Source organism: Fistularia commersonii, chromosome 23, assembly GCF_037954325.1.
Source record: "Fistularia commersonii isolate RoL2024-O1a breed Wild chromosome 23, RoL_Fcom_v1.0, whole genome shotgun sequence".
Classification (NCBI taxonomy): Eukaryota; Metazoa; Chordata; class Actinopteri; order Syngnathiformes; family Fistulariidae; genus Fistularia; species Fistularia commersonii.
In genome coordinates, this window is record NC_141306.1 from 7,133,748 (window position 1) to 7,194,695 (window position 60,948).

General features: G+C 43.6%; 6 protein-coding genes and 1 long non-coding RNA gene across 13 annotated transcripts in view; 1 reads left to right on the top strand and 6 right to left on the bottom strand.

The window, feature by feature from the left end:
- Window positions 1–6,024, bottom strand: part of pdgfbb (platelet derived growth factor subunit Bb) — an 11,064-nt gene extending 5,040 nt beyond the window's left edge. For both annotated transcript variants that reach the window (XM_086170513.1, XM_086170512.1), the window contains exon 1: window positions 5,158–6,024. In XM_086170513.1, the coding sequence (XP_086026639.1) occupies window positions 5,158–5,223 (66 nt within the window). In that variant the 5' untranslated portion in view covers window positions 5,224–6,024. The remainder of the gene's footprint in view (window positions 1–5,157) is intronic.
- A 20,759-nt stretch (window positions 6,025–26,783) lies between these two features.
- On the bottom strand, window positions 26,784–30,823 carry tmem150b (transmembrane protein 150B). The gene is made up of 6 exons (XM_086170535.1): window positions 30,745–30,823; window positions 30,157–30,216; window positions 29,993–30,060; window positions 29,573–29,700; window positions 29,073–29,250; window positions 26,784–28,190 (listed from the first exon to the last, which is right to left on the bottom strand). The coding sequence occupies exons 1-6, from the start codon at window positions 30,807–30,809 to the stop codon at window positions 27,997–27,999; spliced, it is 693 nt and encodes a 230-aa protein (XP_086026661.1). The 5' UTR covers window positions 30,810–30,823; the 3' UTR covers window positions 26,784–27,996.
- Window positions 30,824–31,896: 1,073 nt separating this feature from the next.
- On the bottom strand, window positions 31,897–38,688 carry adsl (adenylosuccinate lyase). Of its 2 annotated transcripts, none has more exons than XM_086170390.1 (13): window positions 38,669–38,688; window positions 38,040–38,189; window positions 35,380–35,583; window positions 35,102–35,146; window positions 34,432–34,511; window positions 34,144–34,315; window positions 34,024–34,070; window positions 33,839–33,929; window positions 33,642–33,711; window positions 32,905–33,052; window positions 32,630–32,810; window positions 32,380–32,556; window positions 31,897–32,246 (listed from the first exon to the last, which is right to left on the bottom strand). In XM_086170390.1, exons 2-13 carry the CDS (start codon window positions 38,181–38,183, stop codon window positions 32,160–32,162), a joined length of 1,446 nt encoding a protein of 481 aa, XP_086026516.1. In that variant the 5' UTR covers window positions 38,184–38,189; window positions 38,669–38,688; the 3' UTR covers window positions 31,897–32,159. The 2 variants fall into 2 exon arrangements, with proteins under 2 accessions (XP_086026516.1, XP_086026515.1); XM_086170389.1 differs by lacking the exon at window positions 38,669–38,688 and adding an exon at window positions 38,266–38,320.
- LOC147220858 (uncharacterized) lies at window positions 35,593–38,017 on the bottom strand. The gene is made up of 3 exons (XR_015107925.1): window positions 36,441–38,017; window positions 36,298–36,340; window positions 35,593–36,200 (listed from the first exon to the last, which is right to left on the bottom strand). It is a non-coding gene; the product is annotated as an uncharacterized LOC147220858 (long non-coding RNA).
- A 427-nt stretch (window positions 38,689–39,115) lies between the features above and the next one.
- Window positions 39,116–48,232, top strand: LOC147220859 (GTPase IMAP family member 8). Its single transcript, XM_086170866.1, has 8 exons — window positions 39,116–39,156; window positions 39,254–39,285; window positions 39,523–40,086; window positions 42,015–42,570; window positions 43,245–43,342; window positions 43,686–43,817; window positions 44,365–44,955; window positions 45,606–48,232. Exons 3-8 carry the CDS (start codon window positions 40,056–40,058, stop codon window positions 45,677–45,679), a joined length of 1,482 nt encoding a protein of 493 aa, XP_086026992.1. The 5' UTR covers window positions 39,116–39,156; window positions 39,254–39,285; window positions 39,523–40,055; the 3' UTR covers window positions 45,680–48,232.
- A 2,008-nt stretch (window positions 48,233–50,240) lies between these two features.
- atf4b (activating transcription factor 4b) lies at window positions 50,241–53,051 on the bottom strand. The gene is made up of 3 exons (XM_086170614.1): window positions 52,890–53,051; window positions 51,587–52,045; window positions 50,241–51,508 (listed from the first exon to the last, which is right to left on the bottom strand). Exons 2-3 carry the CDS (start codon window positions 51,939–51,941, stop codon window positions 50,589–50,591), a joined length of 1,275 nt encoding a protein of 424 aa, XP_086026740.1. The 5' UTR covers window positions 51,942–52,045; window positions 52,890–53,051; the 3' UTR covers window positions 50,241–50,588.
- Window positions 53,052–53,222: 171 nt separating this feature from the next.
- Window positions 53,223–60,728, bottom strand: LOC147220861 (uncharacterized). Of its 5 annotated transcripts, none has more exons than XM_086170741.1 (9): window positions 60,616–60,728; window positions 60,392–60,524; window positions 59,124–59,251; window positions 57,166–57,223; window positions 56,310–56,420; window positions 56,107–56,193; window positions 55,922–55,961; window positions 55,364–55,418; window positions 53,223–54,632 (listed from the first exon to the last, which is right to left on the bottom strand). In XM_086170741.1, exons 4-9 carry the CDS (start codon window positions 57,181–57,183, stop codon window positions 53,888–53,890), a joined length of 1,056 nt encoding a protein of 351 aa, XP_086026867.1. In that variant the 5' UTR covers window positions 57,184–57,223; window positions 59,124–59,251; window positions 60,392–60,524; window positions 60,616–60,728; the 3' UTR covers window positions 53,223–53,887. The 5 variants fall into 5 exon arrangements, with proteins under 5 accessions (XP_086026867.1, XP_086026863.1, XP_086026866.1 ...); XM_086170737.1 differs by having other exon boundaries at window positions 57,166–57,273; XM_086170740.1 differs by having other exon boundaries at window positions 57,166–57,732.
- Window positions 60,729–60,948: the final 220 nt, after the last annotated feature.

The window sequence follows — 60,948 nt, forward strand, 5'->3', positions numbered from 1 at the left end:
AAATCTGCGTTTACTGTATAGTGAAAGCATCTCCAAATGAAATGTGGAGCACAAAGAATTCAGGGAATCCATGCGGGAGGCGGGTTTGGCCCAAAGAAGGCCAGCTATCCGTGCATGAGCACGTATTCTCACCCTGGCCATTCACTATGACGTGCACTTTCCTCCATTGTCTGCCACCTTTTCACAGAGTCCAATAATTCAGCAGGAAAATGCCTGCTGTATTATAGTCCCGTGTCTGCCGTAGAGCTGCAGATACCCCTGAGGAGGCGTCATTATTTCCCCTCTTTGCCGGCGGCACAAATCCGCCTGCTCAGCTAATTGTCTCTGATGTTAATTATAGGATCTTTGCCTTTTGTTCACAATTACTCACCGGCTGTCAAGACAATTTGTGTCTGAGCAGGAAATATTAAATAAACACTTCGCCCGCGATAAGCAAAACAGATGTAAACAGATTTTCGAACTGCGCTGACAGGCGCTGTAAACACACGTCAATAATGTTCTGCCACAATGCGGGTCCTGTTAAAGACCACAGCTCTGTAGACAGGCCTCATTCTGTAATCTGAACTATTGGCATCAAAACAACAAGACTATTTCAGCGTCAGCCCCTTGGATTGCAAAGAAATCATTGATAGAGAACGATTTAAAGAAGAAACAGTTGAACATCCAGCTGAGCATCTGGAACAGAGGAGAGCTGCTAGGTTACCTAGATAGTTGGTCGTCAAACTACATGGGCTGCCGGTTCTTGCGAACTTCTTCCAAGTATGGTTGGTGGTCGCTTTCATACCAAACCAAACCCGGGGAAAGACTGTCCACGAGGGTCATCGCTTCCACCAATTTGATTTGTCTGCATCCCGACGCACGGTTAGATTACACCGTACGGCTGCCGATGCCTAACAGCTGGATGGATACCATGCAGATGCTAATGGGAGGTAGCCTATGTGGCAAAATGCTGATATTTAACCAGTAAGACAGAGGTTAGCAACGCAGCTTTTGTGATGCAGTGATGTTAGCCTTGTGGCATCCTTTAGCTGCGGCATCCCTCTCCTATTAGCACGAAAACTTGTGCTTTTTTTTCCATGTGCCAAACAACACGAAGATCAAAACCGATGCCCGTCACAAATCACCTGACGGCGTTTTGGACATACTGAGGAATTTTCTGGTACACGCAGTGCCCGTGGTGGCAGCGGAGGAGAGGAAGATCTAATCCTTCCTAATTAGGAGGTCTGCTTCGCTGCCGGCGTGCAAACACATGTGAGCTTTAACACGCCGACCCAATCTACACCTGCACCTGTAGCATGGCTATTCGTGGACAAAAATGAGCTTCGTCTCCTCCTAAAGAAGTCAATGAGGGTTGATTCCTTCCTACATGAAGTATGCCGATAATACTTCATAATAAGTGGCACTTCAGACGTTGAGGTTCTCTAGCTTTCAAGTCAGATGTGGGAAATTCCTGCTTTTATACCTCAAAGCCTTCTTTTCAAACTGCCTTCCTCTGGAACACTTAGCCTGTCAAATTGGAGTTCTCTTCAAATCTCCTGCCAAAGAGGAGCCATAAAACCCGGCAGCTGACAGCAGCACTTTTTAGTCATCCATCGTACACTTCACTCATAATTTACATTCATGTGAGGTCGTCACGGCAATGGCAGACTTGGTGACAATTTATGGGTTCTGAGAATGAAAGGAGTTAATCTGTTCACTCTGATGTTTCCGTTTTTTTCTCTTCAAAAGCAATAATCAAGGTCCTCTTTGTACTGACGGAGTCCAATCAGGGAAACATCTTAACTTCTGCAGACGTCCACGCCCACGCGGAGACAATATTTATTGAATACAAATGAAGACTGAACGGGCATCTGACCTTCCCCGTATAGAACAAACAAAAGGAGTTAAATGGTTTGTTTAGGAGGGGCTTAGAACAAAAAGAATAAAACGTCAGTTAGCGTCAGACTTTACTCCCTGTCAGGATTTAAAGCCCTGTTCGAATTCAGCAGACAAGCCGTCACTCATTCTGGCAACTGTGGATGACAAAAGCCTTGGGTACAAGACGCACTTCCACCCCAAAACATGCCTTAAAAAGCACCTCTTGCTCATGGAGCTGAAAACCTCACCAGTTGTCCCATTTAATAGTTCTCAAACTGGACCCGTTGATGTGCTCCATTTTGGCCCTGAGTCATGACTTCTGACTTTTGCCACCCAACAAATGGCATTCAGTCAAATCCAGGGCTGAAATCCCTAAAAGAACCAAAGAGCAGGATGATCTAAGAAGACAAGTCACCCTCTGGGCCGGAAAGGTGTTGCTCTTTTCCACTCCAGAGCTGAAAAACATTGACCACCTAAGACATACGCTCACATGAAAGTGTTGAAGAAGGAGCCCGACGGGTCTCCTGGCGCTGGACCCGCTAAGGGATGACCTCTGCGTGCGTCTGGCCCCGGGGCATCCATTCATAAAGCCAGCTAATGGGAGTCATAACAGTTACTCTTTTCGAGGGTCTCATCTGACTGTGGAAGCAGGTGCATATTGGACTTCTTCATAATCCTGTTAAATTATCACATCATCTGTTGTCTGCAATTAACATGTGCTCTCTGTAATGTTTATTATTGTGACGGTCAAAGCAGGAGGTAATTATCACGTAATCATTGAGTAACCGATCACACTTTGCTATGTTTTCGGCAACATTTTCAAATATAAGTAAGACTTTTAAAGTCTACCTCCAGGCAAAAATACTTGGTCCTACAGCAGTGTTTGCATGGAAGTGTGGTATTTTGTCCTCACATTCATTCATTCATTCATCCATTCAGTCATCCAAGTGTACATTTCCTCTTCCCCTCTGTACTGTGACTTGGATTTGTGACGTCACTGGGTTTTTTTTCCAACGACTGTTTTTTTTTTTTTTTTGATATGGAAACATAATATTTAAAGTAGGATTTTAAAGTCCATCTCCAGGGGAAAAAACCCGGGTCCTACTGCAGTGTTTGTGTAGAATTGTAGTTCATCTTTGTTTTTCAAATTTTCATTCATACATTAATTTATTCATCCAAGTATACATATTCTCTTCCCGTCTAGATTGTGACTTGGTTTTGGTGGTATCACTGCTTTTTTTGTTTTAACCTGGGAATTGATTATGGAAGCACAAAATCTAGAGTAGAATTTTAAAATCCACCGTCTGGCAAGAAAAACTTCATGTGTAAAATTGTAGTATTTTCTGTTCCCACACTCATTCACTCATTCATACATTCATTCATTTATCCAAGTTTTTCTTCCCATCTTCATAGTGAATTGAGATTGGGATTTGTGATGTGCATGTTTTTTTTCCAATCTGGGCGTTGATTATGGAAGCACGAAATTTAAAGAAGAATTTTAAAATCCTTCTGGCAAAAAAAAAACTTGGTCCTACTGCAGTGTTTATGTAAGACTGTAATATTTTTTCCCCCATTAATTCATTCATTCATCCAAGTTTCTCTTTCCATCTAGATTGTAACTTGGGATTTTTGATGTCACTGCATTTTTTTTTTCAATCTGGGCGTTGATTATGGAAATACGAAATTTAAAGTAGGATTTTAAAACGCTTCATCTGGCAAAACAAACCAAAAAAGTTGGTCCTACAGCAGCGTTGGTGTAGTATAGTAGTAGTATATTGTGGTATTTTCTTTTCCTGCACTCATTCATTCATTCATCCAAGTTTCTCTTCCCATCTAGATTGTGACTTGGGATTTTTGATGTCACTGCATTTATTTTTCAATCCGGGCGTTGATTCGGGAGGCACAAAATTTAAGGTAGGAATTTAAAATGCTTCACCTGGCATAAAAAAAAGGTTCAACTGCAGTGTTGGTGTATAATCGTTATATTTTCCTTTCCCACATTAATTGATTAAGCCATCCAAGTTTCTCTTCCCATCTAGATTGTGACTTGGAATTGTGATGTCACTGCATTTTTTTTTTAAATCTGGGTGTTGATTATGGAAGAACGAAATTTAAAGTTGGATTTTAAAATCTTTCACCTGGCAAAATAAAAAAAAAGCTTTGTTCTACAGCAGTATTGGTGTAGAATTGTAGTATTTTCTTTTCCCGCACTCATTCATTCATTCATCCAAGTTTCTCTTCCCATCTAGATTGTGGCTTGGGATTTGTTAAGTGCATGTTTTTTTTTTTAATCTGGGTGTTGATTATGGCAGCATGACATTTAAAGTAGAATTTTAAAATCCTTCACCTGGCAAAAAAAAAACAAAAAAACTTGGTCCTACAGCAGCGTTGATCTAAAATTGTAGTATTTTCTTTTCCCGCACTCATTCATTCATCCATCTAAGTTTCTCTTCCCATCTAGACAGTGACTTGGGATTTGTGATGTGCATGTTTTTTTTTCCAATCTGGGTGTTGATTATGGAAGCACGAAATTTAAAGTAGGATTTTAAAACGCTTCATCTGGCAAAACAAACCAAAAAAGTTGGTCCTACTGCAGTGTTTATGTAAAACTGTAATATTTTTTCCCCCATTAATTCATTCATTCATCCAAGTTTCTCTTTCCATCTAGATTGTAACTTGGGATTTTTGATGTCACTGCATTTTTTTTTCAATCTGGGCATTGATTATGGAAATACGAAATTTAAAGTAGGATTTTAAAACGCTTCATCTGGCAAAACAAACCAAAAAAGTTGGTCCTACGGCAGCGTTGGTGTAGTATAGTAGTAGTATATTGTAGTATTTTCTTTTCCTGCACTCATTCATTCATTCATCCAAGTTTCTCTCCCCATCTAGACAGTGACTTGGGATTTGTGATGTCACTGCATTTTTTTTTTTTAATCTGGTCATTGATTATGGAAGCATGAAATTTAAATTAGGAATTTAAAATGCTTCACCTGGCAAAAAAAAACTTTGTCCTACAGCAGCATTGGTGTAGAATTGTAGTATTTTCTTTTCCCGCACTCATTCATTCATTCATCTAAGTTTCTCTCCCCATCTAGATTGTGACTTGGGGTTTGTGACGTCACAACATTTTTCGTTGACATGGCAACACGAAGTCTTCCAATTCAAAAGGATGGAATTCAGGCGACGAAAAAGTGACGTCACGTCCGGCCAGGTGAAGCGAACAACTGGCAAACGGTTCGTCAGAGAAGACGTCCGGTCCCCGGTAACGTAAAGTCGTCCGAAGTGTCGCAAACTCACCTGCGCCGCGGCGACGCGCAGTCCCGCCGCCAGCACGGCGACCAGCAGCCGCACCCACGCGCTCATGTTGCCGCCCAGCCTCGCGCCCCTCCGGCGGAGCGGCCGTGCATGGAAGCAAGCGCGCGGGACGGCGGGGCGCGCGGCGCTGCTGCACGCGCGTCACGCTCCGTCCGCGCCGTTATCTCTGCCGCGAGCGTTCAGCGCGCAGCCGCGCCGGATATTCACTTCCGCTTGTTTTGTTTTTTTTTGTTTGTTTTTAAAAAAAAAAAAAAAAAAAGAATGAAAAAAAAAAAAGAAAGGAAAAATCGATCAGTAATGATAACTAAAGTTGTATTATTAAAGTCCCGGGGTTCAAATCTCCTCCGTTCCCGCACGCGAATGCGCGTCTGTTTGAGATGCGTTCAATGTCCAGATCGCACCGGTCGGCGCGTTTATCCGCAAAGTGCGACTCCAAAAGTTTTCTTTTTTCGAGCGGCGGGTCCGGGGCGGGGGTTTGGGGCGGAGGGGCGGGGGCGGGTGTTGGGGTCCCGGGGGTCCCGCGGTGTCCCGGGCGCTTCTGCTCCGGAGCCCTGACGCGCCCGCGGGTCGAGTCTTCCTCTGCCGGCGAGAGGCGGATCGCTGCCCTTCTTATCGCCCAGCCCGGCGCTGCGTGGCCTCGGAGCGCCTCAGTCCTGGAGCGCGCTGATTACGCGGCGGTGGAGGTGGAGGAGCCGCTGCTGGCGGAGGAGGAGGAGGAGGAAGAAGAAGAAGAAGAAGAAGAAGAAGAAGAGAAGGAGGAGGTGCTGGTGTGAGAGGATGATCGCAGTTCTAAGAGTCTGGACTGCAACCTCCCTCTCTCCCTCTCTCTCTCTCTCTCTCTCTCTCTCTGAGTGTCTCTCCCTCTCTCTATTTCTTTCCCTCTCTCACTGTCTGTCTGCGTCTCTCTCTCTCTCTCTCTCTCATTTTCTCTGTCAGTTTGTTTGGCTGCCCATCTCTCTCTCTCAGTCTCACACCCAGTGTCTCTCTCTACCCTGGCTGATAATCCACGTCTGAGGGCCACAAATAACCGCCGGCACCTCTGAGCAATATTTCCTGTCCTCAACCGTTTGTGCAAATATTCCTGTGGCAGCGCCAAGAAGTGCTGCCCCCCCCCTACACACACACAAACACACACTCACACACACTCACACACCCTGATGATCTTGGTGTTGAAGCCAAGCATTGGCTTTTGTTAAGAGTTTCTAAAGTACCAGCCAAGATCTGCGGCCCAGCCGTTGTTTGTTGCAGAATCTCACAATCTTTAATTATCTATATTCTTGTTTTATTCTTAGAAAATGAATATACTGGATATTCTGTATATATTTAAGATGTGTCACTGATCCGGTCAATTCTTCCAGGCCAAATAGCATTTTTCAAAAGTAGATAGGAACAATATGAACTATGGGACAGAGAAATGGAAAAAAAAAATCATAACAAAGAGAAAGGTATATAAATAGAAGAACTTTTAATGTCGGTTTAAGACCACGGTTTGAAGGCTGGAGGGGGGTTTCCTGACTGCAGCCTCCGCACCGTCAGCTTCTTCACGGCTCGTGATCTGAATCCGTGATACAACCCAGTGATTGACGGCGGGAGTTTTAAGTTATCAATCACGCACTCTGGACTACAAACGCTGGGCGAAACCTTTGCGGCAGCTTTGATCAATACAAATATGTGGAGTTCAATATCTGCAGGAGATTATTGTCTCCGTTAGATCTTCTTTTGGTGTCTCAGCTTGAGTGACAGCAGGGTGTTCACAGCTTCGACGTTCATCGACCTGGAGGGTCTGAGCCCAGAATACAGTAATATGTGCCTTCAATTGTCCCACAGTGGGGACATTTCAGTGAATCCTGAGTCTGGAGGGTCTAAGTTCCAGTCTCAAGGGTCAAATCCTCAGGCGGGAGGTTCTGAGTCTTGAGTCTTAAGGTTTTGAGTCTGCGTTTGAGTCTGGATGACCGCAGCCTGAGTCTGAAGGATCTAATCCTGAGTCCCAAGGATGTGAGTCTGGAGGGTCCTGGTTGAGTCTTCAGGTTCTGAGCCTGAGTCTGGAGGGTCTAAGCCTGGATTTGAAGAGGCTAATCCTGAGTCTGATTATGGAGGATCTAAAACTCAGTATGGAGGTTCTGAGTCTGAGTCCCAATGTACTTAGCCTGTGTCTGGAGCTTCTGAGCCTGAGTCTTCAGGTTTTGAGTCTGCATCTGATTCTGGGGGGTCTGAGCCTGAGACCGGAGGTACTGAGCCTGAGTTGAGAAGTCAAATCCTGAGTCGGGAAGTTCTGAGTCTGAGTCTGGAAGGTCCAAGTCTGAGTCTTAAGGTTTTGAGCCTGAATCTGGAGGGTCTAAGCCTCAGTCAGGAGGGCCTAATCCTCTGTATGGAGGTTCTGAGCCCAAGTTGGGAGGTAATGACCCTGAGTCTGGATGATCTAAGTTGCAGTCTAAAGGGTCAAATACCGAGGCGGGAGGTTCTGAGTCTGAGTCTTCGAGTTTTGAGTCTGCGTCTGAGTCTGGGTGATCTAAGCCTGAGTCTCGAGAGTCCAAGTCTCAGCCTGGAGGTTCTTAGCTTAAGTCTGAAGGGTCTAATCCTGAGTCCCAAGGATGTGAGCCTGGAGGGTCCAGGTTGAGTCTGCAGGCTCTGAGCCTGAGTCCGGAGGGTCTAAGCCTGGATCTGAAGGGGCTAATCCTGAGTGTGAGTCTGATTATGGAGGATCTAAACCCAATCTTGAGGTTCTGAGTCAGTGTCCCAAGGTCCGTAGCCTGAGTCTGGAGGTTTTAAGCCTGAGTTGGAGGGTCTAATCCTGAGTCCAAAGGTTCTTACTCTGCAGGTTCTGAGCCTGAGTCGGGAGCGTACTGCATCCAGAGTGTCTCTACTCCAAAGGTCATATCCCGATTGTTGAATTCCTTATATGTCTCTTAAGTTCCTGTGTTTATGAGCCGGAGGTGAGTTTGGTTCCAGACATGCCATGCTATGATATTTACACATTTGGATGAGTCACTTCTTTTTGAGTCAGACTCCTTTCATTGTTATTGAGCATCCTAAAGACCTACTTGACTAATGTGTTTGCCCACTACCGGGTGTTTCTGGAAAATTTGCTTGTACTTTTGGTAGAAGTCGGTTGGAATCACACAGAAACCCAGAACATAAGTAATGGCGTGATGTTTATCAGAGGCAAACGTGTCAACTACCGTCAGTCAGTTTCACTTTGGTTATTTCATTATTAGGAAATCAATCCTGACAAGGTGATAAAACACAATAGGGTTATGAACACCTCACTCTCCTGATCATTTCATCTGGTTGTGAATCTCCAGGCTCAGCTGGCAGGACTTTGAATCCTTGACGAGACCTACAGGATCGATAAGTCTTAACAATTTAGCGATGGAAAAAACTCAAATGATCAAGTATTTAAAAGTGAAGGCCTCGTTTCTGACTCAAAAACCACTCACAGTCTCACAAATGCAAGGGTCCTTACAGTGAGGAAAGTCTTTTCTTCCAGTTCAATCATGCCTGTATGAATAATAGGATGCCATTGTTTGTCTAACAAGAGTAAATGGAGGAAATAGCATGAGGTAAGGAGCTATATTTACACTGCGTTGTATATTCACATGTTTAGCCAAGGCCACCAGTGGTGTGGGATAACAATTGTGACAGATGTTGGCAGCCCAAAAATTCACATATATAGACTCTCCGAGCTTGTCGGAATATCTGTATGTGGAAGTCTGTGTACATGGAAACTATACACTTATGATTATTTTTGTGTGTATGTAAATATATACATATATTTATACACTGTAAATGTACATATTCACATATGCGTATATATGTTTGTGGTTTCAATAGTATAAAGTTTTTGCTATAGGCATTGCCTCCCTAATACTCGATTTAAAAAAGATGGGATTGAATACAGCACCGACCATTTTTACTATTTCAGAGGCCTCCATTGTAAGAGTAGAATTTACTTTAAGGTGTCAAGGACACTAGTAACAATTCTTTACCACTCAGTGTTGCTGCCGTGTCCTCAGTGTGTCCTGTGGGATCATAAAAGTGACCACAAGAATAGAGGGAGGTTGCGCTGTAAAACCTACCTGCTAGTAACAAAGAGAAATCTAATTATAAGCACAATTTATTCATTCAGTCATTCACTCATTTGTGCATTTTTGGTACTGACTCTGGAGAGAGGGGTGGGACTTAACCTGGACTGGTCAGCTGTCAATCACAGGGCAACGTGTCGGATCATTCTGATATTTGTCTGTATTCGGCGATACCTGTGCAGGTATCGCACCAATCGTGCACGTGGACACCCAAACTCACACACCACTACGTGGCGGTCGGGTGGACTCTGCGGAGGGATCCTGTTTCAGAGACGGGTGAGAAAAAATAGTTTTTAGCGCAACGTGGTTCATAAACGGCCCGCGATTTCAAACAAAAGGGTGACGGGAGGGGATTTTCCGTCCAGGACCTGATTTATGAAAAACCCCGGGGATGTTTTCTATCTCACACACACCTGCAGCTCCAACAACCCCCTTTGAAAAACCATTTGTCGTTCTGTAAATAAGAGGTCATTTACTTCGAAATATTCAGATGATCAATATCCTTGAATCGGTCGTTTCTCGCGTGGAGACATACCATCAGCCAAAGGCTCAATGAAAGTGCACGTGATGAGGTGTTGTATGGCATAAATCACGCCCACCCTAAGACACCCACACACACACATACACACACATATTGGCTCACATTCACACATGCACACTGTCCTAAGCTGATTTTTTTTTTTTTTGTAGGAAGCAGAGGACAGTGGCTCTTCTATGCTTAACAACCCAATGAGAAATGACAGCACTCGCTCAAATATTTAGGAGCTTTTCAGAAGATCCGGGGAAGGTCACAGCACCCTGAACCAATCTTCGATTGAACAATGATGGCATTTAATTTCGTGCGCTTTTCCGTCGTCGACTGAAAGACTTCAGTGGTTAATTTGACAATCACATAGTTGAGTTTCCCCCATCTCAAAGTACTGTACAAAGGACGCTGGGTTTGGGCGTACATGTGTGTGTGTGTGTGTGTTTTTACTCTACTTTTTGCTGACGTCACATGCCTGCGTGCTGAATGGCAGTCGTGAGAGGAGACCGTTGACCTCAAATTAGTCGTGGGGATGGACTGTCTTCAGCGCGTGCCTCTGACCGTGTCCACCGGTGGGAAGTCCGAAGGCTCGGCTCTCAGGTTTCCACAATTCCAGGAGCTCGAATGCGACCGAAAACCTAAGAAGGTAACACTCGCAGAAATATCTCCTCAGGTAAACCATGCTGGTGTTGCTTTTGAACATCCTTGTGGGATATGAACGGGTTAAGAAGTTAAAACAAGATTAGATCCACGAATATACTTTGACCTTTACCAAGTAATTCTCTTCGTTCAAACGTCACAGATCTTTTTTTTGCACAGTGACTGTCGGTGTTGTTATTCATAACAGTGTGATCAATAACCTAAACCCCCCGATGCACCTGAAGACATCACGAGCGATGTAGCCCGATGTATCGCTTTCATTTTCCAGATGATGCTAAGCTGACCGGGACTCACCTGTCCCTGCAGATCTGTTCTCCAGATCCAAAGCCACCTCGAGGTTGTCCATGTTGCATTGAGCTTGTGTTAGTTACAGTGATAAAATAACATTTCAATTTTAACGATGCTTTTCGTAGCGTGTCGTGTTTCCAGTCCGTCGCGGAAGGGAATTGAACGAGACTTGGACGAAGCCGCAAAATCCGGTGCTTGTCCGGATCAACCGCAGACCGGCTGAGCGATTAAAATAAAAAACAAACATTGTTTTTAATAGACGACAATCTCTGATGAATGATCCTTTCGCTGACAGGAACACTCTGAGGTCAGGAGCGGACCCAGGGAGGATGGACCACACCAAAGTGCAGATTATAAACACCTCCATGAGGAATGCTTGATTGTGTTTAGCTCCTGCAGGCCGTACACAGCGGCATTCCTCCGCCGGTTTCCCCTCCCTCCCCTGGGTCACAGGGGACTTCCCTGCTCCCTGCTTTACATCAATCACTCCGGCTCAGACCCTGCAGGCAGGGAATATCTGCTGCAGGTTTATTGGCCATCTGCAGAGGCCCGTGATGAATCACAAGCACTCATGGGAGTAAAACGCTAAAATAATTTTAGCTAAATTTTAAAAAAATGTTTTTTTTTCTCTTATCCACATTATCTTTGCCGGCTCATCACCGTATAGATTATCTTATCTTTTTTTTTTCTTTCGTCTTATCTTCCATCTTCATACCTTGATGACGACAACTCACCGGAATTTGAGTGCCGTAACGGCCGTGTACTGTATTCGTATATATATTTATATTTTGAAATATTTAGAAAAAACACACATCAACACTCAGACAAAACCAACCACTCATTTCAATTCGACAGATTATCACCAGACTTTGTGTGACTTTTTAATTACAGTTAAACTACTAAAATTGTCTTGTAAAATGTTTAAAATTCAATTTAAAAAAAATTTAAAAAAATAATTGAATTTTTCGTTTATTTATCCAATCATTCATTAAAAACACCTTCATCCAGCACACAGTGATGCCATGGGGTCAGAATCCAGGCGGGCTTAAGCCTAAGGACCAGTCACACATCAATCATAGGGCCACATATGTTTGCATTTACATGACATGTTCGTTGTCATAGTAACTTACCATGCATTTTTTATAGATATGTTTCATGTTCGATATTCTCATGAAACTCAATTAATCACTATAAATCATTATTTAATCCGCCTTGTATTTTATTTGTAATTACATAGCTAATTGCTTCATTTTTTTTAGACATAAATCTAGAAGAGCTATGTGAATCCGTAGTCGTGTAAGAGTTTCCATTTCAAATATAAAATGTCGAGGGTCGATTCATGTGTGGTTACGCCGGGACGTCAACCTGTTAATCCAGACCTGTTCGGTCCTAATCCAGCAGGGAGGAGGCTCGAGACGGCAGCTACGCCCAATTTACTGAGGTTTTTGTCCCTGCAAAAAATGTGTTATCTAGATATCAAACAAGACACAAAATTGCAAACTATGGATTTTGTCTGAAGCTGAAATCTAAAGATACATTTGTACAGCAGAATATGAGGTTGGGAGGTTTCTGCTGACGTGAGCAGGATACTGGGAGGAGAAAATTACCAGTCCTGAGAATGATAACAGTGATTTTGGGTGTCTGTAAAATAATGGGTCTTAAAGGAAAGTGCTAATAAGCCGTTGCAGACGTGGATGGCTGCTGGTACGGAGGAGGATACTGCACCAGTCCTCTGAGGTTTTTTTATAATTCATTTATAAGACAGTGTCCTTCTTAAACATTGTGAGTTGCAGTCGACAAAAGCTGAAAAATGTGTTTTTTTTTAAACAATGTTGATCATGTCAAACCGTAGTATCAGTTAATGACATCGATGGAGGATAAACAGTCATATGGACAGATGGATGTGGATGATGCGTTTCACAATCCAGAAGTGCAAACATAAAATAGGATTAATTTAACTGCTCGTAGCTCGAGTTAGCACTCGAGGGTCCCCGGTTGGATTCCGACAGGATGCATTTCTGTATGTTCTCCCTCCATGTGTGTGTCAGTGTCTTCCCGGTTCTCCGGTTTCCTTCCACAGTCCTAAAACATGCAGGACGTCCGCTGGAGACCCAAAAATTGTCCAGACGTGTGAATGAGAGCAAATGGTTGTATGTCTCCACACGCAGCCCTGTAAAGTGAACGCTGCTTCTCGCCCAATCGCAGCCGGGATAAGCTCCGGCCCAAAAATGAATGAACGAATGATACAGCCTCTACTTTTTCCCTTCTCTCTCACCCCTGTATGCCATTCATCATATTTCGCGTGTTACTCTGTGATGTAATCGAGTCTTGTGTTTCCTGGCGTCTTCCGGCAGCAGCTCCGGCTCCACTCATTGTCAGTCAACCTGTCATTTGCCCTCGCGGTCGTTTCTGCTTTCCGTCCCGACTTTTATTCCTGAAACTCACTCGAAACCGACGGAGCTCGTGACGAGTTACAATGAAGACATGATTTTTTTTTTTCTTTTCCTCTTTATATGGAGTTTAAGTCAATGGGACCACAACCAGTCCCAGCGTAGGGGTTCAAAAATAGCGCGGCAGCATCTCAACCCACCATCTTTGTATCTCTGTATTCCCTGAGCGCAGATTTGGCCAGACAGTCCGACTCGGCTGACGACGTGGGAGACTGTGGCCGGAGAACCCTGCGAAGCCAGGCTCATGTTTGTGTTTGCGTTTGTGTTGGCGCGTCTAAAATCCAGGAGGGAGAGCGTTTGAACGAGCAGCCGTCAAAGTGTGAGGAGCAAAGTTGCTTGGTGTCAATTGCGTTACTGTATAGAATCATTGAAAGTGAATTGTACCTTTGCATAAATATCTATCAACTACATGTAAAGAATCTGCAAAGAGAACTAAACAGGATTTTTTTTTTTTTTTTTTAAGCCAGTCATTGCAGTCGCCAACACAACCTTTGCATTTTCCCTTGATTTGAAATATCTCCGAAGCCGATCTCCGGCCCCCTGTAATCAAAGTGATTAGACAGGTCCAGACAGCGCCACCGCCCTTCAAAGAAGCAACACACAGCAAATACCCAAATGCGTCCGAAAATTCCTTGAATATTGTGCGAACCCGGCAATCAGCCGATCCCGGACCACGTCTTCACGCGCCTTAATGTCAGTGCTTTTCTTTAAAAAAAAAAAACTGTAAACAATTTTCAAAATGTGCGTTCGAAAGCAAAGGGCCAGGTGGCCACGAAGTGGGGGGAGAGGGGGGGAATTGAGTGACACGACGCGATGATTTAACAGAGGAGGAGAGAAATGAGAGGAGAGGCGTTAAATGAGAGGGTGAGATCTAGTTAGCTGTAAAAGTGCAAGGGAGTGTTGCAATGGGGAAATCCAGGCTTTACCTCCCAGAAGACGGGGCAGATAATGACGCAGGGTGGGCGGGTACGGGCGAGGAGACTCATTTCCACCATCTCCTTCTGAGAGTCGCTGAATGCAAAACCGGCTTGGCATCCGCGGCGGACGCGATTTCCCCCTCCCACTCCGGCCACAAAGAATATTGTGTCTGAAAGCCATCTGCAGAGACAGAGTGGGAAGAAAATCTGGAGTAGCCCCGATCGGCCGCATGGCAGCCAGAGATTTGTGGCGAGGGTGGGATGTCTGGACAGGGACCGGGAGTCAACAACGCTCTGCCTGTGAGGGCAAAACGCCGAAGAACATGGTTCAAGAAGTGGCGAGGAGCGCGATTCAGACAGGACTTCTTGGACCCCACCTGTCGCCCGCACCATTTGGGGAGGACACTCTGAGACACTCAATGAATTTTCATTTGAGCTCATGAGCTCATTTTTATTTGGGCACGAGTTGCAACCGGTTCCAACACTTCAAACACCGATTCAAAAATCTTTAGAAGTCCATAAAATCTGTTGTTTTAATCTGAGGTCGGAAAAGAGGAGCTGCCAGAGGAACCAGAAGCAATATGAGCAGAGCTGGGGTACCATAAATCATATTATAATAAATATGATTGTTGTAGTTATCATGGGATGAAACTGACGACAAAAAAAAGCATCCTTTCCAGTGCTGGCTGTCTTAACTTTTTGTTCTCTTTATTTAAAGCTCGAATCATCTGCATGTTTTAGCTGAAAATCTACAAACTCATATTCGTGGTGACTTAATGAAAGTAAACATCCACCAATTTGTCAGAATTGCAGTTTTTCAAACAGCGTCAGATGATATGAGGGTGCAGTGCCATTAATAAGGCTGTGGGTTCGTGGATAAAGAATGGTCTTTATAAAGTTTCTCTTTCAGTTTCCTGTTTTTCCTTGACTTGACTTGACGATGATGGTCAACAGTCACAGATGAAGGCTACGTTGTGTGGATATGTAAAATCTGCAGGATTCAATATACTTTAATAGTGTGTGCAGGAAAAGTTAAACCGCAGTTGGGAATTAAGTTACATCAGCCTGAGTCTATAAAGTTTGTATTACAATTCAGTAAAAATTAGAATTATAATGACAAGTCCGCCGGCCTCCGTGGCAGCCCGGAGCAGGAGCTGTATCCTGTAAAAGACTTCCAAATACAGATATATATTGTTTACGCTCATAGTGGAGTGAATGCAATTCAAACCCGTCTCTTCCTGTAAATAATAAACTGACAAACACTTCCGTCATCATGATGCACCTTCTGACGTATCAAGCGGAACTCTGTCTTCCGCGGGCCTACTTCCTGGAACTCACATTGATTCAACTGAAGCAGCTCTCTCTCTCTCTCTCTCTCTCTCTCTTTCTCTCTCTCTCTCTCTCTCTCTGTATGTGACTCTGTGTGTGTGTGTGTGTGTGTGTGTGTGTGTGTGTGATTGATTCCACTCCTCATCCTTCCTCTTCTTCCTCTTCCCTCCTCGGGGTTTGTTTGTTCTCCCTCAGCTCCCAGGTGTTTTCCTGCATAGCGCGCCTCGCTTCCGTTCTGACTCAGGTACGGATCCCGCAGCTTCCCTTCGCCACCGTCACCTTCAGCTATCTGGCTGACCGGGACACGCGTTCGCGTCTCGGCCGTTCCAGCTCGTGGCCTCACGAAGGAGAAGACGGTAGTAAGAATCTTCACACCGTGTATTGTAACCAAACACACCCTGCCATCTTGTAACGCCCGCGCATATTTGGCCGCATCCAACAATAACACAACAAACCTTACTTCCTGTGTGTGAGGGAACAATGGTAGGATAGCTTTGATGGCCCGGGGGTAGTTTGTTGAAGATAATCCCTTATCGAGCCAAACATCACAGAACAGCCATGGATCCAGTTTCTGTCCTCCACCAGTGTCAGGAGGTCAGAATCTATGTGTGTGTGGAATATTCCTCCCTTTTGTTTTTTTTTTTTTTTTTTTTACTTTCTTTCATATGTATGTATTTCTGTGTGGTTGCTGTCAGTTTGAAATCACAGGTGCCTGGAGGGGAGCTCCACGCAGACGTTTGGAGCTGAGAAATTATATATAATCCTCAGCCGAGACACAGATGTACCCACGTCACGCCCTCGGCATCAGTCTGTCTGTTAAGGAAGTGAAACGATAAAATTTGTACTTGATATTGAGCACAAAAGTATGACAATGACGCCTTGCTGATGCATCATGATATCAAAACCGGTGTGTGTATCAGTCATACTTCATGGTAACAACAAATCAAAACAATGCATCTGTAATTTTTGGGCATCTTTTTGCTCATTTTGTGTGACTGCAGTCCGGGGCGGCTTCTTGAGTTGCGGTTCTCCCCCACCGGAAAAGGTGTTTCAGAGCTCCGGTGAGGAGTCAGGCCAGAAAAATTCTAATAGAATTATCATGTTGTCATGTTGGAAAATGACTTAAGCACACTGAGTGTTAAGTACATTCAAATCTGATTAGAGTCAAAAAGTTCAACACACATCCACACATACACATACACACACACACAGACACACACACTGTCATTTGACAGATTAGATTACAGACTAATGTATGTATAGACAGTGCTGAACCAATATGTGCACTTTCAATCATTTTGGGACATTTCAGTTAAAGTAGGTCCATCAGTCAAATGCAGAACCAATGACATAGTACACATACAACTAACACACACACACACGCACACACACACACACACACACACAGAGTCCTTCTCTGTCTTCATGTCTCTGTTGTCTCACTCCCTCCGTTTATATCAATACTGCCATTGATTCAATAAGCAACTGGCTTTACCGGGGTCACGGCTGTGTTGGAATATCAGTTGCCCCTGGCAACATTTCCATCCGTCCACCCCCGCATCCTACATGTGGCCCCGTGCGCTTTTTTTCCATGTACCGCACTGTCAACCCAATCACATGCCGTTGTGTTTTTGTGTGCATGTGTGTGTCCGTGCATCACTATGGAGCTCTGGCTTCTAGCTGCTGTGTGAGGTGTGTGTGTGTGTGTGCTTGACCGTGCATCACTATGGAGCGCTGGCTTCCAGCTGCGTGAGGTGTGTGTGTGTGTGTGTGTGTGTGTGTATGGATGCGTCTGTGTCCTGTGTGGGAGGAGAGAAGGGCGATGAGTCATAGCTCGCATACCACCAGGACACAACAGCTCCCCCTGTTGCCGGGGCAGGGGAAGCCCCGGCGGTGTGGGTGTATTGTCTGGGAGGACAGAGCTGACCATGACATCATAGGACGTCTCGTTCCTACACCAGTCAGTGAGTGCATGTGTGTGTGTGTGTGTGTGTGCGCAAATGAGGGCATCAGGTGGATTCTGTACTTCTTTGTTTTGGCGAATATTCCGTCTTTCTTTGTGCGAACTGCTGAGTGCTGATAAAGCCAGCCAGCACAGACATGAAGCCTCGGTCGTCAAGGACTGAAACTATTTTTCAAAGAAATTGCTGACATGACCGTCGCCCGTGTTTCAGCTGCTCTGAATGTCCACAACCTGCTCAAAGACGATCACAAAAGAAGCGCAAACTCGGCAAAGCGCGAACTTCTGATCACTTCTTCTGCTTCCGTCGCGCTTTCTTTTTACTTCAGACGCCTATTATTCCGAGCAGATCCACAACAATGGGATATAACATGTGTTGGAACCAAATCTCAGACAATCCTGCAAAGTTTCACATATAAAAATCAGGTTTTAATGTTTCATGATGTTCCCACACTGTCTCATTGTGTGGATTCTTTTCCAGGAAACATCTAGTTTATTGTTGCAGGGAGAAGCTAAAGCTATCCTTACAACATTGAAAACTTTGGTCCAAATTCACATGTCTGTGTGTGTGTGTGTGTGTGTGTGTGTGTGTCTCCTGTCCTTGTGAATATGTATTTTAGCGAAACCTGTCTTACAGCGCGCACACGCACACACACACACTAATGCATTGGCTCATTCGCTGCCTCTCACACATGCACATGTGCACTCGCTCAGCGGGCAGAGGAAACTGCAACACAATGATAAGGCCTGGGAACACAATGGGCCCAGCAGTGCACGGACAGAAGCCAGGACCAGTTTAGCTCTGAAAGGTCAACAAGCTTCTCCAGGCTTTCATTCAGTTCCCCCACTTATTATTGTTCGACATTATAATGATTACTCTGATGGCCTTTATTTTGCAACTGTGGGAGCCATCCGGAAATACCGATGGAATATGAAAATTCTAGCCAGACCGGAGAGGAGAGGAGAGGGGAAAAAAGGTTACTTATTCCTGAAGGTGAACTTCTTTGACGTCAAATTTGCCCGTCTCGTGATTGGCCGTGCAGAAGGAGGTTTCTGTGAAATGGAAATGTTGTTTTGTCTGTAAGGGGTTAAAAGTTCCGAACAAAAATCTGATAAGAAATCACCTTCGAGGGAGCAAACTTCAGCAAAATCACACCTGACATCAAAAGTCCAGCCACGTTTAAGAAATACATGATTACCCCGTAACGCCTGGAGAGGGTTTGCAAGTGTAGCCAGATGTTTGGTGGTGGAGGAGGAGGGTCTGCTCAGCCCAGCACACACACCTGCGGTTCCCTGGAGACCGTGCCACGCTGCGCGGGCACCGGAAGGCACGAGGCTGCGGAGCAGGGACGGGTCAGCGGACTGTCAGACATCGGCCAATACAGATGAAATGAACCTTATCGGTCGACACACATTCGGTTGCAAAAAGTGTCAAACCTGCACACGTGAGTCTTGAAAACAATATAGACAGAAAACAAATTACGATCCCTCTGTTGTTTTGGAAATGAAGAAATCCTGAAACATTTGTTTTGCATTTATTTTCATGTTATTCCTTGACAAAGTGACCATTTCACATATATTCAGAAGGCTGAGCCCCAGACTGACACGGCTGCAGTACAAGCCTTTAAACAGGATTGAAACTTCCTTAAAATCGATGAATATCTACATTTGCGTGCAAACAGCTTGTATTTGCTCAAGGTAATAAAACAGCGGGTAAGAAAGTGATTCCAGTGAGTTGAAGATCATCGTTTGAGTTAGAGCTTGATGTCTTTCAACCTTGAAGACTGCGAGGAAGGAGAGCACAGTCGGCATGTAATTACCCTGCCGGCTGTTATTGCAAAGTGTAAAAACGTGTAAAAAGAAATTGAGAATACATGGAAATCTCAGGGAACTAGAAGTTTGGTGCACAGACCGGAGGGCCGAGGGGGTCGGATTGTCAGTTTGATCCTTAAAGGAGGTGAGGTCTCGCTCTCAAATGTCAGGGCTCTTACATAACAACCCCTGCCTGTCACGACACACCAGCCTGACCCTCTCCCCGCTCTGGAGGGCCCCACCAGCACAGAAAGGTCAAGGTCCTGGAAGATGGAGAAAGGACTTGGCACGAATGCGGCGCATCGTGCTAAAGGTTATCGTGGGGCGCTGACCTTGACTAAGCGGGAATTCTGGCAAATTGGCAATAGGTTGAAAATCAAACTGCGCCCTCCAAGGATGAAGTCTCGCCAGCAGCTGAAAGATGACGCTTTTTCTTCAGAAGATCAAGCTTCTCTCAGTCTCAACTAGCCCTTTTCTTAACCCATCGCCTTTAAATCTCACATTTATACTTTTTGTTTTATAATATTATTATTTCATTCTCATTCCCCTCACTTCCCTCTCCCACCTGAGTGAGCCAAATACAGGTAGAGAGACAGACGCTCAGCTAAACAGGGGATAGCATTAAATAGTTACACTTTTTGTCAGGAAGATTTATTTTATTTTATTTTATTTTATTTTATGTGAAAAGCATCATTACTTAAGTGCTAATATAACCTGAAAGAGAATAATCTCCTTCTGATTCATTTTTTTAAAACTTATTTCTGGATCAGTTTTTATTGTGTGACATTTGACTTGTACCAGTAAAATTAAAATTGAAAAAAAACACAACATACCATGAAAAGGCGGTGCGATTTTATTTTTAAATCCTGCTCCGTTCCAATAAACCTGACCTCTGCTCTGCTGCTTCGTAAAACATCAGAACGATTTGATCCCTCGGGGACCAACGCGACCTGGGAGCTCGTTGCTATGACGAGAAAGAAATAAAAAAGGATATGATGCAAAAGAGATGTAACTTATTTCTACTCCGCGATGGTTTTTTCTCACAATCTCAAAACTTTCAGCAGCTTCATCTGTAATTGCTGAATCTATAATTGAAATGTTGCGTTCCAGAGAGAGATTTTTTTGCCTTGGAAGAAGACAGACTGTTTGTTTTTCCCACCGCCGAGACCTCAGGAAGCAGTCATGAAATGAAAAGCAGTCATGAAATGGCTTTTTGAGTTAAAAAGAAAATATTCGCCTGTAGTTTGAAGAAACAAATCCTTTGATTATGATTTGGCGTTTGAAAAAACACAGGAGACGACCTTGTCACCGCCGAAGGTTAAAGCAACTTCATCAAAGTTTACCACTTTATCAAAACTACAGAATGCGGTGGTTATTTCAGTGTTTGCATGAGAATACTTGGGTTTCTGTGACATCACAAAAGGGAGGCCACGCCTTTGCTCCTTCCTTCCTCCAATCAAGCTTGAACGTAAAGCAAACCAATTTGTGGCGACCGTGTTTACCATCACACGTCTGCGAGACGTACGAATGCAAAGGAGTCGGCTGGTTGTGTTTCCAGACCAGGTCTTTTTTACCACAAAATCCTGAATGTCTGTGGAGCAAAGAGGAGCAGGGTTTGTTCGTCATCCACCCAAAATAAATCTGCAAGACGTAAATATAGACACCCTGCGAAAGGGAGCCATCCTCTAAATTTTACGTTGAGGGGGCTTTATTATACTTTTAATATCAGTCATTTTTCCTCTCTCTAGTTTGAATTTATTTTTAATGGCTACATAGCAGCTGATGTTGGCAAGTGTGTGTGTTTGTGTGTGTGAGCTGGCAGACCCAGGTCTGCACCCGGCCTGACCTGCTGTGACCGAATCGCTGACTCTCAAAAAAAAAACTTGGGATGCAAAATGAAAGTATTAATAAAAAGTGCTTTTGCCGAGTATTTCTTCGAACACTCGCAGCCGGTCATGATGCCGCCGCTGGTTTGGGAGAGGCTTTATAAATGTTTTTTTTCTAAGTGTTTAAACAAAATTTATCATAAAACAATAAAAATGACAGCACAATTCAAGTCCTCCGTGTTTTCCAAAAATAAGACACGTGAATGAGAGGGTGAATTGATCTATGTCTTTATGTGACGTGTTAATGAGAGAGTGAATGGTTGTACGTGTCTGTATGTGGCCCTGTGATTGGCTTGGATCAGTTTGTGACCACCTCTCAGCCAATGACAGCTCGGCTAGGCTGACTGCATAGCTAATGAATGAATGAATGAATAATGAATGAATGAATGAATGAATGAATGAAAAATGTGACTAACCTGTTGAAAACCTTTGGAAATGGCAGAGACCTAATGAAGCCTCATCCTAATATTCAAAGATTGTTTCTCGTCGGACAAGAAACTCGGAGGAAGGGGTGCACAGCGCCTCCCTTCCTCACTCCTTCTTCACCTGGCAGGTCGCTCAACCCCCCGGGATAGTTTCTCTGTTTCAAAGGCAAAGAAAAGCTCAGGTTGATTTATAATTTTAAGACAAAGTTTTCTAAATGACTTGCATCTGCAGCCTTTTATCATCTTACAGCAGCAGCTGATCAGATTCTTCCACCCAGGGCGGTGGACAACACATGGAAAACTTGCTCATCCTGATGGACCTGCAGCTAAAATGAGATGTGGAACCTCAACATCAACAGTTTGCAAGTCCTTTTCTGGCTCCAATTTGCAGTTTTCATACATTTACGTTTTCTCTTGTGAAATAGTAACATTTGAGTTATTATGACATCTATTATTTTTTCTGATTTTTTTTTTATGTCACACACATGCACATACATGTTTTAAATATAACATTTTATGTGTTCATTTTACAATATAGAAGTTGCTCCCTTGATCGTGACTCACAGAAAGATCTCAGTGGGACCTTCCTGGATACAAAGCATAGATGTTGCATATAAACAAATACCCTGTTTACAATGACAATATTAATGTAAATATTTTATCCTGACACGCGAGTGTTAGCTGACACACATACCCAAGGGTCCTCAGCACTGAAGGGGATTTATACCAGTTTCAGTTACCTCTAACCTACGTATATACATCCCACTTGCAAAGCATGTGGAGGTCTGATATTTTTATCATAGGTACTCTTCACCTGTGAGTGACAGAATGTAAAACAAAAATCCATCGAAACACATTGTATGATTTTTAAGTAATTCATTTGCATTTTATTGCATGACATAAGTATTTGATCACCTACCAGCCAGTGAGAATTGCAGCTCTCACAGACCTATTAGTTCTTCTTTTAGAAGCCCTCCTGTTCTCCACTCATTATCTGAATTAACTCCACTAGTGGTCTGGAGATGGTCGCCTGCCAATGACCATCTTGATGATCCAGAGGAGGAATGGAAGAAGGTCATGTGGTCTGATAAGACAAAAATAGAGCTTTTTGATCTAAACTCCAACCGCTGTGTTTGGAGCAAGAAGAAGGATGCATACAATCCCAAGAACACCATCCCAACTGTGAAGCATGGAGGTGGAAAAATCATTCTTCGGGGATGCGTTTCTGCAAAGGGGACAGGACGACTGCACCGAATTGAGGGGAAGATGGACGGGGACGTGTATCGCATGATCTCGGCCGGCAACCTCCTTCCCGCAGCAAGAGCCTTGAAGGTGGACCCTGGCTGGGTCTTCCAGCATGACAACGACCTGAAACACACAGCCAGGCCAACTAAGGAGTGGCTCCGTAAGAAGCATCTCAAGGTCCTGGAGTGGCCGAGCTAGTCACCAGACCTGAACCCGATAGAAAATCTTTGGAGGAAGCTGGAAGTCCGTATTGCCCAGCAACTGCCCCGAAACCTGAAGGATCTGGAGAAGATCTGTATGGAGTGGGTCAGAATCCCTGCTGCCGTGCGTGTAAACCTGGGCAAGAACTACAGGAAACGTCTGATCTCTGTAATTGCCAACTAAGGTTTCTGTACCAAATATTAGGTTCTGTTTTTCTGCTGTACCAAGTACCTATGTCATGCATTAAAAAGAAAATGAATTACTTTAAAATCATGCATGTTTTGCAAGTGAGAAAAGCTGAAAAATCAGCAGTGTATCAAATACTTCTTCAAATACTCCGCACTGTGTGTGTCTATAGACACACGCATATATATAATATACATACATGTTTTTAAGCTGTATAGATAGCACACATATAAAAAACAAATCTACGTGTGTGTGTGTGTGTGTGTGTGTGTGTGTGTGTGTGTAATCTTAAAAACTGCATAATCCAAGTAAACGGTCTGCAGGCAAATTAATTACCTAAAAATCATACATGTTTTGCATATCAGAAAAGCTGAAAAATCAGCAGTGTATCAAATACTTGTTCTCCTCACTGTGTGTGTCTACATACATATATATATATATATAGAGAGAGAGAGAGAGAGAGAGAGAGAGAGAGAGAGAGAGACACACACACATATCTTTTATAAATACATGTTTTTAGGCAGTATGTATGTAGATATACATCTATATATATAGATGCATATATACATCTATATATATATACAAATCTACAAATATATGTGTGTGTGTGTGTGTGTAATCATTAAAAACTGCATGATCCAAGTGAACGGTCTGCTGGTTCTCCCTTTTACTTTGGGACGTTACTTCGGCCTCAAGTCTGTCCATAGATGTGCAACTGTGCACAGTATGGAAGTGAGACACACTCCATTGTCCGCCATCTCTCTGCACCATCTGCGCCCCCACCCCCCCCCCCAGCTACCACCCCCCCACCCCCCCGCCCCTCTTTCTTCGGCAATCAACAATAGTCTATTCTGTGTTGTCCCGTGCGAGTGGAGACACACCCTAAGCCAAGGCCGCGATGCGAGGGTTAGATTGTTGGGCGGCGGCCAACTGACGGGGACACAGGCTGGATTCTGGTCTGGGAACGAGGACCCGCTCGGGCACTCGGGGGGGGCGGCCTTGTGATGCGGCGGCTGGAAACCTGCAGGGACTACTCAGCGTGGCTTCACCTTCCCCTGGTTCAAAGCTGCGTCTCCTGTTTCTCATCTCCAGCTCGCGTCTACAGTGCAGACGAATCCCGAGCCTCCCTACACACCACAGGAACACACACACACAAGCAAACACACACACACACACACTGCACCCGCCACAATACAGGTCCTAATTTCCACAGGCTGAAGGTCAGCCGTTATTCATGACATATCATGACGATCTCATAAGTGCCGATGCTGGAGCCCCCCCTGCTGTCCCCGCCGAAAGGCCAGACTCCCGTCATTGTCCCCTAATGTAAATCTGACACACCAGCGCCCAGTCTGAGGGTCCCTGTCTGCAGCAGGATGCCTAATTATATAATTATTCCTTGTCTGATTGCGCCTGTGCGGCCCGGACCAGGGAGGGCCTTTGTGCGGCCGCTCGGCTGGAATGCGCTGCCTTTGGCATTTTTCTGCAAAAGGGCAGCTTTCTGGAGGGCGCTGCCAGAGGGAAGGCGGGTGAGCTCATGGCTGCAAGTGCCCACTCCTATTTTTCTGGCCGTATCACTCCGAGTATCACTCCTAATGCGTCGCCCTGCAGGTCTCTCTATCTACCTCTCCATCTGACACCCTCACATCTGGACAATCCCCGTCTCTTGTCCGCGGGTGTCCCTCCAGCAGCGGCGCTTAACTCCCCGTCCTATCTCTGCTTTTCAAAACCGACAGGCGGCTATCTCGCAGATGCAGCGGCTTTTCGGGGGTAGAAGGCGCAGGATTTGGCGCCCCGACGATAAGAGCCGACACGTCGGAGCGCTACTGTGAAGTCAAGCGACGGAGGGCTACCAAGATAGGAAACCGCGGCTTGTTTCTGGAGACGTGTCCGGGGGGATAAGAGAGGCTCGAGCACGTGCACGTGTTAAGGGAGATTACGGTCCGGGGCAGGGAGAGAGGGGACGACTTAACTCTTTTCTGCATCAAGGCGGGTGTTACATAAAACTGTGTTCTCCTGCGTTACAACAAAGGGTCCTGACCTTTTCTGACATTTACATCAAGCGCTCCTCGGCCTTTCCACGCGGCGACGGGTGACTTTTTCTTCTTTTTCGGGGGGAGTTCTATCGCTCTTCCTGTAGATTTTTTAGTCTCGCAAAATAAAAAAAGCACATTTATGGGTATTTGGCTCCATCTGAGGCGGACCTGTGGAACCAAAGGTGTCAAAGTCTGAACAGTCGCCATTGTGAAGCGGTGCTTAAATACATCATCGCCTCGATCACTTACCAGACCGACTATAAGCATTGACCTTTATTTGCTCTTTGCCTCTCGACACAGGAGGGCCATTCGAGCTCTATTTTCTTCATTTGTGATTAAAAATACCATCCATACAACTGTGGCCTTATAAGGCTCATGCAGAGTTGAATAAAGGGAAAGCATCATGGAATTTAGTGGATGTAGGTTCAGCTTCCCAGTTGCTTAATCTGGCCCATCCTAGGAGAGCAGAGCCCGACAGCTACCAGATTTCTGTTCATGTCCCCGCACTCGTCCGGATTTGAGTGTGAGAGAAATAAAACTGCAGCTGAGTTTTCAAAATATTATCAGATTACCAATCTTTTTCTTTAAAACAAGAGGAAAACTTTAAGTGTAAGCAGAATCTCTGCAGCAGGACTCTGGTAACTGACAGCTCTGGACGAAATTCCCATAGAATTAGGAGCTGATCCCAGCGGCCGCCGGTCAAAGCCCTCTGCCAGTGATCAGTATGTGAAAGAATGCTGTCAGGAACGAGCGAGACACTGGGGACCCAGTATTCCCCTCCCTGCAGGCCCTGGATGATTTTTCTAAATTACGTGAAGCCAAATAATGCAAACCCGAGAAGAAAATGTGATCCTTCGGAACGAACGAGGGACCGTGTCGGAAATCCGAGGGTCCGGGTTCCGGAGCCAGGACCAAGACCGCCCTCGCCCCAGCGTAGCCGTGAGAGCCTGATGGTTGTGCACGTTTTGCTTAAAAGTACTGGGATCTACTGAAAAATATGCTGGAATGACACCAGAGCCAGATCTCTTTTTGCGATATGCTTATCAGGAACAGTGGTTGCTCCACAGCACCCCTGCTGGACAAGGTTGGTACTGCACAATGTGCAAAGTTTTTACTGAGGCTGCACGCTTCAATCCCGCTGATGCTAATAAGACAAAAATAACTTTTTCTTCGGAAAAAAATAAATGGACAAATTCAGCTTATATTCTTGAGCAGGCGGCCGCTCTTATGCATCACAACGGGAACATTCTTCACTGGTGATTTCAAGCTGGCAGGTGGAGCAGAGGCAGAAAAACACCAGACCTTTCCTGGAATTCTCCGCCTCGGCCCTAATCCTGCACTCATCTCACACTCCGCAGATAGAGAGGCTTTTAGAAAATATGACATGCCAGGAGATGGATAAGGTGACATCACAAAACGGCTTCTTCTGGTGTATTAATTTTGAGTAATAAAATTAAAAGTGATGGGGGGGTTTGAGCAATAAAACAAACCCAATCAGCGTTGGAATGTCAGTAATTACTACAAATGTACATGCTACTGCGCTGGAATACATGTTTTTGATTATGTATACATTTCATGGTAATTAAAAAAAAAACATTAGGGGCATTCTGATTTAACACGCATTATTTTACTTGGGAAAAAAGACAATAAATTATGAATCCTTTTTTTTTTTTAAACCTTGTATAATATTAGTTGGAAATTATCACAGCCACTGTAATTAACATTTCTGATTCAAAATGTCAAAAAAAGGAACCATTGGAATTGTCACCGATGATGAGGTTTAAACCCACAAAAAATAAAATTGCAATAGTATTGGTAATTAGGTCAAAGGTCATTTAATTTGGAAAGTGTTTGGCCTTTGGCAGCGAGTCGCATTAACCCTGCAGTTCCTTTACATTAAATAAAGCTGCAGTTTGATAACCAAAATCTTAACAGACTTAAATAAACATCAGAAACATTGCAAATGCAGGCCACTACAAGGGAGTTATTCAGGTAAATAATGTTTTAAAGCGACTGATCGAAGTCAATTCCATTTGTGTGAACAACAAAACTTTCAAACCTGTTATGAATGTCTTTTCGTCCCAATCGACCCTTGCAACATGTCAGAGCTTCAGTTATTGATTGATTGATTTGTCACTATGAAATAATTCTGTGACTGTTTTGACAGTCGACAGTTACTTTAAATGCTGGATTCACCTAAAATAAAGACTTTCAAGCACCTAAAGTCAAAGAGGTGCACGTGAGGACTTGGGTCATGAAGTAATCTTCCTGGACGTCTCTGGATGTTGCCAGCCGGCGTTCAATGACGATTCTATATTGATCCATACGCCAATTAGTTTCTAGTTCAGCGCCTACCAAACTTTTTTTTTTTTAGGTCGAGCACCCGGGGCTGTGGGATGGCCAGATAGCCCCACAGTCAGCAGTTGCACATCTGGTTGAAAAGTTACATAATCGCTAGATGATGCCAAACACACGCCAGGATTGGATGTTTTCATATCTGAGTGCACTGAAAACAAAGACTGATGCATATTCGTGCTGCTGTGTGTGTGTGTGTGTGAGAGAGAGAGAGAAAGTGCGTGTTTATTTGCACTGAATCTCTGCGGTCGACCCCCCCCCCCCCCCCCCGTGTTAGGGGGGGTTAAAACATCTTTACATCATCGAAATATCAATGTAATGCACGGCTTTTAAATAACGTTCGAGTCAATGCAGAAACTGTAGCTTCCTGTGAGGCTCAATATTGAACCACATGTGGTTGGATGAAATGGGCGAGGTGTTTGTGTGTGTGTGTGTGTATGTGTGTGTGTGTGTGTTAGCGCGTTCAGCCGAGCGTGCCCATCTCTTTCAAAGAGCTGCGGCGCACATTCCCGGCTTGCGTTTGGACCGTGAGGCGGTGACAGTCGATGTGTCTGAACTCGGCCGCGAACAGGCCGAAGAGGCAGAAGAAGAGCAGCACCAGAGCCCACTCACAGGCGGCGGCGCCGGACCGGGAACCAGTGTTGTGGAGGATGGACACTGGGGAGGAAATGGCCGTCAAGGAAAAAAAAAAAAAACTAAAATGTGCAATTGCAGTAACAATAACAATTTATAGAATTCCATTTCCAGTAAGTAACCTTTCGTGTCCTTTCTCACCTCTCTGTCTGAACCCCCCCCCACACACACACACACACACCAGCCACCCATCCCCGCCCACCGTCCACCCCTTTTATGACCCTGTGATTGTAAAGGGTTCATCCGAGGGCCGGCTGCAGGGCAGCTCTGTCCAAACACCATCTCTGCGCCTGAATCAGCCAGTGCAAAGTAGAACACCTACAGCTACAGTAATTAAAAAAAAATCAAAAAAAAAGATTATATTATCATAAATATTTGTTGGCATTTATAGGGCCGGGTGAATGATACTATTTACAAAAGTGACGAGGGAATGTAATTCCAAATTTCGATACCTATGTTTTGTTTTGTTTCTAATCCTGGAGTTCTATGTGCTGTTTTTCAGCCGCTGGGAGGAGCTTGTGCTAAAAGGTCAAAGTCAAAAGTCTTTATTATCTCAGACAGAGAAATTCAGGTACTCGTGTTGCTCAGCACACAGAGCCGCAGTAAAATAAGTAAATAAGATACATCTTTCCTCTCTGCTAACCCGGACCACTCGGACTGTCAACCTTGTTTGCTTTTGGACTTTGCATAGAAAAGTTGATCATTTGCTTTTGCACATATTTTATCACAGGTTTTGTTTTAAGTCGAGTGTCAGTGTGTGTGTACGTGTGTGTGTGTTCGGTAGACTCTTCCTCACATAGTAACGGTGCAACATGACCTCAGTGGGCCTGTTTAGTACTTCCTGGAATTATTACAGATGCAGTTTTGGGAGCATCAGAGAGGAAGGCCAGGGGCTCGAAAGGATACTGACGATGACCAGGATGGTGCAGAGGACGCAGCAGGTCGCTCTGACGGGACCGACCCAGCAGCGGTCGGCGGACGGCTGCGCTCGGTAGGTCAGGTACAGCTGCGCCCAGAAGTAGCCCAAGCCGCAGAAGAAAGCCAGGAAAGCTCCCAAAAGGTGAATTCCCATTAACACCGATTGCTGAATAAGTTGAACACACACTTTTTAGGGAGCAAGTCAAATGAAGTTTGAGAAAATATATGAGAAGAAAGGATTAAAGTGGAGAAACAGGAGCAGTGAAACCCAACCTCGAGCTTGAAAGGACGCAGCCCGTCCCTCCCGTCTATACTTGACCTTTGAGTAAAAAGAAAATACTTCCCACAGAGGAGCAGCTGCTCTGCTCCACAACAACACCATCTTCGCCCCTGAGGCCAGTGCTCTTCGGCCAAAGCGCCCAGTGATCAAACGATGTTATTTTTACGTCCGTTGCGAGCAGGTGAATGTCACAGAGACAGCGGCTCACCTGGAAGTTACCGATGACGGAGATTCCAATGCAGGAGACGAATCCCAGGACAAAGCTGATGATATTTGCCTTCCCGTGGTCGCCATAGTCCCTCACCTGCTGGAAACGGATCACCACGATCCAGAGCGCTAAAGGAGGGGGCGGGGAGCAACAGATAGGAAGTCAGATCTGAGAAAATTCTTTGTGAAATTGTATCGGACACCTCGCAGCAGTTCCCGGCCGACGGTGAGGAGGAAACATCCTGCGGCGCCGTGACCTCAGTGAGGTCAAATCATCAGAAGGAGGTAAAACATTTGCAGCAACTGAAGGGCATATAATATTCACAAATATCAAGAAAATAAACCTAAAATTAAAGAGCATTTGGAGGTTCAGAGCCTGAGGTCTTGACATGTAAAAATGATATAAATAAAAGTGTTTTACCTAAAAAGGAGCTGATGTTGCAGATCTGCGCAAAAAGGCAGCTCTGAGGGTTGTAGGTGCCACACTGACTGTTAAAAACAAAACACAGGAAATAAAAATGTTTTAGAACTATCCTGGCAAAAGTACTTTCATATTAACTGTCACACACACACACACACACACACCTGATATAGGGAACGCCCTCTGTCAGGTTGACTGATCCATTGGTTACCGCTATTGCAAACCTATAACACGGGAAAACAGTTGTTTTACACTTGAGAAATTAAAATCCAGTTTTCATGTGCTTGTCCTGAATGCACAAGCGTGTGTGTGTGTCTGTATGCTTGCACTTTGAGGACCTGTAATAATGTTTAAACCCAACATCCACCTTCTTCTTCTCCTCTCCAACGCCGAAACATGCTGTTGCACTGCGTCCATGACCACATGACATACATACCTTTTATTTTCTAACCTGCAGGTGCAGTCTGGGGTTTTCAGTCAGGTGGCATCCATCAATATGTTAAAGTAAACTACAACATGAGTCCCGCCCTCATGGCTCCACCTGTGACATCACCGCTTCCCCTCCCACTGAGTCACCCCCCCCACCCCACCCCCCACCCCGAGCCCACACAAGCTCATCAATTGAAAGTGAGATAATAGCAGAGATAGTATATAAAACATACAGGAATGCCGTGGAACTACAGAATAATCACATGTATGTTGCTGCTACAGTGCGAGGAGACAACAAGGGTTAATGAGGGTTTTATACTCACACACTGCAAATCCCTAACGTGGCAAAAACAGCCAGGCAGAGAGGAAGCAGCACCCACAGCCACATGTTACAATGCAGCTGATGTACAGAAACAGACAGACGCAGACGCAGACACAGACACACCCACGTCAACACCCAGACCCACACCCCCACACACACACACACACACACACACACCAAAATCTGTTTAGGCCAATGTAAATGTCAGAATCAGAATCAGAAATATTGTATTGATGCCCGAGGAAATTGTGTGAATCCAGATACTCCATGCATAATGATATAGAAATAAGTAGAATACGATGAACAAATCTCTCATGTAAAAGCATTATTGATCTTTAAAAAAAAAAAAAAAAAAAAAAAACAATGTGAAAAAAACATAGCAGATGAGAAATTCTGTATTCCATCACTCAAAGTAATGTTCAGGAACACAAATGTCACAGGAAGCACATGTGTGTGTGTGTGTGTGTGATAGAGAGATCTTGGTACTCACAGTTACAGAGAATGGCAGGTGAGTGAAAAAGCAGCTCCCCGCCCTGGAGCTCTATCTCCATATTTACCATAATGACCCAAAAATCCTCCTAAAGCCACGTGCAGAGTCACAGGTGTCGGGACAGGAGAGGACGTGAAGGATGACCACAGGAAAAAAGGGAGCGTCAGCATTACTTACTATGGAGTTTTAAACACAAATAAATCTGATAAATTGGTTTTGTTCCTCTATTGTTCTAAGAAAATAAAGATCTACACAGAGCATTACGGTAGTGATTCTAATTTATAGCCTGGGTGTGGACTGTGAGACGCTGGATTTTATACATTTACAACCTCCGCAACCATTTCCTCTCTGATCCAGCCATTGGTTTCATACAAAAAATAAAACCCTTAACATGAAGAACCTGCAATTCAACCAGCCACCCAGCACCGTCTAGTAGCCATGGTAACCGGACTTTTTCTTTGATATTTGTTTCACCATAAAAAAAATTGCAACTGTAGTTCGTTAATACTACACATCTTGTCCTGCTGTGACCTATGATACTTGACAGTTGAGTTCAATTCAACATTCTCGGTTTATAGCTCTGTTATGATTATAAAAACACAAGCAAACATGTTTACAGTGCTTATCAAAAAACCAGGAGGTGGAAAGAAAAACTACAAAAGGACCCATTTGGCTTTTTTCTTTATTAAGGTCAAACTCGACATCCACTCGGAGTCTCTTTCTCATCGCTTGTCTCCCTGTCAGTTTGTTAGTGCATGTGTGAAAGATGATCATTTGAATAAATGCAAGTTCTCTTCCAGCTGCAGTGAGGGGGTACCTTCATGCCAGAAGGGAACCTTCTCAGACCACAGTTAGCAAAGTGCCACCGGGCCCTCGAACCCGAGGGTTTCTTTTTTACCCTCTTTCATTCATCCCTTGTGTGTGCGTTAAAGCTCGAGCTCGATCTTGACGTCCATCTTGGCCTTGTAGGGCTCCAGAATGGGGTGGATTTCTTCGGACAGGAATCTGGCCACCTGGCGGGTTGGAGACAAACCGGTTAGCGGCATCGTTCCGCTTCCTGCACAACCAGGAAGGAGCCTGATGTGGCTGGATTTCAAAAGCCCGGCCGGTCGGGTGAACCATCCTGAAGAGGAGATGTGGTCGTACCTGTTGAGGAGCGCGGCCAATGAAGGTCTTGGGGTCGAGCAGCGCGTCCAGCTGACCCAGGATGGGGGCGAAGTAGGGGTCGGCCTGCACCCTGGTCAGCAGATCGTTATCGCCGCCCTCCTGTTTGACCACAGCGGCCGCCTCCTGGGACAGGACGCGGATCTTCTCGTGGCAGTCCTGGGCAACAGGTCACCATCGTTCACCGTGAAGCTCGCGATCCTTTTCCAAACGCATCGAAGAGTCACCTCACCTGCCGGTTTCCTCCAGCCTTCACCATGGCCATGATAATGTTCTCTGTGGCCATGAAGGGCAGCTCATGGCGGATGTGTCGCTCTATGACTTTGGGGTAGACCACCAGACCCTCGCAGATGTTCTGCAGGGTGCTGAGTATGATGTCGGCGGTCAGGAAGGACTCGGGCAGGGAGATCCTCCTGCAGGACAAGGGCTTGAGTGTGAGGAGGACAACAACATGGCGGGGAATACAATTTTTATCTCATCCATGCCATGTGTTTTGGAGTGTCTCACCTATTTGCGCTGTCATCCAGGGTCCTCTCCAGCCACTGCACCGAGGCCGTCTGCAGTGGGTCCGACACCAGCGCCACCAGGTGTCTGGACAGGCTGCAGCAACGCTCCGCGCGCATGGGGTTTCTCTTGTAGGCCATTGCACTGGAACCTAGAAGGCAGGAGTTGGGGCACAAGTTCATCACGAGGAAAAATATTACATATAATTAAAAAAAATAATAATAAAAAAAAATATCAATTTGCTTTTAGATTTGATTGTTTAGAACCCCAAATAAACCAAAACTAAAATAACAATTTTCATAGTAAATGAGCAAGATGGAAGATTTTTTGACATCAATGTCTACTACTGTTTTATTACTGATTGTAACAAAGTAAATATTTATCAATTCTATTTATCTTTTAATTCTAATAGTGACTTTTTGCCCCCTCACCTGTTTTAAACAAAAAATCCAACAAAAAACAGGCTTTTATTAGCTATCAATTCAACAAACTGCAGCAGAGGATTTAATAATAAATGTTGTTAAAAGTACAAAACTTAATTAGCAGTAACGTCATGATGTGGTTGTTTCATGAATTTGAGAGAGTTTTAGTTATAAATCTATTTTAGGAACAAAATATACAATTTTTGGAACAAAATCTATAATTCTAATTCTCATACTGCTTCTTATTGCAGCAGTATGAGAATTATAACACTAAGGCCATTCCACGATAAGCCACAGGGCGAATAAAAGTGACTGTACCGATCTGTTCTTTCTCAAAAGGCTCCTCAATCTCCTTGAGGTTGGCGAGCAGGCGGATGTCGGTACAGATCTACGACAGACAGAAGACCCAAAAACTCTTATATCTTCCAATCCAATCCAATCTTCCATAAAAGTTGGAGACGGAGCTGTGAAAGTTCTATGTTTTGCCACTAGATGGCAACCTTTCTCCATCTTACCTTGTGAACGGTCGCCCCCATGCTGGCCAGAGTGGACAGGCAGTCAATGTCCACTTTGCGGCTGTAAGTCTGTCCAGTTACCTGGTAGGCTCTGTAGTGAACGACATCTTGCATTTAAAAACAATCTATCCATAAGCCTCTGTGCATGATCTACAGCAAACGATTCCCGCTTCACTAAAACTTACCTCTTAAAACCGGCCATCTCTGTCACCATCCTGTCCAGCTCTTCTACCTGGATGATAATGACTGGCTCATCAGAAATGCTGCAACTTCAGTGTAACTGTTGACATCATATTTTTTTTTACCTTATCGTGGTCTCCCTGAAATAGCTGCAAGAAACTGGCCTGTGTCCCGGTGGTCCCCTTGACCCCCCGGAAACGCAGGTCGTCCCGGGCGCGCTGAAGGTTCCTCACGTCCATGGCCAAGTCCTGCAGCCACAGACACGCGCGCTTCCCCACCGTGGTCAGCTGGGCCGGCCTGACAGGAGAGCAGGGGGCGAGAAGGAAGTATGGAGTCCAAGATAGATTGTTGACTTTGTGCGGAGGATAGGGGCGCAACACTGCCTTTGGCTGTGGGGCCGATTTCAGACTCACTGGTAGTGTGTGAAGCCCAACGTGGGAAGGTCGGCGTACTTCTCCGCAAAGTTTGCCAGTCTGTCGATGACTCGGGCCAGCTGTAGGCACCAAGACATGGGTTTATGTTTGTCTACAACTAAAATGATAACAGACTACAGTCTACACATTCTCCCTACATTACAGTGAATTTTAATGGCATTCTCCCATCTGACTTCATCTATGCACTACTACATAGGTGAGAACTGGGAGATAAACTTACAATAGAAAGCCAGCAGAAGAGAGAAAACTGACAAATACGAAACTCATGAATGTGGGGATTACAAAACTGCAAAGATTCAGGTTTCAGGATATGCGCATGATTAAAATGACTTTCTTGTAGTCAAACATCACTTTAAAAGGATTAGGGAATCAAGGTGTTTGTGCTCAAGCATATAAATTAAGAATTAAATGTATCTTAATTAGCTACTAGAGATGCTAAGATCTGTTTGAGTACTACTTGTTTTTATTATTACACCGTATGTTTTCATTTTGCCATGATCACATGTGCATCCATGAGCGATGGAGCAGACTTTTCGAGAATCCCCACAGAGGATTTCTACATCGTTGACTCGTTGCAGCTGAGGCTCCCCAATTCACAGAAGCATAACACGATGGACGCTCGTGTTTTGGCTCAAACAGCTGAGCTCACCTTCGGTAGCAGAATGTCAAATCCATCACGCAGCATAATCAGGTCCTGCGGGGGGAACGAGAAAAAAAACAAACTGAGGGGAGCTTCAATGAGGAGAGAATAAAAAGCCAAACAGCTGAGAGCATGTGGCTTCTGTACATAAGCTCAGTTAGCATTAGCACATGATGCTCTGAAAACCAGCCTATCACGATCCCGGCCACTGTAGGAGCTGTGTTTAATAGCCACCTGCACAAAAACAACTGCACTGAGAGGAGAAGCGGGAACTTGAATTTACTAACAGTGTTGTCTCCCACGTAGCAGGATGTGGCTCCCAGGTGGATGATGGGGGCCGCATTGGGGCAGTAGTGTGCAAAGGTGTGGACATGGGCCATGACGTCATGCCGGAGCTTGCGCTCCTCTTCAGCAGCCATGGCAAAGTCAATGTCCTCCACGTGGCTCTCCATCTCCGAGATCTGCGCGTCGGTGACAGGCAGACCCAGAGCCTGTGGAGGTGGACAAGTCAAGTTTCAAATACCCTCCGCGACTTTTTGCTACCAGGGAAGCCTTTAAACAGAGGGTGACGTGCAACAACCAAATGTTCTTATACACATTTTCTCGAGTTCTTTCAAAGACGGAAGATAAAAAGCGAATAAGGCATCGACCAGCAGAAACTTCTAAGTCAAATGTCATCTGATAATGTGGAAAATCAATTTTAAACAGTGAACTATACAGATTTTTGTTGAAACACGTTGGTCCTTATCAGGGATGTCAGTCATTCAATCAGCCATTGTAAATGACAGAGAAACTGACTAATCAGTCAGTTTAACACACCCTTGTGGGAGGGGCTTAAATGACATTTAACTGATTAATACGCTGTATTAAAATAACAATTGTGAGTTGCATTTCTCCTGATAATAGCAATGCTCACAGATACAGATTTTAAAAACAAAGATTTTTATTCATCCCCATTTAATATCCTTACCATTTTTTTCTGTATATTACCAAGGCCCGCAACTACTGTAACCTTTAAATTCTCTTAATGGGATGTAATTTATGTTCATGCGACTTCTGTGCGGCTTCCAGACCCAGTCTCTCTCCACACGGCTGCTTCACTGTCCCTCTGTGCTGCAGCAAAGCAGACATGTTTGAAGACTGTTTGTCAAATTGATTTTGTTAAGATGAGATTTTTTTGCTTTATGTTTGCACACAAGACAGACCCTCTAATCTTTTCCTCCATCTCCAGAGACATGTGCTCCCATGCTGAGTGGACGAATTAGCTTGATTAGATTGGAAGGTTGTTTTTTTTTTGTTCAGTCAGTCATGGGCCTACAAATTGATTAACTGAGAAACTGGCTCTCACATGTGAAATGTTCCTTCCATCCTCCGCGTTACGATGCAGCCACATGTCGGGAAAACTGCTGTTTAATCAGATTATTCTCGCGGCAGGAAGTGGTTATTCTTCTACCGCAAAAGGAAGAGGAAAATTCTGTGAGCCAAGACGTCGTCTCCAGTTACGGAGACATTCTCTGTAGGCTATTTTCACTCTGAACTCCAACCCTCCCGAAACACACACACACACACACACAAACACAAATATACACAAAGACAAATTGTGGTTCAGCTAACCCCCTGAAGAACACTGCAAACAGAGATTCTAAAAAAAGAAAAGCATTAGATCAATTCAGATCAATGTGCAAGAGTACACATCCCATCGGTCGCATGTGGTACTGCACTTGAGTGAGAGTATGTCGCCAGTTAATCTCCTTACTTTTCCTCACGTGACTCAGGCCGAGGTCACTTGGCGTCTGCGCCGCTGCAGCAGCGACAAATCATAGATGAGAGACTTGGATTTATGTCTGAATCAAAAGTGAGAGAAACACTGACCACGTACGCATGTGCATGCACAAGCGCACACACCACCGAGAAGAGCGAAAGATGCATTGTTGTGTCTACAATATAAAACATTTACTCACATGCTTTTTTCAGCTAAAGGTGAATAGGGTGATGGCACCGAGAGACAGTTCTCTGGTGCACTGAACTCAAATTATACTGTGGAATTATTTCATTGATATACTTGAAATTTAGGACAAAGGCGTAAACAAATAAATGGCTTTTGTCATACTGTATAGCAACCTGACGTTACTGTGATGTATCTATTTATAAAGGATTTTCTTAAAACAAGACTCATTGGAATAAACAGAAAATAAAGCATACTGGGGAGAAAAGCAAAGGCTAAACAGGAACATTTGTCACCTGGCCAGCACACCTGGAAAGTACACTTGGGACTGCTGTCAAATGTTTTCTGTAGTTTCTAATACAGGCTGACATTTACAACACAACATATTAGTACACAGCCAAGATCAGTCAGATCTAAACTTTCTAACACAGCAGCGCCAATGTTGTCTGATTGGGGACTGCAAGGGGACATAGAGACAATTGTCTCAAATGCTAAATACTATACCATTCTATCATTCAGAACTCATATAATGGGTTATGAAAATATTTTGATTCAGTTTAAAAACTTGCTCTCAAGATCCACAGACTTTGAAATAGCGATGGTTTATGTCACATGAAATAATAATGAAATATAGGAATGCAGTTTCATAATTCTGCTTGTTCTACTGCCTTGAAATGTCCGAACTTGGGCATTTGCACTTTAAGATACAATAGCACACATGCATTTCAAGGGAATATTGGTTTTCGAAACAAGTTGAAATGTTATGAATGAAACGGGTGTTGCATTAATCCAAAGTTGCTGGTAGTATGAAAAAAGAATTTCTCGTACAGGACTTGGGTTCCCTACAGGGAGAACCTGGATGGCAAAGTTAAACTATATTTAGTGCCGGAAACTTGATATGTCTATATGAAGGTCGAACACATGAGACATTTTAAAGCTGCACAAAGTGTTGGCTTAGAAAAAAAATTTAAAAAAAGTTCTCATCGCTATAACCCAGCTAACCTTCTCAGCCTTTGCAAGGAAGATCCACAGCTTCCTCCAGGTTGTGAATTTCTTCCTGTCGCTAAAGTTGAAGGCCATTTCCTTGCTGGCGTATCTGGACACCAGCGGGGAACGGTACTTCATGAACTCGTCAGCGGCTGCCATGGTTGTCTGGTGAACGGGAGGATAAACAGGAGTTGAGATTGACTTGGACCCCGGTTACACACACACAAACACACACACTGACCGCTAGCTTGAGTTGCAGGCGGGCTAAGACTTCAATGTGAGCGTCACGTGGACGATGTAATGAGTTTTACGACACTGCCGCTCGCTTTACGGCACAAAGTTTCTAATGAAAAGTGCAGGAAGCGCGTTAAGAAACCGTAGTAATACGTAGTAAGTTTATCATAGAATATCAGAATCACCCTTATTGCTCAGGTTTGTTCGCATCGCATGTCAAAGAGTTTATCTCGCTTGCAATTACACCTGATATTAAACTGAAGGACAACTGCGATTGGACAACACACGGACTTTAGATACAATACAATAACATAATGAGCAAAGCGCAAATATTACATTCTGAAAGGAAGTACTAAAAAATTGCTGATACGTGTGTTTAGAGTGTGTGTTTAGAGTAAATAAAAATGCACCCGTTTCCCCTCGTTCTTTAATTCCTTTGGTCATAAAGTTTCCAAACTCGGATATTCTTTCACCGTTATTCGGTGATGCCGAGTGCTAAAACGGATGTGATCAGCGGAAGTACCTACAGCGCATGTGCTGTGGGCCCGTCAACCCGGAACAGGAATGACAGGCTTTCTGTGCCGTGTTTTGTATTGATATCTATGTTTTGCATCTTGCGTAACGGATGTGTTCAGTCTCCAGTCGAGCACTGAAATGAGAGGCTGCATATGACGATATCCTCAGCTCCATTGAAACATAGACAATATTGTTATCCTGACGTGTGCATATGTTAAATTAATGGGAGATTCTATACCAAACTGCATTAGTGCAAACCAGTGCGTCACCGAATGTTACGTAATAACACCCGTTTAACGCTCATCCAACACCACGCCTCTTTCATTTGATTTCCAGTGGGTCCTTGAACATCTCATCCATCGTAACGCAAACACATTAACCTGTCAGTGAGCCATGAATGATGTCATTTCATTTGGAATTCACAGTGCCAGGGTAATATGTGTATGCAGTGTTATTCAGGATGCATTCTTTGCTTTTAGGTCATCAGCTGTTCTTTGAAACTTTGTGTTATGTAAGTTGTTTTCTTATATCAATATTTGAATTAATTCATGCAGTGTACATCCCCTCCCTTCCTAGGAAATATTTCTGTCTGCAGGCATCGTAGAGACAGTTGTGTTTGTGTGCATAATGCAGCAGCTGGGGAATACATCCAGCTGTAAACAGGAATAGAGTGCTCGCCCTTCTTTCTCTCTCTCCCTCTCCCTCTCTCTCTGTATATCCATCTTTCTATCTTTTCCCCTGACTGCAGTGATCCAGTGCCACACTGCTGCTGCTGCTGCTGCTGCTACTGCTGCTGCTGCTGCCGCTGCTGCTGCTGCTGAGGAGGAGGAGCAGCAGTCTTTTGCTTCACTTTATAAAAAAGACTTCTTGAAATTACTGCTGCAGGGGAAGACTTGGACTTCTGTATCTTGCATTGCACAATGTTTCCCTTTTGCTGGACTGATGAATAAGACCAAACAAGGACAGCAGGAAAAAGGGGAAAAAAGTAGGTGGGGTAAAGGACAGGACGGAGTGGAGACTGTGGGGTTAGGGGGTGTGGAGATAATAGACTAGATAAAAGAGGGGGAGAGGATGGAATGAGTTGCACTGCAGTAGAATGAGGGTCAGGGTGAAAGGGAGAGCTGAGAAGCATCTGAACCGCCAGCCTTCCACACGCCACTCAGGATCCATCGCCACGCTCTCCTCTCTCTGAGAAGGCAAGCAGAGGGATACACCGTGGAGGCGAGAAGGAGAAGGAGGAGGGGGGCTGAGGAGGAGGAAGCCAGAGGTTCAACACACAAGATGGCTGCTGTGTCCTCTGCCTCTGACACTGGTAAGTGGGTTTTCATCTTTGCCGCACACCTCCAGTTCAGTCATCATTATTCAGTCGCAGCATTCAGCATTGCGTCATCCACAACCCTGGTAAACTGTTGCCCAAGTTAACGTCCTGTGTTTAGCAGCTCAGATGGCCGATGACAGCAGGAATGACAGTGAGAGGAGTGCAAGTGTAAAACTCCCTCTCCTTCCAGTATTCACTCTTCATCCCATCCCAAGGGGGAATTACAAAAGCTTGCAAATATTTATTTTCTTCAGTCTTATCAGAACACGAATCCTGCTCTTGTAACTTCTCCTTGATGTAATTGATATTCTATAGACCATCCAGGGTGCTTCTTCCCTGACCCAGACAAGAGAGGAACAAGAAGGAGAAGATACGTGCAAACATTCTGATGAAGGGGGGGTGCGGGAAATCACGAAAGGGAGATGGGGGAGAAATATTCATTTCAAGTGTTTAAACAAATAAGCCTGGAGAGCAAGTTTGTGACCAGACATATCTAAATTAACTATTGAATTCATTACTGTTTTGTCTTGTTTAATCAAGAAAATGATCAAACATGATTGCCATTTTTTTCTATCATTCTTGTACTGTAGTTAAAGCAGAATCTTCTCATGTCGTGTTTATCTGAAATTTGATACAATACATTTTAGGACTGCAATAATTAGGTAAAAGCAAGAAAACGTATTTATCTTAAACCCTGACACCACTTATATTTTATTATCTTATATATTTCTGTTCATCTCATCTTATTTTATCTATTTTTACTTCTCTCTGAATGGAGCATCTGGAATCACAAAATTTCATCCGGGTTCAATAAAGTATCTCTGATTCTCATTCTGAAAATAATGTCTCTGAATGGCATCTTTAATCCTATCACATTTATTTAGGCTAGGTTTGCTGTCGCACTTCCTCAGAAACAGTTTGGAGGCTCCAGTCCTGACCTCTGAAACCCTAACATCACAGATATCCCCTAAACAATCTAAAGCAAATTATGGCCCGCGCGACATGCTTTCAAGGTTCCCCCATCCGACCCATCTCCGATGATCACTCGAGCTTCCAAACGCAAATTCTGCTGGTAGGCCTGTGCCCCCAAATCACATATCTCAACAGAGAACCTTTTTCGATCAACCAACGTGGAAAGACCAGCTTGATGTCGAAATCTAAACGCGTTCATTTTATGCTGCAGTGTGACAAACAAACAAAATATCAACAACTTCACCGCCGCCATGTAACCGTGCATGATACAGAGGGAAATTATTTTTAAGACTTCAGCACTCATCTATTCGGTGGGAGTTGTGCTTCAGATTTTTGTCAGGAGGTGGGTTTAAATATATCTGTAGTGCATGTTCAGATATTAAATAGCAGGCTAGAGCACAAAAACTGTCAGTTTCCCACCATAGTGGGACTAGTAAAGGGTGATCTTGTCTCATCTTGTCTCCAATGACCCTGACCTAAGAGTTTGACTCAAGATACAAACCTACACTTTATTCATTCTGTTTCCTGTCTGAGTTTGTATCTTTACATCGGGTGATGCGGGGGACTGCTTCCATTGAGTTGAAAAAATCCTGTTTTGACCTGGACTCCCAAGAAATGCTTATTAGTAATTTTCTTTTGGTGACAGAAAATAAAGATGTGTCCCAAGAGCCAGGAGTGACAATGATTTGACATTGAAATCCCTTTATCAGAGACAGAGCTGGGCAAAGTATCAGGAAAAAGGCTCGGGTTACCTTGATACTAAAATTATATATTGTAGTGTTACTTGAAGATGGTTTTCAGTAGATTTTAAATGCTTTGTGGTGATAATGAAATTAAGTATTTCCTATGGCTCGACACTTTGATACAAAATGTCTTGGAGAGATTTTGTGATGCCCCGTATTTAAAGTATCAAGTGCGCCCGGTGGTTTGACCATTGTGTGGTTCACCAGGGGACCCCAGGGGCCGCCACCCCCCCGAGCGCAGACTCTTGATCCTCGGAGGGCCAAAGTCTGGTAAGACCTCCACAGCAAACACCATCCTCGGAGATGAGCTGTTTGATGCTGGGGTCGACACGACTCACAGCAACGTGGGCCAGACGGAGATCTACGGCCGGCGGGTCACCGTGGTTGACACCCCGCCCTGGAACATCCCCGGCGAACCCGATGACGCCACGGAGGCCGACAGCAATGACAACACCGGCGCCGAGTCCGAGGGCCCGCCGCAACCCCCGCCAAGCCTGGACAGCGAGGGGCCCTGCATGGGGGCCATCCTCTGCCCTCCCGGACCCCACGCAATCCTGCTCGTGGTGTCCGTCACCCAGCCCTTCACCGACACCCAGAGGAGGGCTGCGGAGGAGCAGCTGGGCGCCCTGGGCGGGGGCACATGGAGGTACTCCATGGTGCTGTTCACAGGCGTGGACAAGCTGCAGAAAGGCGTCTTCATTGAGGAGCACATAGCCAACACTGGAGAGGCCCTGCAGTGGTTGGTGGAGAGATGTGGGAGCAGGTGGGTGTATGTGATGCCCCCCCCCAAAAGCCTTTCCTGTACTGAGTGACTGTGACTATTGCTATCCATATTCAGCTTTTACTGGGTTCCCCGTTACTGTGCTGCAGTATACAATCACACTCACATTACCCATCTCTTAGGTACCAGCACAGTGCTTGTCATTTCCATTGCCTAATTTTATCAAAGTTTTTTCACATTTGTGTTCCTGATGTCCATTCTTTGTTTTTGTTCCCTTGCCCTGGGAAACAGTTTCCCTCTTCTGTGTTTCTATCATGCACGGCTATAACTGAAACACCGGACTTTTGTGTTGATCAGCGACGTGTCTGCAGTGTCTGTCAGATAAGTAAACAGTGCTAAAGCTGGGCTCTGAAACAAATAGAGCTTGTTTGCATTAATTATAAATGCAGAGAGGAATTTAAAAAAATAATAACATTGGGACTCTGTTAAGAACTCAAAGGATAAACCCTCTTCTCTGACACAGGTTAGAGACTTAACATTTGGGATCCTTCTCAGGGTAAACAAGTATTTCATCTCATGAAAAAAACCAGGAGTTTGCATACAGAAAGTAACTTCAAGCGGAGCTGATCTCTGTCCCTCAGCTGAGGGACGTGCTCATATCTGCACACATTACTTCTCCTTTGAATTAATTTTTACGAACACGTCTTTCATTGCAGGTACCACGCTTTTGCTAACAGTCAGAGAGACACAGAGGAAAATACCCAGGTACCCGAGCTGATGGAGAAGGTGGAGGAAATGATCACTGACAACCAAGGTTTGTTGCTCTTTCAGAGTACGAGAGTCGCCCTCCAAAAATGGAGTAGTTCAACCATGGAGATTAAACATATTTGCATGTTCACATATCCCGAGGGTTGTACTGAGCGAGGAGGAGGTGGACTAGTGTCACCAAATCCACATAATTAGCTGACAAGAAAGTTTCACTAAGTCTTAGCTTCAGCCCGCGCGGTGTGCTTGAGCAAATGCGGAGGGAACTTTTAAGTAGCATTTCCTTGTTGTATCACAGTTGTATTCCTGGAAATTGTCAAATCCTGAGTCAATGATGACAAGGAGTTACAGACCTGGTTTGTAGTGCAAGAATCTTTGCTGCCTCCATGCAGGCTGGTACTTTGAGGTTAATGAGCTGATCTTGCTGGAGGAGGAGCAGGCCAGGAGAGCTCTGGAAGAAGAGAGGATGAGGATGGAGGAGCATGCTAGACAGAGGGAGCAGATGATCGGAGGACCTCCCCGAGGTACCCCACCCTCCACCCACGTGCACTTAAAGGCAGGAATCCGAACCAGCCTTACTGACATTTCACTTAAACCGATCAAATGCTAATGGTGTGATGAAAAAAAAATCAATTCATTCAAAAAAATTGTCTCCTCACCCATGTTTCCAATTTCTCCTTTTTTGAAAATTTTTGGCTGTTTTAATTTTCTAACATAGTACCTGACAATCAAATGTCACAAGACAGTTAGAGTCCGTCAGAGTTGCAACCATGAAGGAAACTTAATAAAAAATAAATAATGTCCAGACATATACCAATACCAAAGCAAGTTGAAAGAGGTATAAAAAGGTCAAATAATCATGGATGTGTTTTAATCGAGAAACTCAAAATGAATTAAATATTTATTTAAAGGACAGAGCATGGCCGGACTACTTTTATTTAGAAAAAAAAAATGCTGTTCTGTGCGTGTTGTAATGCTGCATCCAGGATTCCTTCCTAATCAGTATTGTTTTTGTTTTCCTTTTGCCATCACTTGTGGTTTCTGCCTCACCGTGTTTCTCTCTCCGTGCAGAACTGCGGCTGCTGCTGCTGGGCTGGAAGGGTGTAGGGAAGAGCTCAGTGGGGAACTCCATCCTGGGCCGCCGGTACTTTGAGTCGGGTCAGGAGACGGAGTTGTGCCTCAGGCGGCAGGCACACGTGTCTGGTCGTCGGGTCACTATAGTCGACACCCCAGGCTGGGACTGGTTCTCAGTGAGGAGGACGCCTAAGCGCATCCGTCAGGAGTCACAGCGCGGCGCCGCTCTCCTGCGGCCTGGACCACACACGCTGCTGCTGGTCCTCCCAGTGGTCTCCTCCCTGACTGCCAGGAAGAGGCGAACTCTTGTAGCCCACATAGAGACCCTGTTTGGCGACAGCGCCTGCCTCCACACCATGGTGCTGTTCAGCTGCGGCGACTGGCTGGGCTGCACGCCCATCGAGGAGCACATTCTCCGAGGCGGGAGAGAGCTGCAGAGACTGCTTGAGTACTGCGGGAACTACTACCATGTCCTGGACAGTAAGACCCCCGGTAAGGACAGGAGCGTGTCCGTCCTGCTGGACAAGATAGAGGAGATGATCCGGGATAACGGAGACAAGGCCTTCCTCCCCATTCAGACAGAGTGGTGTAAGTCACTCTTCTGGTTTTACCCATATGTTGATGTTTTTCCACTTGGAATGTACAAAAGATCCTGCAGATTCATAAACTATCATTTATCCAAAAATAAGAACTGAATGCATATTCAAATATCAACATTTTTCAGACAGTTAGGATTTAATTGGGATTTTTTTGAGACTATAATTAGTCAACCTTAAAGGTTTATACCTCTTGAATCATAATTTCTTGATCGAGACAACCTGGAGCTAAGTTGTAAAGCAGAAACAAGAAAAAAATGTAAATAAATCAGTATCAATTTGAGATTTGGACAAGGACCTTTAACTGACTTCAACATATCTCCTGAAATGTAACTCAGCAATAGGGAATACATATATCAGTAAAAAATAAGATTGTACAAAATAACATATAAAACTGTACATAATTAATTGTTGAAGTTATTCCTGTTTTGCAACAAAAGGTGAATTATCACCCAGTTTAACTACAAAGTTAGATTTAGATTATGAGTTCCTTTTCAAGCTCCAGGATGTGAGTCAGCAATTATTTCCTTCCACACTGACCTTTCCATTCAATCTTAATTATACATCTTGTGCAAAACACTGCCCGCAACACAGAAGCTATGTTGGTCCCGGGCCTAATTTTACTGTGTGGTTGTTTGACAGTGAGCGAGGAGAGCTCTTACTCATCGGACAACACTGAACCCGAGGACGACTGCAGGGGATGCCAGCTACAGTAATCCAGGGCGAAGAGAAGCAGCACGGCATTTTACCCTGGTTCTGTCTCCAGTAGGCCCACACATGACCTGTTGTAACTCTTTCTAGACGTCTGTCTAGGAAACTCCGCGGAGTTCCATGGAACACAGATGGAGAACAAAGGGGTTGTTGTGTCCCTTAGACATATAAAGACTCAACTCACTGACTGAACGGCCGAGCAAAGCTCGACGTAAACTAACTACCACAAAGAGTATTTGTCCAAAATATTGACAATACAGTCACAAGATGTAGTCCAACAGTAAGGTCAAAGCTGTCAGATAGTTAATCTTTTTTTAGTAATTATAATATCCCTTCTATTACTTTCCTCTAAATTCACTTGTCTTCTAAATGGTGGCATAATAATGTGTGTGAAACAAGAAGACCTGGAAATCAGCAAAAAAATTACCCAAAAATTAACTAGATATTCACAAAGTCATCAAAAAATTACCTATGAACTGTCAGAGAGTACCCAAAAAAGAAGAAATGCTTTGAGAAATGACAAAAGAAAATTACACAAAAATTAATTGCAATAATTTCAGTTTTGCAATATTTAAATTAATAGATAGTAAAAAATTCCCCCCCCAAAAATCCTGATATATTTTGTTCGTCGACCAAATAGTCAGATCTAGTGTTCTGTCTGCATCCCTACTTTTGTTTCATATCCAATTAGTCCTGTGGATTTGTTTGCCTGACGTGGAAATGAAAAGACAGTTTGAAGTCGCGTCCATTTTTCACATATGACTGCTCTGCAACTTCTGACAGACGGGTCATTTTTCACAATGCTTCAAAAGCAGCAAAACTCTGGCAAGACGAGGGATGACTAGAACATTAACAAAAAGAAAACTTTGGCTTCTAAGCGTTGCAATTTTTTTTCTCTAATTTACACAGAACTCCTTTCATGTTTACAGCTGTTATTACTGAGGCCTTTTCAACCGCTTCCAGGCCTCTCCCGTCCTGAGCAGCCGCACCTTTTCACAGACTTTAATCTGCTGTTCTCAGCAGAGTCAGTCAGAAATTGTCATAGTTTGAATCCATTCACTTATTTATTTTACAGGATCGACTGAGTGAGTGTTTCATTTATAGGGTAAAAAAACACCTTGTAGATGAGAAGGATTTTGAAGAAATGTCAATATAATTTCGCTACTTATAATTATTCCAAGTTTACAAACTGTAAAGTATCTTTGCCTCTCAAACGTAGCACTGGGTTGTTTGGCTGAGAAGTTTCGTTTATGCTGACCGCAGAGAAGAACCTAACATCTTCTAGGTTCAAGTTAACTGTTGTGAAGTTCTACTAGTCGTTTCAGTCCCATTCACTCAAGTGACTCTACCGAGCGCGGTCCCGCCTCCACTTCTCGCGAGATTTCATCCGGCGCTGCTGCCGTAAAGCAGGACTCGTGCCTCAACATCGAAGCGCAGCTTCGGCTTGGCGGCTCCGCGCGCTCCACAAAAACCACGTGACCTCATTACTCCTTTAGGCGCGCGCAGGGCCAACCGTTATTGTGGCTTTTTCTACATCATCCAAACCCACCGCGAAGCGTTACGAAAAAAATGAAATTAAATAGATATATACTGGGAAATAAAGCTATAAGAACAAACGTCTCTATATATACAGCTCTGTCAGGCATGTTACGACACCGCATGCGGATAAATGAGTGCCTAAAGAGTTGATGTAAAACGCCTTGATTTCCTCCGACTCATGCTAGCTCTGGTACTTTGTCAACTGCGAATACACTGAAGGGGCTTGTTTTGTCAAAAACCTAAGGATTTGCCAAATCACTGACGGTAAAAATAATAATAATTCGGTCAAAAACCTAAGAATTTGTCAAATCACTGACTGTAAAAATAATAATAATTTGGTCTTGGTTTGTATCATGAGATGGGTAAAGTTACGCTAGCTGTTCGAAGAGACTTGCGGCTCCTGACAAGGCAACAAGTCTGCTTTCTTCAGCGAGCACCACTTTTCCAAAACAAGAAAGAAAATACATAAAAGTTTTGTATTAATATAATAAAATGTACTGTAGATGCGAAAGACATCTATAACAGGCGTGTCGTTTACTTTAAAATAGTTTGACAACGCACTGGATATACAGAAGTACCTCCACCAATGCGTGATTAAAAATACATATTTTACAGTACGAGTGGGGCTTAAAGGGTTCAGAACGCATTACCTAACAGTCGCACTGCCGTGCCGTAGATTTCTATTTCCACAGATTATGTAGCTTCTTAACGCAGACCTGCCCTTTCCCGCTTCATCTGCGTGGTGCTGGTGACGTCATATAGCATGGCTGCGTCTCGGCCCCTCCACCTTCACGGGTGGACGTGGAGGTGGAGGGTCCGCAGTGTGCATTGACGGTGTAAAATAGGTGATACATTGCAGCTTTTAGTAAAGCGTGTTTGCACTGTGTAGATCCAGCCACGCTACTGTATCCTAAAGTGAGATCACTTTTTGTGCGTTCCTTCCCTAAATGGTGATTGCATCATCGGTTCTTTGTTCACTCTCAGAATAAATTAAAATAAAAGGTGTGAAAACATATCATGTCTCATGGACTGTGGTTGGTTTGTTCTGCCATTTTTTTTTTTTTACTTTCATCAATTTGGACCCTGGCGAATTTCATTGGGGACGTAGCTTTCGCCCTGATTCAACGCTAGATGATGCTGTCTCACACTTGCACAGAAGCATGGGTACCCTGCCAGTCACAGGAAGTCACAGGGAAATCTGCAAGAAAGTACATAAAAATCAGGATTTTTAATCTCAAGATTATATCAAGATATCTTAATATCTCAAGATAGTGTAAGACTTAGACTGTTTCCACACACCATCCAATTAAGCACTTCTCTGTCAATCCCTTGTGATTCATTATTTATAATGAATCAGATTTGTCTAATCACACAGATACACACACACATACATATATGTGGATGGCATCTCATTGTCTCATTCACGTTTTTAAATACTTTGATTTAATAATTTATTCCTTTCTACAATGTGGAATACTGAAAATTAAACCCTTACTAGAATTATATATATATATATGCACTTGTATTGAGTCTGTTTATCATACCATGATTTTTCATGTCATGTCTTTTTTGTAAAACTTGATATATGGAATAAACTTTCCCGCTTTAGTATTTCGTTTTCATCCATCGCACAGCCCCAGTACTTAATCAAAATATAGATGTTTGTGGTTGTTATTGAGAACTATGATGCATGAATTCACCATTGACACATTTGCACCAAAGCTCTGCAACTTACATATCTCACCAAATCGTCTCTGTGATATTTGACATTTGAGTTAATATAATTTTTCATTTAGTGAACTTCTTCTAAGAGCAATGTGATCAACGTGTATCCGATTTTCTTACATGTGACTTAAATCGAAGTATTAATCAACTCGAATTTTTGCACACCAAATAGCCCTCAATTCGGATGATTTAGAAAGTATCTCAATTCAGTGAACAAAAGCAACCAAATCCAAGGCGTGCCGTTTATCCCCAGCTGCTCCCCTGACTTCACATGACTGTCACTTGATCTGATGTCAATGCTGCTGTCTGTCAGGTGAGTTCCATTATTCTGATGCTCTTTGTGTCGGTGAGCCTCGACAGCTGCTAATCAAACCAGATGTCAATACTCTGTCAAGAGCCTCCATCTATCAGCTTGCTGACAGTCCTGGAAGATGAGGCTGAGATGTGACTCTCCCATAAAGTTTGAGATAACCTTCCAACCTTACACTTGTATTATGATTAATCACCTTGTCGCTTGATGAACCATTAACAGGAAGGTTGTGTACAATATGTAAAATGCTCTATCAACATTCCTCTACCTCATAATGCCCTAAACTGATTGACCTTCAGGTCTGACCTTGACAGCTTGACTTGTCTGAAGAAATGTCCGAATAAAACTGGTGGTGAACACACTTCAATTTCAAGTTTTTTTTCAGGCAGGTTATAGCAATCAGTTGTAGCCATGTCAACCTACGTGTCGTGATAGGGGTCCCCCTTTTGCCGCCAAACAGCTGTCGGCTTTCTATGCATGGATTCCATCAGAACTCTGAAGGCGTTCTTCAGCACATTAGCAACTGATCGGATTTCCTGTAAGTGGCAAGATGAGGCTCCATGGATTAGGATTAGTCCAGCTCATTCCTAAATTGGAGTGAGATGTTGGCAAATAAAAGCTGCAGCTTGAAGTAGTCATGTTCAAGCAATTTTGGTTTCAATTATATTTTAATTCATAGGGTATCCTCTGAGGATGACCTACAATCTTGGGAGATTTTCTAAACCTACTTTTGGCCCTGGAGTCACTGCTTTTCCATTTGAGAAATTCATGACATCAAACAAAGAAAACAGTTCACTACCACAAGTATTCAAAACACTCCCATTATGGACAGTCATTGACTTCAGTATCTTGTTATGGGACATCCCCTTTTTGGGAATCATCAATTAAGATATTAAAAGCTAGAAACCTCCAATGGTGAGAGATTACATTGGTTATAAATTTACTCATTTTCCATTTTCTTTAATAATTAAGGAGCTGCTTTCTTGAAGAGATTTCTCATTGAATAGTTTATTGAGGACTCTTTATCAAGATAATGTAATACAAGTCTGGTTATAATACATCTGATTTAAAATTCATACTACATAAGTTACATGGGTCCAGAAATATGAGAAAGTACATTGTTGTAACAGCACAAAATCAGATATACTGTTTGGAAAATACTTGTCATCCATTAAGCTAAACACAATGCTATATTTACGACGAGTTGTGCATATTGTAAAAGGTGTATCCAAGACAATGTTATGAAACAATATAGATTTCTGCTAAAATGACAGACATTTTGGCCCCTTTCACTTCACTTGAAACTTTCTGTTACCTGATCTGTCACTGATAACTAGGGGTCAAAACTGAGACCCATTTTTAATTCGGGTCAGTCGAACCTCCTCCATCAATTCTTTGAGGTACTCAATTTCTCTGGCCATGGATTCAGCTTTCTCGGTCAGCTCCATGTTTCTCCTCTCCAGGATGGCATGCTCAGCAGCAAGCGCTTCCTGTTCAGCCCTCTTCTTCTGCCGGTATCGGGTGGCGGCTGTCTTATTCTGCTCCATCTTCTTCAGTTTTTTATTCTTCGGTGCTTTCAAAGACACCCTCCCCTCTCCACTTGGATCTGGTAGGGACTTGACTCTGCAGCTTGGCTCAGTGGGACTTGCTGGACATTTGGGCTCAGGGTATGGTCTGCTCCTTGAGGACCTTGTGGGAGGGGAGGCAGGGGGGGAGGACTGAATAACCCCCGACATGGTGGTTACTGCGGTGGAGATTCCTACTTCATCTTTGGGAGCCAGCACGAAGACAAAGCGGGTAGGTGAGACGGCAGAGAGTACAATCCTCTGCACTTGGGGGACCACGGGAAGAACCGCTGGCTTCACCTCACTCGCCCGAACGTCGACTTCACTTCCCAAGTCTAGGGTGTCTAAATCAGGAGAGGAAGGCGAGGAAGAGATAGGGGATACAGGCTCAGATTTGATTTCGAGCTCCTCTTGCGGCTCTGGGACACACGCCGGAGGGGAGGAAACCTGGAACTCAGGGCAAATGGTGGCAATATCTGGACAGGGTTTGGGGAGGGAAACCGGATTAGTTGGAGAAGGTGAAGAACTGGAAACAGGCAGTTGGAGACAGTTGGGCTCCATTGGGCAATACAGGGGGGCCAGAATGTCTGGGGAGAAGGAGGACTCTTCCATAGGGCTGCAGGACCTCATCAGAGTATCCAGGTCACTCAGATCTACCCTTTCAGACATCCAGTCTAGGTCACGAAACATGTCATCTGAGGGAAGAAGACAAGACAAATTAAAACAGCAAAGTGATCAGTGCATTCTGGTTGAGATCAAGAGACTGCCTTTACCTTCGTCATCAGAGACTGTGTCATCACCTTTCAACTGACCGGCTTGGTCGCCCCAAGGGACGGAAAGCAGCTCAGCCTCATTCCCAGCTTTGTTTCCATGGAGGAGGTCTGGTAGGGAGTGAGGAGGAGAATAGAAGGGAGGAGGAGAGGAGGAAGAAGACGAAGAAGAGGAGGCGAGGAGCGACACCGGAGAAGTGTCACCCTCCATCGAGGTTCCTCCTCCTTTAGGTTGCTCCTCTTGGACAGGGTGAAATAGGATGGAGTCCAAGGGGTCAACCATGGGAGAGGAAGGCCCAAAGAGAAGGGCCTCCGTGTCTTCCTGGCCAAACTGTGACTTTATCATCATCATGGTCATAGTGGCTGTTGTTTGTCACAACTGGAGTGCGTGACAATGTTTGGAAAGCGTCAGACTTTTTTGTGCTGTCGAATGCAGCAGTGCTGGGGGTTTCCACAAAGGACCTGAAACAAGAGGAACATTATTAATTGCATTGTGGATATAATTTAAGCATCCAATTCACTGCCACCAGTATCCAATTAATACAGCCCTTTGAAAACAGGTGAAAAGGCATCCAATACTTCACACTGCCTTTAAATTACAATAAAATGAAATGCATTATTAAATTTAACATATAATCTGTTAAGCATTCTTAAAGTGGCCACAAAATAATGCCCCCAACCACCACGTTAAGCCTTAATATTTCTGGCCTCAGCATCCAGCAGAACACTAGACACTCTGTTAACATAAATGATTCATCAGTTCTGACGTTATAAACCTGCCCAGCCCAGGTCACGTGTTTCGACCGAGCGTATGACTCTGACGTCACGAAGGAAAAACGAGGCCGTCGCCCACTCCCCTCCCCTCCCCTCCCCCCCTCTAACCACAAATAGCCCCGATTGTTAGTATGGCCGCCATTTTAACCGAAGAGGAAATGGGACATATACTTTGCCACGTTGGCATTTTCGAACATAGCAGGTGGTTGCCAGCTAATTATCTTTTATTTGTTTCAAAAATACCCGTAACCAATCACTTGGTTTGCAATGGGGAGCTTATCGCTGCAAAGTTAAGCTGCTGGGTCACACAAAAGGCGTTTCATGTTACGTCACCTGTCATTAATGCTACACTTCGTTACAAAATGCCAGGTGCTCTGTCATCAAGTGCTGCTTCGTGTTATGAATAGTTTCAAAAATGTAACTGGCTAACAACAAAACATGTCAAGGCACAATCGAAGTATCGGGGCGCACCATCGGGCAGTTTCTACGGGCCCGGTAGACGTCAATACCAAATTAATATAATAATACTTACGACATTTTGCTGAATGAGAAGTGACTCAGTGCACTGGCTGGATGCACTGTTTTGTTGGCTGCTGCTGGGTCGCTGCACACGTTTAAATTGCCATTTTGGCTAAAAAATAAATGCGATGACCAACGACACAAGAACGAGCTGCCTGTTAGAAAGGAAAATGGCGTATACAGGGCTGTGGCCGTGGTATAGACTTCCTCCCGGCCAGACCGAAGGTATCCTTGCGCTGTTTTCGCAGTATCACTCCGCCGGCCCTTTTTTTCTTCGTTTTATCAGGTCTACTTTCGCTCTTCATGAAAGTCACTGGCACTACATTCATTCAACGAGACAAGGCTATTTGCTGTTTATTCGTAAAAGCTTTATTTAATAATTACGCAAACTGTGATCCCAGATGAAACAACATGGATGAGCAATAATAACATATGTTCTAACCGCCTTTAATAATAATAATAATACATAAGATTTGTATAGCGCTTTTCATGGTACTCAAAGACGTTTTACAAGTGAAAGACGGAAGACACAGGACATACACACAATTATTGGGAAAGGCTGTTGTAAGTTGTAAGTGCCGTTACTCAAGTCAGACCCCAAATCTGTAACTAAATCCAAGAAGAGAGCCAGAACAACAGGTAAAGCTTATGATGATCCAGTTCCAAGGGGGCAGCACCGATGCTGTTCACTGCCCAACCAAGGCCTGTGATGATATAACTAATGCTCGATCTGCTTTTCCCCCTCCTTTTCCCCTTGTTCTCCTTTCTTTTCTTTCTAACATGGCGCTGGAAGACGACAGCCCTTTACACAGTATCAATAAAATTTTCATTAATTTTCCAAACCATTTCACAATCTTAAGGATATTAAGTTCAGTGTTCTTTTGAAGATACAAGACACAATAATGAGGGTAATCAATTCAAAAAATAGCATCTCACTGAGATTACAGGCAGTAGCCATTGTCTTAAGTCTCTTTTGTGAGTGTCACATTTCATAGACTACACACATAAATTTTAAATACAACACAATGTTTTCCTCATTTCATACAGGTAATTTAGTCCCTCCTGAAGCTTTTGAGCCAGTTGGCGGACTTTTGCTGTAAACAAACTCCTTGAAGATTTTCTTAACTTTTGTTTTTTTCCTTTAAAATACTGATCTATTTCCCTGACGAAAATCTGAAGCAGTGTCACTGATGACAGCCTACTTTTATGGATAAAATAAGTCCCCCCACCAGAGGACATTTTGCTGGTCACAGATTGGGACAGGCGCACCATGTTCAATGCATCGGGCTGGACACCTGCCCTCTGTAGCCTGGCAAGGTCATAGTTCTGCAATTCAGCCATCCTACAAAGGATAAAATCTAGACAGCGCTCTATATCTAGTATAAGTGTTTCATGATCCTCTGCTAGTCTCACAACTGTTGCCCTATCCACAGTCTTTTTGTTGGTCTTGGCAGCATGCGCACCTACTCCCCCAGCAGCTGCCACCATACCCACACCTACTGCTGCAACCGCTAATGAGATACCCATTGTCATGGGTGCTAAGACCACGCCCGCCACCGCTGTTACACCTCCCACAGTCCCTGTAGTGCCACCAGCAATGCCCATCGCTTTAGTCTTCTTCTTGTCTTTGTCCAGCTTGTCTGCGATAAAGATGAAATTTGAAATGTTTTGCTGCAGGATCACATCGCGGTCCTTCATCGAGCTTTCAAAATAAGACAGGGCCTGCCTCATGTTTCTGGCTTCTTCGTTTAGAATTCTGCACAGGAGAGGGAACAGCAAAGATAATAAATATCTGGTTGCGGGTTAAGCCGATCTTCTCCACACAAAACCATGGTTTCTCTTATACGAACAGCTATTAGTGTTATGCATTTAGATGGCATTGTAGTGAGTCACGAATGTTGAGGTTTATGTTGATGCTTGTTTCTGTGTGATTTTGGGGTTGCTGGGAATTCTGTGGGTGTGGTTTGGGGTGCAAGGAATTCTGGGTTTTCTTTGCCTGGAATTGAGAGGGAACAGATAGTTGTATTGCAGGCTTGTGTGGCGTGGCTGTGGCCAACAATAGCTATTGCTTATATAACAGATGTTTTACCATCCACCAGGTGTTTTCCCTGACTAAAATGCTACAGTACTTCCAAACTAATTCAACGTTCCCTTAGCCTTGGGTTCAGTTTGACCCACTTTTGAATATTGTGCGCGAGAATTTTTCATTATTCATTTCTAAGTTCTTGTAATTTGGTGCATGGTTTCACTGAATTGGGAAAAAAAAACACAACACAGAATCTGGGATATTTCTTTCTTTTTTTTTTTTTTTTAATTCAAGTATAAAGTAAGCAATTGAACTTGAACAGGTCAAAATGACTCCATAGGACAAAGTCTGCCTGGTCAACTACACTCAAAGATCAAAACTTTCACAGTAACGCAATACTAACAGACAAAATGAGGCTCCCTTGTCCCCAAAATGTTTAATTATAAAATCTACCCTCTTACCGAATGTCTTCATTGGTACTTGGACCACACAAAGATGGAGTCGCATCCTCGTATACTGTCAGGATACCAAAAGAAAGACAAGACACATTGAACTTTCATTGTTACATGACACAGACATTTTCATATAGATGCTTATCTCCAAGTTTATTTTAGGGATATAAATCATGCGGTAAGCCAGATGTATGAAAAGTGTGTACAGTGCATGTATAAACATGTTTATTCTGCAATAAATAAATCAATATTGCACAAAATACTCTATATTCTGGGCAAAACTGGAGAAGCACGTTTGTTTGTGGAATTATGTTTGATCAGCTGTCACTCATTCCAAATGCCATGTACTACAGCGATTTTTTTCTGCTGTCAGGACTACTGCACTCATGTATTTTGTAACAAAGTGCAAGAGCTGGAGATTGCTCTTTTTTGTGTATGTCATCATTCCACACAGAATTTTTAAATCTGGTTCCCTGAATGCTTGAGGTAAAAAATGTAATTCTTATTGATTTTGAATTTACATGCAAATTTCATATACAAGCAAAGATCATGATATGATATACTTACACGGCACACTATCTAACCACGTTGACACTGAATCAGTGCTCTGAAAAAGACGAGGGTAAGGTTGTTATAATTATATCATGATACAATTACACCATCCCATAAATAAAGTCGGGAGGAAAATTTCTGTAAACATAAAAAAAAGCAAAAATCACAAGATCTTAGCAGGTACATGGTGGCAGAGTTACCCTTAAGCTGGCACTGCTCGGTGCATATGAAAAGCGAGAGCCATTTTGGTAAATTGGTCTGTTCTGTGATCGTGAGCTCGGTGTTCTCTGGAAGCAAAATTATTTGTATGTATCAGTGTTTGCTTCTCTCATTAAAATCTTAAGATGCAGAAAATGCTACAGCTGTTTTTACAATTTTTACAGTTTTACAGGTTATCTCTCACCGTCTGGGTGTCATCATTATTTGGCAGAATGTCCAGATACGAAGAAGAACTTATCTCATAATAATTGTGCAGCGGGGATGTCGAAAAAAACCCAGGTACCGGTGCTGGGCTCTGCGGAGGAGAAACTACAATCAGTTGTTTTGTTCCCTACAAATGGGTATGGACATGGAACAAAAAGAAAAGCAAAGATACAGTTTGTTTGCTGTTTCCTCCAGATGACATACCAAAGACCAGACTTGTTATTTTTGGACTTTAATTTTTGATGGTGTGTGTGTGATTTTTTTTCTTACACTATGAGACAATGGAATGAAAATAAAATGTAAAAGGGATCACTTTTGTGATATCACCTGGTCAAACAAGATGTATAGCATTAGGTAAATGGCAGAGCTTGCAGAGTTTTTTTTTTCTCTGGTGCATTCTATATCAAATTACAAATATGCTGATAAGCGATAGTAACTGTTATTTCTCAGACAACATCTGAACACCCAGGCTTTCTTCTGTGATCTTCTGATGAAGAGGCCTGAGTAACATTATTGACAGGTTCCATCAAGGGCAAGAGATGACTGACATGTCGTTGCTGATACAAACTTGCAGTAAATACATTTAAAAAAAAGAAAACAAAAAAGTAATGGAGGCATGAAAATTGTTTGAATTTTCCAGGCAAACAAATGATTTAGAGGTTGTGGACCTCTTACTTGTGCACTGAGAGAATCTGAGCTTCCTGTATACATTTGTGCAGTCTCTAGCGGGATTTTCCATGACAGAGTGAATGCTTTGGGGCTTTTGTTATTATCTAGTCACATAGTTTCTACGCAATTTCATCACCTGCCATTTTCAGTTATGCAGTTAGTCTTACCTGCAGGGGTGGGGCCATGAAAGACAGGCGCGAGTTAGATCGGTATAGGGAAGACTCTCTGTGATGAGGGTTGACAGGTGGAACCGGAGACATATAAGTACCTGTGAGCTGGACACATTAATGCATATTATTGTTTCCTCACCAACTGAGATGAACAAGAATAACATCATGTCTTCCTGGACAGGTTCCCTGGTCAAAAGACACTGTATGAAATTGGACAGTAACAACTTCAAGTATGGCTGATAAAATATCCTGACTGCTCAGAAAATGCGCATTTCATTTGGAACTACACCAAGCACTGAGGGGCATCAGTTCAGGTTTTGATCAGACATCGCTGGTTTCTACGACAGAGGGATGGTGCTTCTCAGCCCCCTGTGGGTTATGTCAGGAGTGGGAGAAATCGGCTTTTGGTTTGATTCCATGCAGAATCTGTCTAGGGCATGGAGCGGTGGACCAGCTTTTCGCTCAACTTGGCTGAAGTTCCTACAGCTGGCCTAATAGCACCATCTGTGGAGCTCCAGACAGAAATCTCCAGCAGGTGGACCCACCTGCGCTCACACCACATCCCTGTGGGTAAAATATATCATTACGAGACAGGACAGTGGTGGCAAGTCGACTAACCATCCATTTTTTTGATTTTTCAGCTGTCAAAGGATACGTGGTAATTCACATTTATCTGAGCAACTATTTTGCTACATCTGTATCCAACCGATCTTCAATGTACTTGTTTGTTTTTTTTAATCACTGATGTTATTTTTGTTTTACTGTAAAATTTGCAGAAATGTGGACCTTATACAAGTTAAAGGCATTAATTGGCTTTTTTTAGTGGGAGCAGGCCGCTATTACTGTTAGATCCATGCATAAAAAAAAAAACTAAACTCTGTGCTGCAGAAAATGTACTTGAGAAAAATAGAGGTAGTTATTTACAGTTCAGTGCAGTGTTTCCCAACCACTGTGCACATTATTGTGCCATGAGAGATCATCAGGTGTGCCACGGAAAAATGTCCACTTTTACCTGATTGGCCCAAAAATGATTTATTCAACGCAAATAATTTGTCTTTGTACATCTTTCAATGTGGGCAGCATGCACTGACAGGCAGATCAGTTAAATGATGTTCTACTAGATTGTGAATTAACCTGTGTACCTACCTTCATTAATTCGCTGCTCAGACCTCAGAGAAATGAATAACGCTTCAAAGGAGACAGCAGCAAATGGAATGTGCTAACATTGAAATGTTCTCACACACCCAGAACGGCAGGGTATCATTAGTGCTGCACTGCATCAGGCAACAAGTAAACATCTGCAGACTATAGAGCAGAAGTTGTCAGTTTATTTCCCTTCACTGTCCACTGATTGCCTTGATGGGGTCAGGAACCCATACAGCTAAACTGCAGTTGGAAAAGATATGACTTTGCAGGAGCAGGAGGAAATAACTGAACTGAGACAAAATCGTGGTCTAAAACGTGAGCTTTGCTGATCTATCTTTGGACAGTTTTTGTCTGACTGTTGCGAAGTAGTTCCCTTTCTCCACAACATACCTATGTGAGCTGGACTTTTCAAGCATGACTGTAATAAAGACTAAAAAAAGGAAAGAGACTCAGAGCAGTTGAAGGAGATCTTCGTGTGTGTCTCTCCTCATTTCCTGAAAGAATATCAGCTTTGTGTGAATTGAGACTACATTTCATTCTATTTCATTAAAAACTTTTTTGACATATTTATTTAGTGTTGTGCCATGTCATTTTTCTAATTTTTCTGTAAAATATGTGCCGGGGCTCAAAAAACATTGGGAAAGACTGGTTTAGTGCACATTTTCCTATTAAACACTATGAATATCATTTGATCTTTTGACGCTACAAAAGGATTAAGTGATTGTGAACAGAAAAACAAGATATTTTCTAACTTATCAGTCATGTCCAGCTCTCAGAAATGTCGGCCTGTCATTTAATTAATCTTTTACCCATGGTGGACGCTGGTCCTCCCTATGTGAACCGGTCCAGGATCCAGTGGGACTTTGCATTGCAGTGGTTTTCCTGTGTAAAACTGTAAAATCGTGGCCAGCTATTGACCCTCCACCTTGGAAATTCGCTGTAACAGAAAGTAATTGTATTGTATAAATGCAGCATTTTTTACATGTCACAAAATATAATGTCATATATATTTCCTATTTTATATATATTTGTGTGGAACTAATGAAAATAAATGAATTGGGGAATGAAACTGATAAGGCCCTCTTTGGGATGAAAATGTGGAGGCTCTCAAAGGGACAGCACATATTAGATAAGTAAGAAAGGCCAGACTGAGATAGTTGGGACATGTACAGAGGAAGGATGGTAGAAGTATGCTGGAGTTACAACTGTCAGACTGGAGGCCAACAGGAAGTCCTGAGAGGAGATTCATGGACGTAGTGAAAGAGGACATGGGGTTAGTTGGCGTGAAAGAAGAGGATACAGAAAATGGGGTTAGATGGAGGAAAATGATTTGCTTTGGCAACTCCTGAAGGGAGCAGCTGAAAGGAAAAGAAGATTTCTATGTCACTTCTTATATACACACACAAATATCAATGTACTGTAAATAAAGACACCCCTATCTTCTCTAATCTGCTGGTATTTCTTTATTTTTTCCATAAGTTCAAATCAGTTCCTGCAAAGCTCTTCAGTATAATGCAGGTTTCCACCAGGACTGTCTGATTGATTTAATAATTACTGCGCACAGTGATAACTCGAGGATCTTATTTCATGCCGGTTCACTGTGTCATTGTCATGTACTTTAGAATCGTCGTATTAACATCTGTGCCGCAGCAGGACCAGTACGGTAGACAGCAGCTGCAGTATGGGCTGTTTATTACTTAGTGACTCTATGACTCATCTTACAATTATCCCAAAATTGTTTTGTAGAAGATTTTGAAAATATTCAAATGTAAATCACACATGTCTACAACGGCTATTAGAATCCATTTCACTGTCCATTTTTTCCATTGCTCTTTAAATGAAAACATACAGCAGATGTACCTTTAAGCACGCCCGTGTTTAAGTATCTCAACACTGTATCAGTCTGATATGATAAAAAAATCAACTTAATATCTTCTTCACTTTAATATATTACTTAGAAGTTGGCTGTCTAGCAAAATCTTCCTTAGTTTCTTAAAAAAAAAAAAAACAACCAAAAAAAAAAAAAAAACACGTACAGTGGGGCATTTAAACATGAATATTGAGGTCTGAAGCTTACCTTACGTCTCCAGTTCAGAGGCTGTCTCCACACTCAGAGTTTTTGTATTCTCTCATCGAAACGCAGATACAAGAGATATATACTCCTCCCTCTCTCTTTTCCTCTGTTCACTCTTTCAAGCCACCTGAGATCACTGTGCAGTCAGTTTAGAAGGAATAAACGTGTGAACAGGGCACTCTTCCAGTCAACACAGATTAAAAGATGAATGGGAAGAGAGTTAATACTTTAGCAATCATGATGACTGGGTCTTCTTCTAACCCTGTCTGTGAGGGCAGATTTTTCATTAGTCTTCAGGTTGATGTTGTCTCCTGATGATGAACAATATGTGTTTGTCTTTTGTGTTCCGTGTATATGACAGTACTGGATGTCAAGTTCGTGTATGGGATTTCCTCAAAAACTTGTTCAACTGGTTAAATCAGTGTGTTGTAATCTTATCTGTGTCTACCATGAGCTTCTTGTAAAGGTGAATAATTACTGGTATGGTCGGGTGAATGACTGCATACTTCTTTCTGGAAATGTTTCCATTGCGCAAAGATTTCAGAAAAATATGAAAAACA

Excerpts from the sequence above, each read along its gene's own strand:
- adsl (XM_086170390.1), bottom strand. The coding sequence starts at position 38,183 with ATGGCAGCCGCTGACGAGTTCATGAAGTACCGTTCCCCGCTGGTGTCC. Across the intron at positions 35,584-38,039 it reads TCCTTGCAAAGGCTGAGAAG|GCTCTGGGTCTGCCTGTCAC; the intron begins GTTAGCTGGGTT and ends CCACCTCCACAG. Across the intron at positions 32,247-32,379 it reads TTGGCCGCGCTCCTCAACAG|GTGGCCAGATTCCTGTCCGA; the intron begins GTACGACCACAT and ends CCAACCCGCCAG.
- tmem150b (XM_086170535.1), bottom strand. The coding sequence starts at position 30,809 with ATGTGGCTGTGGGTGCTGCTTCCTCTCTGCCTGGCTGTTTTTGCCACG. Across the intron at positions 30,217-30,744 it reads ACGTTAGGGATTTGCAGTGT|GTTTGCAATAGCGGTAACCA; the intron begins GTGAGTATAAAA and ends CCCGTGTTATAG. Across the intron at positions 30,061-30,156 it reads GAGGGCGTTCCCTATATCAG|TCAGTGTGGCACCTACAACC; the intron begins GTGTGTGTGTGT and ends TGTTTTTAACAG.
- LOC147220861 (XM_086170737.1), bottom strand. The coding sequence starts at position 59,183 with ATGCAAAGTCCCACTGGATCCTGGACCGGTTCACATAGGGAGGACCAG. Across the intron at positions 56,421-57,165 it reads TCATGGCCCCACCCCTGCAG|AGCCCAGCACCGGTACCTGG; the intron begins GTAAGACTAACT and ends TCTCCTCCGCAG. Across the intron at positions 55,962-56,106 it reads CGAGCAGTGCCAGCTTAAGG|AGCACTGATTCAGTGTCAAC; the intron begins GTAACTCTGCCA and ends CGTCTTTTTCAG.
- atf4b (XM_086170614.1), bottom strand. The coding sequence starts at position 51,941 with ATGACCATGATGATGATAAAGTCACAGTTTGGCCAGGAAGACACGGAG. Across the intron at positions 51,509-51,586 it reads CACAGTCTCTGATGACGAAG|ATGACATGTTTCGTGACCTA; the intron begins GTAAAGGCAGTC and ends TTCTTCCCTCAG.
- LOC147220859 (XM_086170866.1), top strand. The coding sequence starts at position 40,056 with ATGGCTGCTGTGTCCTCTGCCTCTGACACTG. Across the intron at positions 40,087-42,014 it reads GTCCTCTGCCTCTGACACTG|GGGACCCCAGGGGCCGCCAC; the intron begins GTAAGTGGGTTT and ends GTGGTTCACCAG. Across the intron at positions 42,571-43,244 it reads GTGGAGAGATGTGGGAGCAG|GTACCACGCTTTTGCTAACA; the intron begins GTGGGTGTATGT and ends CTTTCATTGCAG.